The 71,240-nt window shown below is 44.0% G+C and overlaps 3 protein-coding genes and 1 pseudogene across 3 annotated transcripts; 1 reads left to right on the top strand and 3 right to left on the bottom strand.

Moving 5' to 3' along the window:
- Positions 1-13,670: 13,670 nt before the first annotated feature.
- On the top strand, positions 13,671-18,596 carry DCTPP1 (dCTP pyrophosphatase 1). Its single transcript, XM_027874728.1, has 3 exons — positions 13,671-13,813; positions 15,970-16,080; positions 17,987-18,596. The coding sequence occupies exons 1-3, from the start codon at positions 13,686-13,688 to the stop codon at positions 18,300-18,302; spliced, it is 555 nt and encodes a 184-aa protein (XP_027730529.1). The 5' UTR covers positions 13,671-13,685; the 3' UTR covers positions 18,303-18,596.
- A 3,969-nt stretch (positions 18,597-22,565) lies between these two features.
- On the bottom strand, positions 22,566-44,541 carry ZNF771 (zinc finger protein 771). Its single transcript, XM_027874718.1, has 3 exons — positions 44,443-44,541; positions 43,881-44,051; positions 22,566-23,903 (listed from the first exon to the last, which is right to left on the bottom strand). Exons 2-3 carry the CDS (start codon positions 44,040-44,042, stop codon positions 23,082-23,084), a joined length of 984 nt encoding a protein of 327 aa, XP_027730519.1. The 5' UTR covers positions 44,043-44,051; positions 44,443-44,541; the 3' UTR covers positions 22,566-23,081.
- A 5,391-nt stretch (positions 44,542-49,932) lies between these two features.
- On the bottom strand, positions 49,933-50,295 carry LOC114052224 (annotated as a pseudogene).
- Positions 50,296-56,187: 5,892 nt separating this feature from the next.
- Positions 56,188-61,570, bottom strand: ZNF48 (zinc finger protein 48). Its single transcript, XM_027874696.1, has 3 exons — positions 61,503-61,570; positions 59,472-59,565; positions 56,188-58,764 (listed from the first exon to the last, which is right to left on the bottom strand). The coding sequence occupies exons 2-3, from the start codon at positions 59,548-59,550 to the stop codon at positions 56,963-56,965; spliced, it is 1,881 nt and encodes a 626-aa protein (XP_027730497.1). The 5' UTR covers positions 59,551-59,565; positions 61,503-61,570; the 3' UTR covers positions 56,188-56,962.
- Positions 61,571-71,240: the final 9,670 nt, after the last annotated feature.

Here is a 71,240-nt window from a genome sequence, read left to right on the forward strand (position 1 = left end):
TGCTGTTGTTCCAGGACTCAATACTTTTTTTTGCCTCTATGTTCTCTCTCTCTCTCTCAGTGAACTTGTCATGGATTCAGTTATTATCACTATACAGATGACTCCAAGATCCAAGTATCTCTCCTCAGCCACCATCCCATATCACCAAACTATTGGCTGTTTGCAACTGAGTGTTATAAAGGCATCTCACATTCAATACATTTAAAACAGAAATCATTATCCTTTTCCCAGAACCCACACTGATTCTAAACTTTCCTATGCCTGTGGAGGGCAAAGGAATGTTCCAGTCATCAAAATTTGCCACTTTAGAATTATCTTCTACTCCTCATCCCACTGTGCTCCCTCATCCCACATATTCAATCAATCAGCTGTCATATCTTGATCAATTTTACTTCCACATCTCTTAAATTAATTAGTGCCCTTTTCCCAACTCACACGGCCAAAAACTTCAGGTGATTATCATCTCTCTCCTGGACTATTGCAATAGCCTTCTAATTGGTCTCCCTTCTCCCAGCATTTCTTCCCTCCAAGCATCTCCCCTACCCAATCCATTCTACCTATAGCTACTGAAATGTTATTCCTAAAGCACAGTTCTAACCATGTCACCCTTCTACTTTGCAACTTCCTGTTACCTCTAGGATCAAATGCAAATTCTCATGTTTGGCACTTAGAGAGACCTTTAAAATCTGACTCCAACTTACTGTTCTATCTGTAGTGGAAAAATAATTTTTAAAAAAAACTAATTTATTTTTAGTTTTCAACATTCACTTCCATAAGCTTTTGAGTTTTAAAATTTTCTCCCCCCTACCTCCTCTCTTCCCTCCCTAAGACGGCGTGCAATCTGATATAGGCTCTACATATACATTCCTATTAAATATATTTTCACAACAACCATGTTGTAAAGAAGAAGTAGAACCTATACAGGGAACCACAAGAAAGAAGAAACAAAACAAAACAGGAGAAAAAAAAAGAGCAAATAGTATGCTTTGATCTGCATTCAGACTCCATAGTTCTTTCTCTGGATGTGGATAGCATTTTCCATCATGAAACTTCTGGAGATGTCTTGAATCCTTGCATTGCTGAAAAGAGTCTATCAAAGTTAGTCATCGCCCAACATGGCTGTTACTGTGTACAATGTTCTCCTGATTCTAATCACTTCACTCAGCATCAGTCCATACAACTCTTTCTAAGTTTTTCTGAATTCTACTTGCTCATCATTTCTTATGGCACAATAGTATTCCATTACATTTATATACCACAACTTGTTCAGCCATTCCCCAGTTGATGGACATCTCTTCAATTTCTAATTCTTTGCCATCACAGAAAGAGCTGCTATTAATATTTTTGTACATGTGGGTCCTTTTCCCATTTTTATGACTCTTCGGGATATAGCCCTAAAAGTGGTATTGCTGGGTCAAAGGTTATGCACAATTTTGTACAGTTTTTTGGCATAATTCCAAATTGCTCTCCAAAATGGTTGGATCATTTCACAACTCCACCAACAATGCATTAATGTTCCAAGGAAAAATAATTCCTTACCTGTACTTAAAATCTGTCTTACTTGCTTTCTCATTTATTTTATTGCTTTATGTTCTAAATGATTATAATCTAACTTAAAATGCAAAGCTGCTATTTTTCTGTTTTTGGATCCCTCTAGGATTACAACCTTCAACCTTAGTTAATGCCTGAACTTTCTCACCTGATATAGGTTATATTGTTAGTTACATTAATTGGGTTTGAGGGGTATAAGACAACCCTCTTATGTTACATTAGGAATGAGAAGGAATTGAACAAAGAGAAATTTATTATTATATAAAAACTTGCAAAGTTTGCAGCTGTTATTTTTTAGCAACCCAACTCTCTTGGAGTCTTTTAAATGTTGTCTTTCAAGAGCTTGAGACTCTTTCCACCATTACTGTTTCCTTCCTCTTCCCCATTCATTCCTTTGCATTCTGTCACACGTGTGTCCTTAATCTGGGAGACTAAATTATATAAACTCCTCTCCTGCCAATGCCAATTCCTACACTAAGAACAGCCAGGGCAGTTTCTAAATGTGTTCTTGAAACTTCCTCCCCTTTCCCTACTCCTGACCTCACTTCCATAGGTCCCTGGTGTCTGTTCTCGAGAACAAACCCCTAAATCTGAAATAGCTTTGGAAAGAAATTTATTAGGGCATTTGATACAAGAGAGTGAGCTGGAAAGGAGGTGTGGCTCCCTCTCATCCGGGTCCTGGTTTGTTATTGGATTTATTGGATTTAGACAAGGGTGCCAATACATGAACAACACATACATAGTTGAGCAATTTTGCTGAGAGCAACTTGAAAGCAAGGTAAATGGAGATAGATATGAGTAACTGTGAACATTCAATAACATTTGGGCAAATCTATAGCACAAGTTTGGGTGGACCCAAAACAAGCCCTGAGCATGGAGACCCAAAACAAGAATCCTTTGGGTGGATCCAGGACCTGCAAGGAACCCAAAATTCTTTATAGCCATTTTCAATATTGCTAGAGAGTTACTGGGGTCACGTGACACTCTGGGTGTGGACAACCTTTATTCACACAAGGTTAGATTTAAACAGTATAATAATTTTTCCTGAATAATATAATAAATCATTTTCTCATGTGTCTATAGATGGACCTTAATATTTATACACCATTGTATATTTATTTTTTAATTGTATTTTTTCAATTAACCAAAATTTGCCTTAGCTCTATCCCATGTCTTCTCCTCATCTGCAACTGAAAAAGAAAGAAAAACAATATCCTTGTGACAAACACGTATAGTCAAGAAAAAAATATCCCACATTGGCAATGTCCAAAAAATGTCTACTTCTGAGTCAATCAGGAGGAAGGTAGAAAGTTTCATCATGCGTCCTCTGGAATCATGTTTGGTCATTGCATTAATTAGAGTTCTTAATTCTTTTAAGTTGTTTGCGCTTATTATATGTTTGTTTAATAATGTTTGTATTTATAATATTGTTGTTATTGTATAAATTGTTCTTCTGATTCTGTTCACTTCACTCTGCATCAATTCATACATTTCTTCCTAAATTTTTCCAACATTTTCCCCTTCATCATTTCTTACAGCATTAGAGTATTTCGTCACACTATAACTTGACCAGCCATTCCAGGGTTAATGGGTACCCCTTCAGTTTCCAATTCTTTGCCACCACACAAAAAGTTGTTATAAATATTTTTGTTCTTAGGAAGCCTTTTATTCTTTCTTTGATCCCTTTGATATATAGACCTAGTAACTACTATATGTTTTAGATCAGAGATAATTTATTTTCTGTAGAGTCAAAGACTTGAACAGAAAATTTTGATTTTGCTCCTAAACTTTCAGATAAAATTGTATATAGCAACCAGTGCTCAGTGCCTAATACCAACTTGCTTCCTACACAAGATATTTTTAAACTATAATGTTCTTAAGGGCAAAGACCTTATCATTCATTTTTGCATCTTCTATACCATGAGAGTAGATCTTTGGCCCAAGCCCATTTTTCCAGCCTTACCTCTCATTACTCCCTTACTCTATACTAGTGATGTCAAGCTCAAATGGAAACAGAGCCACAGTCTGTACATAAGGATCTCTGACACCTACATATTGACTTAGTTTTAAAATGTAATATTATCATGTTTTATTGTATTTTATTTATCTTGTTAAATATTTCCCAAGTATATTTTAATCTGATACAGGCTGCACTCGAGAGTGTTGTCAGCTGTCTGCCACCCATGTCTGCCACCTCTGCTCTACACCCCAAGTTAGCCAAACAATGGGGAAAATCAGGGAAGAACTAAGCATAGGAAGTAACCCTGGATCTGACCTGGGATGAAATTTAGGATTCTAAGAGATGGAGACAAGTGCGTTCTAGCCATAGGACACAGCTTGTGCAAAGTCACAGAGACAGATAAGTGCTAATTCAATGAATGGCTAAAAATCCAGTTTGATAGAAAACAGGATGTCTGACTGGTAGTGTTCTGGGTCATGCTTGACTTAGTCTCGGTTTGGTGCATCTGTTTTGGAAATGGAACAAAATGAGACACCCAGAGACCAACTAACATTTAACAACAACAATAACAACAAAAGGTTTACTTAAAAACAGTATGAAACGTCAACTGGGCAAGAGTACAACATTGGTTCTGGTGGGTGCAGTTTCCTAATCCTGTGCGTCTGTAGTGGTAGAACACCTGCCAAGGAGAGTATATCAAGCCGAAGGAGTGCCTGGCTCTTTATGTTCTGTACTTGTCTACTTCCTGAGGACCAGGAAGTCCAATTAAGTTTGGAAGTCCAATTAAGTCTCACATATAGTTTCATTAACTTTTAGGTATAAAGGAGGGACTGACCAAAGAATCTTTAGCCTTTCCTAAAGTTCTGCTGTTGGAAATCCTTCCTGCTTCAGAGGATGCTTTGGTATAGCTTTTTTACTCTTACTTATTTACTCTTTGGTGATGAAAATCCTTTTAATTGGCTGCTGAACTAGAATGGAACATGCACACAAAAGATTTGAACAGACACACTTGTCTCTCTGCCTCCGGACAGCAGAGGGGCAGGGGGGCCCTAAGGAAGCTTTCTACTGCTGTCTTATCTCCCCATCTTGCTGCTTCTCATGTCTCCATCGTGTTTATTCATTCCTGTCCTTAGGAGTACTGGAAGCAATATGAGCTGTATGGCAACTTTGTGAACTTCAAAAGACCATAAGAGCCATCAGAGGTGCAAGATCTGTCAGAGGAGCAGCAAAACTTCTTTGATGGAATCTGCCAGTAGCTACAGTAGCTAAGTCTGGTGAAGAGAAAGACAGCCATGAGGAGTCACTTGCAGACGGACTTAGTCACTGATTCCATTTGCAGGGCCTTTGATCACGCCTCTGACTTTTAGAAGCTCAGAAAGTCTTAACCTGGTCTGATTCATCCCAAATATTTATTCACATAAGATCAGGAAAGAATAAACAGAACAAGAGTAGAAGTGAGGCCGTATATGTTTGTGGCCACAGAAGGACAAGTTGGGGAGATAAGGCAGCCAAAGCAGATAAATCCACTTCATTAACTGCCCCTGCTTTCTAGCATCTAAGTAGGAAAGGCATTTCCTGCAATTTCATGCAATCATAAGCTTAGCACTGGGTGCTGTATTTCCAATGGATTGTTCTGGTCAGCCCTTTGTGTTTCCCTTTCCCCCTATGCTTTCTGATTGCAATGATTTATCCTATTACTAGATTTTTTAAAAAATTGGCTTGCTAACCTTTGATTGTGTAAATGTATTTGGGCAATATAAGTGGAAGCCACTACAGTTTGGAATAATTTGTAGAGAAGTCTAACACCCATTTTAGAGACAGGCATTGAATAGGGAAGTAACTGAATGATGGGCTCCTCATGGGAACTCCCAATCCTGATGGAATTGCCTGTGAAGGTTTCTAAGCCAGTCCAAGATGATAAGTAGGAGAAATAAATAGCGACGAGAGATTTGTCATATGTAATCTGACATTTATAATCTGAAACCAGATCTTTCTATTAGACTGTCATTAGCAAGCCAGAAACCCAGGATGAAGGGAGAGATGAGGTTCTCCTTGGGCTCTCCCGGGCATTTCATGTTACATGTGGGGAATTACTCTCTCTAAATTCTTTCCATTTATGTTACCCTACCACAGAAACTCTGTTACATGTGTGCTACATGTGAGGGGTAATCCTACTACAATGTTATAATTTTTTTCCCTTTTACTAAGTAATAGGAAATGGTTATATTTAAGATCTAAAAGTATCATCATTGTGAGTGTCTGGTTTGAGTAAATAGAAGCACATTTGTTGGGGTTTGAGAGCTACCAAGGTAACTGAAGGGAATGTATTCTCTCATAACATTTGCCCCTAAGATACCCAAGAGAATTTTAATGTAACCAAACAACACGGTGTTCCTTCTCTGGAAACCTAGACTTGCTAGCGTGAGAGTAGGTTAGAATGATGAAGTCAGCCTAGAGAGTGAGTTGGTGTCCACACTTCCTCTGTAAGAGATATGAGATGCTATAGTGTGGGTGGTCACCCTAAGTGTTGTTACATAAAGAATGATGATCTCAGTGGGTGCCTGAGGTAAAGTGAAAGTGTGGGTCATGGAACATTCCAGGCTGATTAATAGGAAAGAGACATCAGTGTATAGACAGAAAGTCACCAAACATGAGGGTAGGGATCAGGGCAGAAAGGAAGGCTAGAAACCAGCTACAAAACTCCTTAAGAAAGAAGAGAGGTCAGTATGGGGAGTGGCAGGAGCTGGAAGTATCTAGAATCTTTAACATTGAGGAGTGAAATGAACCTCAAAGAGGGTGCTGAATGTTGACAGAGGGAGGCAATGACGCATAAGGAATGTGGTGGTTCCTATTCTCAAATCTTTCTGAGAGTCACAGTGTCACGATGGGCTCTCTCTGGAAACTCTGAGACATGTTCTATACACTTACTAATACTTGCTAAGGCTTTCCAGCTGGGGTTGTCCTGTCTCTCATAGCCAGATAAAAGACATTTTTTGATTGCTGGTACTTGACATACCTATTTCTTCTTTAACTTTCTTTCTATCTCTCTCTCTCTTGCCCCAGCTTTCCATCCCTCATTTCTTCTCCCTGTCTCTTCATTTCTCCCTCCCTTTCTTCCCATTACTCATGGCTAGACTCCTGCTGACTTTCCCCACCCCATAGTTTTCACTCTTTGTTCATCTCTATTTCTCCCCATCTCTTTTTCTCTACCTTTCTCTGACTTCCTACCTCCTATTTCTCTGTCTCTCCATCTGTTTCTATCCAACCAGTCTCTAGCCTTTCTCTTTCCCACCCTATCTTTATATTTTGTTTTTCTACCTTTTATAAATTCCTCCCATGTCTATCTCTCTCTGTCTTCTCTTGTCTCTCTCTTTTCAATTTCTCTCTTCCACCATAACTCTATCTCCATCTGTGTCTCCTTGCCACCCTATTCCTTACCCTCTCTCTTGTTTATCTCTTTCCCCTTTCATTCTTTCTTCCTCCATCTGTCTACCTCTGACCTATTTAGTTCTTACTTTCCTATCTCTCTGTTTCTGTCTCTTTCCATCTCACTACTTTCCCCATCACTCTCCCTCTCATCATCTCTCCTTCCTTCCATTTCTTGCTTTTGCTCCTTCTTCCTCCCTTCCCTCCCCTCCCCCCTTTACCCAGGCACCACTTCAAGATACCAGGCGGAAGAAGTGACTCATCTGGGATAAGTCTTGTTTCTTAACATTCTTGTTTCTCACATTTATACTAGACTTCCTGCCTACAGGTGTGAATTGAGAAGGAAAAGGAGTCGTGAGAACATAGACAGAAGCTCTGAGAAATAACTAGCAACAACAATAGAAAGATAACAATGATAACTTTAGCTGATTACAAAGCACTTTATAGATATAATTTCAAGTTTATATCTTACAAATCTGTGAAGTGCAAATATTATTTATTTCTAGTTTACACATAAGGAAACTGAATCTAAGAAAGCTGCTATGATTCACCTACTGTCACATGCACAAGCCAGTAAGTGGCAGTCAGAACTGAAAGTCAAATTTTCTGACTCTCGACCCAGGCTTCTGTCCTGCATTAAAAAAAAAAAAAAACTGATGGTAGAGGAAAGCTTGTATATCCCCCTACTGCATTTTTTTTTTAGATTGGGGAAACCAGTATTATGGGAGCACAGATTTAGATCCAAAAGAGACCTCTGGGGCAGCTAGGTGGCACAGTGGATAGAGCACCAGCCCTGGATTCAGGAGGACCTGAGTTCAAATCTGGCCTCAGACACATAACACATACTAGATGTGTGACCCTGGGCAAGTCACTTAACCCCATTGCCTAGCTAAAAAAAAAAAAAAAAAAAGAGAGAGAGACCTCTGATATCATCTAACCCAACCCTCTCATTTATAGATAAGGAAACAGAGCCCCAAAGAGGTTGTGATTTTCCAAAGTCATCTATCCTAGGGAGTAGAAGAATTGGAATTTTAACTCTAAGGCCTAAACTCCAAATATAAAGCTTTCCCCATGACTCTATGTCCCTGGAATGCCAAATGTGGAATCCTGGGACCCAAGTTCAAATCCTAATTCCACCACTTACTGTGTGACCTTGGTCACTTAACCTCTCTGGGTCTCAGTCTCCTCATCTGTAAAATGAGGGAGTGGGACAAATAACCTCTAGGAAACTTTCCAATTATCATTCTATACTCTCTCTCCTCACCACCCTAAAATGAGGCTTGACCCAGAACTTGAGGAACTGAGTGACAGGCAAATTCTTTGATAGAAAGAATTCAAGATAGTGGTTCTCAGGGCAACTAGGTGGTGCAGTGGATAGAGCACTGGCCCTGAAGTGAGGGTGACCCGAGTTCAAATCTGGCCTCAGACACTTAACATTAGCTGTGTGACCCTAGGCAAGTCACTTAACTCCAATCGCCTCAAAAAAAAAAAAAGACAATTGTTCTCCTGACCAGCCTTGAGAAAGTATCTGGAGATTTATCTCATTTATGTTGGTGGAAGGGGCAAGGTAGGGAGGATGGAAGGCTCAAGATCCTGTAAGCCATCAGCCACTGATGAGGTGAGCAGCCAGTTTAGGAGATATCTTGAGATAGAAAAAGTGAGAGAAAGCGTTCTGGGGAAATATAGAGAACATAGAGTGATGTAGGATTGGAGGGAGCTTCAGGTAGGCTCAAATCTAACCATTCATTCATTTATTCAGCAAACATTTAATAAACACCTTTCTTGGCTTCTGTAATCTTGCTTTCTTCTGGACCTATTCTTACCTGTCAGACCTGTCTGACTAAAGTCTCATTTGTTTTTTTCCTGCTCCTTATATGTCCCATTTGTCCTCTTCTTTCTACACTTATTGGTGATCACATATGTTTCCATGAATTCAGTCTCAGGTGGATGACTCCCAAATGTATGTACTCAACCCAAATCTCTCTTCTGAAATTCAGGCTCACTTCAGTTACCTGCTGGACATTGACATGAAGAAATGGGATCTCTTGGTAAGGGCATACCCCTGAGCAGAAGTCTGAAAACTGTGATAGGAGGACACACTGAAAGCAAGGAAATGTATTAGCGTGCTAAGAACACTGCTGTTAGCAGCTTCAATTTCCCAGAGTTACAGATTGACTTTGCATACTTTTCAGGCTGGTTTAAAGTACACAGCCAATCAGCAGTATTCTGCAGCAGCTTAGGATGGATAAGTAACACCTTTCACTGGAAAGGGAAGGGGAGAGAAAGGAGGAATCATTCAAGGGAGAAAAGGAGGAATATTTGCCAAGCAGCTGGCGGGGTTTGCTGTCAGAATGAGAAGACATTCCCTGTTCAATGGCAGGAGACAAAGGGAGATGACCAAACACTTTTACAAATGAGAAATAGACTCCTTTAGACAAAACTGAAGATTCCAGGTAACCATTTAGATCAGACTGCAGCTGTCTCATATCCAAGAATAACAAGCAATTGTTATAACAGTGGATCGGACCATCCAATTTTACTGTGTCCTTGCACAATTTATTATATTATATATGTCTTCAGTAATGGTTAGGGACTTCCTATTATTAAGCCATCTGATGGTTAGAGAGGGAGATCCCCATATTGTTAGTCTACCAAAATGTTGCAAAATGATTGTGGTTCCTATTTCTCACACACACACACACACACACACACACACACACAACTTCTCTACCTGGATTTCCTTTTAGCAACCCAAACTTAGCATCTTCCTTCCTATAAATTTCCTTATTGCTGTTGAGGATACCACTATCCTCCCTGATATTTGGTTTTATAACCTCAGTCTTCCCTCTTCCTCACCTTCATATCTAACCAGTTAGCAAGTCCCATCTGTTGTCCTCCATTGTCTTCTATGACATCTCTTCCACAACCTGATTTAGCATAGATGCTTAATAAATATTTATTGATTGTTTGATTAAACCTATCCTTCCAACTTTATTTCATATTATTCCCCTGCATAGACTCTTTGCTCCAGCCAGATTAGACTAGTGGTTGGTCCCTGAACTTGACATTTCCTCTCCTAAATCTGTTTCCCATGATTGGAACACACTTCTTCGTTTTAATTTCTGAGTTTTTATCTTCCTACAAGGTTCAGCTTGGGTTCTATCTATTCTTCAAAGCCTTCTCTGAACCCCCCAGTTGTTAATTCTCTATCCCTCAAATTACCTTGTATTTACTTACCTATGTAAATGCTATGGAATATTAGCATGATTTAATAGATAAAGAATCCCTGTGTCAGGAAAACCTGTTCAAATCTCATCTTTGGTACATATTGTCTTTGTGAGAAGAAGCATGGAGTAGCGGGTAAGGTTGAACTTGGGGTCAGAAAGATCTGGGTTCAACTTCTTCCTAGACACTTACTACCTGTGTGACCTTGCAGGAATCACTTAATCTCTTGTACCTCAGTTTCTTCATCTGTAAAATGAGAGGGCTGGACTCAAGGGCTTTCCATTTCCCCAGCCCCTGACTCTCCAGGGAGTCTTACTACCAAACTTTCTCAGAGGCAAAAAGTCCAGAGAAGCTAGAACAGATTTTAAGGAAAGATAAGGCAGTGAAAAGAACCACAGGGTGGGACTCAGAAGCCCAGGATACTGGGCCTGATTTGGCCACTAACCCTCTGAGTGACCTTTCCCTCTAGGAACATCTGAGGGACCTTCTCTGTAAAATGAAGTTGTTGGATCATATGATTCCCAAAGGCCCCTTTCAGGGTTAATGTTTTAGGTTACTAGCACAAGGTAGTTAGACTTACATGACTGAGTAGTAATCTCAGAGCTATTTTTGACTCTTCCCTCCCCCTCATCCCTGACCCACCCCTGTAACCAATCAGTTCCCAAGTCTTGTCAATTCTACCTCCAAAACATCTTTCAAATCTGTCACTTTCTCTACACTCACCCAGCCATACTCCAGTTCAAGTCCTCATCATCTCTTAGCTGGACTACTGAATAGCATCCTAACTAGTCTTCCTGCCCCAGCAATCTTCTTTCTCTAGTCCAGCCTCCATCCAACTGCCCGAATGATATTCGTAAAGCACAATTCTGATCATGTTACTCCCCGGCTCAAGAAACCTCAATTGCTTCCTATTGCCTTCTCAACAAAATGCAGACTCATCTGACATTCAGAGCTTTATATGGTCCAGAGCCAGGTCATCTTTTGAGATTGAATTCATGTTACTTTTCTTAATTAGGGCCATTCACTACAACAAGTGGAATGAGGACTTTCTGAATTCAGGATTTTTTTTTTAAAGTAAGAGACTTGGTTTGCTTCTCCTACCCATTACAATTTCTCTATTTGGCAGCAAAATGCCTCTCTAAATGAGTGATTATGTGGTAACCAAAGTATCTGCTCTAGGAAGGGGAAAAGGAAGCCCATACACGCTGAAGACAATTATTTACAGCCAGTGGGGAATGGGAAGGATGGATTTCCAAATCTCTGTCTAGCATGGAGCAATGGTTTTGAAATTCTCTGAACCAAGGTGGTCTGGCAGCTCCAGGAATGGTTTACCAGCCATCCCTTTCTGTATAGGAAAATTCTGATCTCTGATGTGTGTTAGAGACATTTCCTCCTTTTGGAAGGGGTCCCAGAGGGTGATCCTTGGAGAGTGTGATGATATCTATCTCTGCTTCCAGAGCTATCCTTTAGGATCTCTGAGCATAGTAATTGGTTGAAGGAGGTGAGGATACAGGCCTGGAATATTTCCTGATTTACCTAAGGCATAACAAGGTACAAGGGGGATATGGAGGGTCTTCTCTATTTTATCAGGAAGGGAACAAAGAGAGTGTCAGATGATGGATCACAGCTTGTAGGAAAGGAGTAATATAAAACGAGGCTGGAAAAATAGCTTCAAACCAGTTCTTAAATGCTTTAAAAACCAAACAAGAAAGTTTGTATTTTATCCTTGAGGCAAGAGGAAGCCCCTGGACTGGCAAGGTCAGATCTGTACTTAAGCAAAATCACTGGTAGTAGCAGGGAGTATAGACTCAAAGTGGAGAAACTTGAAACGTAGGTGAGGAGGGCCTCAAGTAAGATGGTAGTTCATTGAGACGAGAGAAGGGTTCATATTTGAGAGATGTTGTGGAGGTAGAAAGGGCGAGATTTGGCAACTGATTAGACATTGGAGTATGGGAGAATGAGGTGTCAAACATAATGTCCATCCAAAGAAAGAGCTATGGAGTTTGAATGCAGATTGAAGCATACTATTTGCTATTTTTTTCTTCTGTTGTGTTTTGTTTCCTCTTTCTGGTGGTTCCTCCTGTTGGTTCTAATTCTTACCTACAACATCACTAATGTGAAAATATGTTTAATAGGAATGTATATGTATAGCCTATATCAGATTGTAGGCCGTTTTGGGGAGGGAGGTGGGGAGAGAAGGGCAGAAAAATTTAAAACTCAAAAGCTTATTGAAGTGATTGTTAATAAAGCAAAATAATTAATTAGAAAAATAAAGATGAGGAAACAAAAAATATAATAAAAAACAAAAAATAAAAGATGAACAATACCAGATTTCAAATTGTATTTTTAAAAAAAAAGAGATAATGTCAAGGTTATGGAAGGGGGAGACTAGAAGAATACCGGTGCCTCCGCTCACAGAGAAATATATTCAAATTATCATTGACCACATAAAAATGCTCCAAGTCATTATTCATTAGAAAAATAGTAAAATAAAAGCAATTTTGAATTTCTATCTCATATCCAACAGTGACAAAATGGCAAATGACAAATGTTGGAGGAAAAAAGGCTGTAAATCACCAAATGAATTGTTCCAGCTATTCTGGAGAGCAGTTTGGAATTATACACAATTATATGTAATGCATATGTAATATATATGTAATGTATACGTATATGTATATGTATATGTATGTGTATATGTATATGTATATGCATATGCATATGTATAAAAAGCTTGCATTCAAATAGCATAATGGGGAATGGTGACCAAGGAAGGGATTTTAACCTAGGTAGTCACAGAAACTGTTATGGAGCCATAGTGAATATATTGTCATGACCTTTCCGGGAGCAGTGGTAACGCTGACTTGTTTATTGAGCAAGAGAGGAAGTGACAGACAGAACAGGGCGGGACGCCTAAACTAGCTCAGCTCCTGGTACACAGGTACACATGTACCGCATGGTAAACAGCAGAAGCTTAATAAATGCTTGTTAACTGATTGACATCAGGACTGGTCTGTCAGGAATCCCCTCTAGGCACCCTTCCAAGGTGCTTACTTCTTGGCGCCATCTCGTGGTCAATCGAGGAGTGGCCACCCCTAGCCCAGTTTTCCAGAGACGGCCTTTTGCGCTTGCGCTCTGGTTCCCAGTTCCCTTCCCCTCCTTATTTATCATCTATCAGGTCCATGGTATCCTAGGGTTTAACAACGGGCTCTTTAAGAGCTCTTGCCCCTCCCTAGGGAGCCCTGGCCCATCTGCAGGGCCTTAGGTCCATCCCCTCAAGAGCGAGCGCGAGGCTGTCTGATTGGTCTATGTGTAGGCCCGGGAGAAAAATAAGGTATGCTATTGGCTCCTTCTCGGGTTCTGTCCCGCCTCCTCCCCGCACTCTGCGGCCTGGCTTCTGGACTGCGCCTGCGTAAAGAGAGCGCGCGCGGCGGGGCCGGAGCCCGGGAAAGGGGGGGAGGGGTTGGGCTGGGCTAGGCAAGGAGGCTGCACGTGGCTTCGGAGCTAGTGGGTCCTGTGCAGCACCATGCCAGGGGGCAGCGACCCCGAGGGCGCGGCGGCGGCGGCGGCGGCGGCGGCGGCGGCAGCGGCAGCAGCAGCAGCGGGGCACGATAGCCCCTTTAGCTTCAGCCCGGAGCCCACGCTGGAGGACATGTGAGATGCACGCCCCACTCCTCCTCCCCCAACTCGGGGATGCTGCCCACCCCATGGGGGAAGATGGTGAGGGAGGAGGGGGTCCCTGCTGAACCCGAGGCTTCCTGCCACCCAGTAACGCTCTGCCTACGCTAGAATGCAATCTGGAGAAAGCCCACATTTCTGTTATTTCATTATTAGTATTTGCAACTCCCAGGTGAGGAAACACCCTCCACCAAAGTAGGTTAGCACCTCCTCTGCAATTGATAGCCTCAGTTGCCTGGAGTCCGGTGGTTAAGTGACTTGCCCCGGGTCACCCAGCCGGGACTCGAACCTAGGTCTTTAGTCCTCTCTCTGCCATGCTGCTTCGCATGCATAAAAAATATACAGGTAAAAAAACTCAGACTCGTATCAGCATCGCTATGTGCCCAAGGTCTTCCCAGTTCATTAAGTGATGTAAGTACGGAGTGCTGGACTTGGAGTTGAGGGACCTGTAAGATGGGGTGATAGTTACAGTAGCTACCTCCCCAAGGTGTTGCCAGGGTCAGATGAGATGCTTGCAAAGAGCTTTGCACATCTCAAGAGCTCTTTGTGAGTGTTAGCTATTGTTATGTTGATGTTGAGTAACAGTAGCTTTGTGAACTTGTGAATTTTACCTAGCTGCCTGCAGCCTGCCTCAGTTTCCTCCTCTGTAGAATGGGGATGGTAATACTCCATCGAGGGAGTCAGCAGTGGAGAGCATGTAGGATTTGATTTGAGAGGTTTGTTACTGTTTCAGTCACATCCTACTCTTCATGACCCCATTTAGGGTTTTCTTTGGCAAAGATACTGGAGTGGTTTGCCATTTGCTTCTCCAGCTCATTTTACAGATGAGGAAACTCAGGCAAAGTTATGTCACTTGCCCAGGGTCACATAACTAGTAAGTTTCTGAGGCCTAATTTGAACTCAGGTCTTCCTGACTCTAGGCCTAGACTCTATCCACTGCACCAGAGGACCTGGGTTCAAACGCTCGATGCTGTTTACTTACCTGGGTGACCTCGGACAAATCACTTATTCTCTTTAAGGCTGTAATATTAGGGGACTGGACTTCAAAGATCCCTTGTATCTCTAAACCAATGAACATAGACAATGAGAGCCACTATGAGGAAAGTATGTTTTAAAGTACATGTGGAAATGTGAGTTGTGAGATGCTGAGGAAAATGCAGTTTGTGTAAGAGCAGGTTCCTGCCCTCATGGAGCTTACAGTCCAGGAGAGGGTAAAAGCAGCTTACACAAGCTTCAGGTGTGTGGTAGGTGTGGTGCTTAGTATTCTGAGGAGGAGTTCCTGGAGGACATGGCATTTGAGTTGGGTATCAGAAGATGAGTGGGAGTTCAACAATGTATGAAGGAAGGTGACAGGAAATCCTCAACTTGTAATGGAAGGAAAACAGCACAGAACTAGGAATCAGGAAAAAAACAAACAACCACCTGGCTTCTAGTCCTGGCATTACCACTGGTAGCTTTATTTTCATTTTCTTTTTACACACACACACACACACACACACACATACATACACATATATTTATATAATATATATAATTTCCCCCATCTCATTGTGACCTCATCTAGGGTTTTCTTGGCAAAGATACTGGAATAATTTTCCATTTCCTTCTCTAGCTCATTTTACAGATGAGGAAACTGAGGCAAACAGGATTAAGTTACTTGGCCAGGGTCACACAACTTGCAAGTGTCTGAGACTGGATTTGAACTCAGGAAGATAAGTTTTTCTGACCCCAGGTCTGGTGCTCTGTCAGCTGCACCCTCACCTGCCTGGCTTCAGTTTGCCCCTCTGTAAAATGAGGGGTTTGGACTAAAGTCTCTCTTAAAATCTCTTCTAGTTCTGACAGTTAATTCTTTTTTTTTTTTTTTTTTTTTTTTTTTGCTTTTTGGTGAGGCGATTGGGGTTAAGTGACTTGCCCAGGGTCACACAGCTACTAAGTGTTAAGTGTCTGAGGCTGGATTTGAACTCAGGTCCTCCTGACTCCAAGGCCAGAGCTCTGTTCACTGTGCCACCTAGTTGCCCCCTGACAGTTAATTCTTTGCCCTGTGCCTTGCTGCTGTGCTGACCCCTTTTCTGACCTAGTCTCTGCCTCCCTCAATCTTTCCTCCTCCCTCTCTTCTGCTCTCTCCTCTATAGCCGTCGCCTCCAGACAGAGTTTGCAGCCGAAAGAGACTGGGACCAGTTCCATAAACCTCGGAACCTCCTCCTGGCCCTTGTTGGGGAGGTGGGAGAGCTGGCAGAGCTCTTGTGAGTAGTTGGAATGGCATAGGGATTGGGACAGGTGGGAAAGAATGAACGCATTGGGGCCTTCCTATCTTCCCTTCCCACTGTGGCATCACCTGCTCTGTCGGGATGCTAGTATTGGATTAATCTAATTTATCTTTGTACTGTGTGCAGTGGGGTATATAAAAACTTAGAAGGCATAGGCCGTGCCCTCAAAGGGTTTACAACCTAGGGAGAATGAATAAAATATATATAATGAAATGCCGTGTACCTTCAGAGAGAGAACTGATGAACTCTGAATGCAGATTGAAGCATCCTTTTTTTTCTCTCTTTTTTTTCGATGTGTGTTTTGCAACGTGGCTAATATGGAAATATGTTTTGCATGACTTCATATGTAGAATTGCTGTTAGATTACTTGCCATCTCAAAAAGGGGGAGGGGCAGGAGAGAGAATTTGGAACTCAAAATTTTTTTTAAAAATGTTAAATTTTTTTACATTTAATGAAATAAATAAAATATATTAAAGAAAAAATATGAAAGTACAAGGCAGAATTTGATAAATGCATAGGAGAGGTACAAAGTGTTGTTGACCCAAGGTTTGGAGACAGGAAGATTTTGAGGAGAGAAAGAGCATTTCTGTCTTCATAGGTGGCACTTGAGCTGAGCCTAGAAAGATGGACAGGTAAGATTTTGCTATGTGGAAACGATGGGGGTGGGTAGGACCCCAAATGCTAATAGCATAAATTAAGGCAGGAAATAATGAGGTATGTAATGGGAATAGCAGTGTTCCAATATGACTGAAGAGAAAGTAAAGGAAATTAATAGAAAATAAAGCTTGAAAAGGAGGACAGGGACACATCATAGAGAGCGAGAGAGTCTTGCTTGCCAGACTAAGGATTTTGGATTTTATCCTAAATAGTAGGGAAGCCACCAAAGATCTCTGAACAAAAGAAATCTGATGGTCATTAGACCTGTGCATTAGGAAATTACTTTAGTAATGGAAAGGAGGATGCATTTAGAAAGAGGAAGGGCTTGGAGAAAGGGAGACCAGTTACAATAGAATACAAGATTATACAGTCACCAGGCAAGAAGTGACAAAGGCTTGGAATGGGGTGGCCTCAGAAGGGGGGGAATGGATGGATGCTAAAGACATTTCAGAAACAGAATGGATGAACTCAGAGGCTCACGGTAGAGGGAGGTGATAAAAGATGAATGAGGACGAAGAGTTTTCAAAGACTCGGAAATTTTGATCAGCCACAGTTCTACAGCAGAGGTGTCAATTGTAGCAATCTGAACCAGATTAAACTTAATTGGGAAATATTGAACAAATTAAAACTACAGCAGAACAAAGGTAACGTTAATATGTGGTTTTCTAAGTCAGTATGTAATATACAGAGATCCTTTTGTGTGGTTTGGTGGACTTGTTTCTATTTGAGTTTGACTCCATTTTTCTAGAGGACTCATAATGAAACAAGCTGCCCACATCCTGATAGAGAGATGATAGACCCCAAGTGAAGAATGATACATTCTTTTGGACAAGGCCAATGCAGCAACTTGTTTTGCTTGACTACACCCATTTATAGGGGATTTTTTCGTGTGTATGTGTGCTTTCTCAATGCGGTGGAGGGATGTGAGGGATTGCATCTTCATTTGAAAATAAAATAAAATTTAATGAAAAAAAAAAAAGACTGAGGTTTCAAGGCTGAGTCAAACGGCTGGTTTGGGGAAAAGGAAAAACTCAGTTTGGGATGGGACTACCCTGAACGTCAAACTCACTAGATACAGAGAGCAGGGCCTGGCGCTTAGGTAGCAGGTTTGGAGTTAGGAGGAGGGTGAGGCTGTGATTGTGGGTGCTTAGACTGGGGTCCTGGCCAAGGCCCAGTACTAATATCTGTCTCCATGTCTGTCTGTCTGTTTCATCTTCCCCTCAGTCAGTGGAAGCCTGATGGTGGGCCTGGACCCCTGTCCTGGTCTGAAGCGGAACGAGGGGCGTTAGGGGAGGAGCTCAGTGATGTCCTCATCTACCTGGTAGCCCTGGCGTCACGATGCCATATTGACCTGCCACAGGCTGTGCTGGCCAAGATAGAGACCAACCGGCGCCACTACCCGGTCCACCTTGCCCGTGGCTCTTCCTGCAAGTACACAGAGTTGCCCCATGAAGACAGACCGAAGGCCCAGAGCCGCGGCCCTGCCCCAGGAGCCGCAGAATGTGCACCTGTCTCTAGGGGAGCAGAGGAGACTAACTAAAGAACAGGACATGTGGAACAGGGATGGGAGTGTGGGCCTGGGCAGGGGCTGGAATTCATGGGACGGACTCCAACGATGCTGGCGAGGGACAGCCCGGAACGGGAACCCACTGGGAAAGCAGGGATACACAAGTCTTTTCAAATCCTCCTTTGGTTGTTACTAGAGTCTGGAAATGCAAGGTTCCCCTGCCCTCCTAAATCCTACCAGAAGAGGACCGGGTGGATATGTGAATGGAAGAAGTCCTTCTCAGGTTGTCATTTTTTTCCTTTAATAAAACGGTTTGGGATGAAGTGATTTCTTGCAGTTACTTGGATGAAGAGGGGGAGAGAGGTGTGACTGAGGGAGAAAAGTAACTTTTATTATGTAGTGAGGGGGAGGGCTGCTTCTCAGACTCATTGAGAGCGCCTTAGGTCTATGATACCCCTTGTTTTCTCTATAAAGTGTACTTCCTTAGCTTCGTGAGCTTGGACAAATCACTCTTCTAGCTTCCTTACCTGTAAAAGAATTGGACTGAATGATCTCTGGGTCAAATAGACTACATTTGCTTCCTGAAGTACTTGTGAGGGAGGTAGGATAGGTGCCTTTTTCATTTGACAGATGGGGAAAGGCCTCATCTGTTCTAAAGCCCAGAGGGGTGACTTGCCCAAGGTCAGACAGCTAATTCTTGGCAGAATCCTTTTAGGGGTGGGGACCCTGCGGCCTCGAGGGCGCTGTTCTGTGAAGTTTGGATTCAGTAAAAGGGCTGAACTTGAGGACCTAGAGAGCCACATGTGGCCTTCAGGCCGCTGGTTCCCCACCCCTCGTAAGAACACAAGGGCTCCTTGGGAAGCACTGGTCCTGTGTTTGAATCCCATTGCTCCTGGAGCCTGAATGATAACTGAGTGGTAGTGTCACCCTCCCTTACCTCAAACATAAGTGGCTCCTATTGCTTCCAGGAGCAAATGCAAGATGCCTGTGCTTAGCATTCAAGGCCCTTCATAACCTAGTCCCCTCCTACCTTTCCAGTCTTTTAATACACAGACTCTTTGATCCAGTGATGCTGGCCTCTGGGCTGTTCTACAAACAAGACTCTTCTCTCAGCTCCAGTTCTCTCTGGTTGTTCCCACGCCTAGAATGCTTCCTCCACTCCCAGCTTCTTGCCTCCCTGGCTACCTTAAAGTCCCAACTAAGATCCCACCTTCCAGAAGCCTTCCCAGCCCTTCTTAATTTCAGTGGCTTCCCTCTGTCAAGTATCTCCTATTTCTCACTTTGTGTATATTTATTTGCATGTTGTCTCCCCCATTAGACTGTGAGCTCCTTGAGGTTAGGGAGTGCCTTTTTTTGTATCCCCAGCATTTAGCACATAGTAGGCACTTAATAAATGTTGACTGATCAGTTGGTAGTGGTGGAAGTGTAGATTTCTCCTAAGAGTCCCAAGACCCAGCTGGGCTCATTGCTGATGGCAGACAAAACTTGGGAGAGCATTAAGATGGTAGCGGTGAGGCCCTTAGGCTAAATTAATTTTTCTACATGGATTATTTCTGCCAACAGCTCCTGTGTGGCCTTTAAATTTTTCCCGTAATCTCAAAGCCTGACAGAAAGAATGACAGCGTGAGGTAGTGGTGTATACTTTGTCACTCATATGTGTTATTTCCCTGACAGAATGCAAGCTTTTGAGGGCAGGGACTTGCATTTTTTTCCCCTGTCATATTTACCATCAAGTGGTACTTAGTAAATATTTGTTATGAGAAAGAACACAAGAGTTTATAGTCAGCACATTTGGATTTGAGGCTCTGCTTGTTTTCAGCTTAGTTAAGTAGGCAACTCACTTTACCTCTGGGCCCCTGTAAAACCTGGGAATTTTAGTTCCTGTGCTGTCTTGCTTCCCCAGATAGCGTAGAAAATGCTTTGTGAACTGCAAAGTGCTAAAGAAATAAAGCTCTAGTTAAACCAAGGGGGTGGGAAGATTAACTTGCCTAGGGGCCTCTGGGCAAATACTTTCCAGTTCTGGATTCTGCTGGAAGTAGAACATGGCCTGGCTCAGGGGCACTCAGTCACTGCTTCCAAAAACAGGGAGTCGGTGAGTGTCCAGCAGCTTCACAGGGGAAAAGGGCAAGAGGGAATACAGAGGGTAGCCAAGACTTCATCTCACAAGGGAACCAGGCTGTTTGTAGGTTATTGTGTCTGAGCCAAGGAAGGAGGCTGGAGAAAGTCTCCAGAAGGGCCCCATTTCCTTAGTGACCACAGCAGAGGAAAGGGAGGAAGGGAGGGGGAAACTAGAGAACAGACCTCAAAGGGAACAGGGGAGAAGGGCTGGAATGAGTCATAGGTGGCACCCTACTTCCCTCCCTATCTCCTTTCCTTAACCCTACCACACATTTTTTTTCATTATTCTGATTTCTTGTCCTACCTTCTCCTATCTCCAAGGCATTACTCTGGCAGCAAGGCCCAGTGCGGCCCAGCTTTTGCAGCTAGAAGGGTTAGGGCTGAATCCCAGCTCAACCTGGGTGATGTTGACCAAGTATTTTTTTTTTTTTTTTGGTGAGGCAATCAGGGTTAAGTGACTTGCCCAAGGTCACACAGCTACTAAGTGTCAAGCATCTAAGGCAAGAGTTGAACTCAGGTCCTCCTGACTCTAAGGCTGGAGCTCTATCTACTGTGCCACCTGGCTGCCCCAAAATAATTTCTTTTTAATGGGGTTTCATTTACAAATCCTTTATAAAGAGAAGATTGGACTCTGAGGTCATTTCCAGCTCTAAATCTAAATCTGAATAAATCTAACTTTAAATCTGTGATCTCAAGAGTCAAGAAAATTTGGGTTTACATCCTGGTTCTTCCATTTAGCACCTGGATGTTTCTACACCTATAAAATGGGGCCTTTCTTTACATGATTGTCACAAGACCCAAATGAAAATGTGAATATAAGATATTTTGTAAACCTTCTAGCACTCTAGGAATGTCCATTTTGGCTTTCCTTCACTTTTCCCTTCAAGTCCTGAGTCAGGTGCCACCTCCTCCATCAAGCCTTCCCCTCTTCCTTGCCTTCCTCTCATTCTCTTTTCAGTTATCCATACATATGCCCCTCCCCCCATTAGAGGCCAAATTTTTCAACTGCAGGATCGGTGTCTTTATTGTTGTTCAGTTGTTTCAGTTATGTCCAACTCTCCATGATCCAATTTGGGGTTTTGTTGACAAAGGTACTGGAGTGGTTTGCCATTTCCTTCTCCATTTATTGTGTGTACATATGCATGTATGTATATGTATTTGTTAAATCATTTTTCAGTCATGTCCAACTTCTTCAAGACCCAATTTAGGGTTTTCTTGGCAGAGATATTGGAGTGCTTTGCCATTTCCTTCTCCAACAAATTTTACAGATGAGGAACTGAGGCAAACAGGGTTAAGTGACTTGCCCAGGTTCACATAGCTAGAAGTGTCTGAGTCCAGATTCGAAATCAGGAAGAGTTTTCCTGACTTCAGGCCTGGTGCTTTATCCCCTGCACCACCTAGCTGCCCCAATCTGTATCTTATTTGATTCTTTTAACTCCTCCAGTACTAAAAACTAGCTTTGCACACAGCCAGCCAGCTAGTACAGTGAATAAGGTTCTTGAAGATAGACCCAAGTTCAAATTATGCCCCAGGACACAGCCTAGATGTATGACTGTGGGCATATTACTTAACCTTTGTCTGCCTCAGTTTCCTTATCTTTAAAATGGGGTAATAGCTCTGTGCCAGGGTTGTTGTGAGGATCAAATCAAATATCAAATGAGATATTTGTGAAGCGTTTTTGCAAACCTTAAATGCTATATAAATGGTAGCTATTATTAATATTTCCAAGTGAGACATTTCCTGAACTGAGTGGCTCTAAAATGTTAATTCATTCATCAAACATTTGAAGCCGTCTGTACTGGGGATTCAAAAATAAACAACAGATCTGGCTCTCAAGAAGCTTACACTGGGGGTGGAGGGGTGAGGGTCCTGTAGCTACAACAGGATAGGGAGCAAGGTACTTAACAAAGGAAAATCCAAACAAAGTGCTGGGTGGAATCTAGTTAGAATTTTAACCATTTTCCAGATCTGCTGCACAAGGCGGGGTGAGGGGGTGGTGTTCGTGGTTTCGTCAGAGCTTTAAGGTCCCTTCCAGCTTGGGGATTTCAATTCCATGACTCTAGACAAGGCAGAGACAAGGGCAGATGGAGGGGAAGGAGAAAGGAGGGAGAAGGGAGATGCTATGGTCCCCCCCCGACGCGTGGCCACCACTCTCTCCTTCAGACATACCACAAAGTGTAACAGGAGGATAATACTTTATTCACGAACACAGGCCCCAGTGTGTGTAAGACGCAGGAGGGGGGGCTAGTTCCTCCAGGTATCACAAGCCCCTGACCTCCTCCTTCCCTGGGCTGGAAGCATCCTTGGGAGCCCTTGGCTCATGGGTCCCCAGTTCTTCCCTCAAGCTGGTTCCCACCTTTCTCCCTTCAATTCTATATTTGCAGAGTAAAGAGCAAGAAACTCAGTGAGAGGAAAGGGAAAGACCCAGGCAGGCAGGGCTGGAGGGCAGGGGCATATCATAGCTGCTCCACTCCGTTAGAGACATTCTAGGGGCCTTCTCAAGACAGTGTAGTGTGCTGCTTCTAACGCTCTTCTTGTGGCAGATGGCAGACACTCCTCCTCCCAGAGTTCTCCCCAGGCCGTGGAGAGGAACCTCCCTCACTGGCTCCCTCTCCCTGGAGAGTGGGGGCTTTCTCTCCTGCTCCTGCTCCTTCCTAAGGGATACATGTGCCAGCCCCCCCAGTTTCTCTGTCCTCAGCTCCCCTCACACTCAGGACACCGGTCGGTTCTCTCGTTGCCTCCAACTCTCCCCACGCCAGATGCCAGCTTGAAGCCGCGGCCACAGCCCTCGCAGATGTAAAGCCGCCTCCGCAAGTGGGCCCGCCGGTGCCGGATGAAGTGGGAGCTGAGGCGAAAGCGGCGGCCACACTCAGGGCAGGGGTAGGGCCGCTCACCCGTGTGGGTACGGGCATGCTCCGCCAGGTTGGAGCGGTGACCAAAGCCCCGGCCGCACACCTGGCAGCGGTGGGGCTTCTCCCCGGTGTGCACCCGTCGGTGCTTGGCCAAGGCTGAGCTCTGGGCAAACCTCGTCCCGCACTCAGGGCAGGAATAGGGCCGCTCCCCCGTGTGGGTACGCCTGTGCCTTGCCAAACAGGAGCTGCCCCCAAAGCCACGCCCACAGTCTGGGCAGGTGTAGGGCTTCTCACCAGTGTGCACGCGAAGATGCTGGGCGTAGTTGGAGCTCTGGGCAAAGCGGCGCCCACACTGGGGGCAGGCATAGGGCTTCTCACCTGTGTGCCGGCGTCGGTGCTGCCTCAAGTTCGAGGCAGCTGAAAAGCGCTTTTCACACTCGGGACAGGCATAGGGCCGCTCCCCCGTGTGGGTGCGACCATGCTTGGTGAGCGCAGATTTCTGGGAGAAGCGGCGCCCACACTCTGGGCAAGGAAATGGGCGCTCGCCAGTGTGGGTGCGTGCATGTTTGGCCAGCGTGGAGCGGCGGGCGAAGGCACGGCCACATTCAGGACAGGCATGGGGCCGGGTTGGGTCTGCTGGAGGCTCAGGGGCCATGCCTGGGATCTGGGGGTTAGAAAACAAGGAGAGGATGAGCCAGGAGGAAGAATAAAAAAAACAGAGAATGTCAGGGCTGCAAGGAACCCAAGACAGCAGCTAACCCCAATTCCCTTCATTTAGAGGAGAATCCACAACCAAACAAGGATCAATCACAAAGAAGAGAATTTTGATGAAATAAAACAATAAAACTCTTGTATTAATAAAATCAAAACACCTAGAATAAGATGAACTGTTAAGAGGGAAAAAAAAAAACTTTGCATCAAGCATCTCAGACAATAATATAAATGTTTTTCTGGGGGAAGGAGTCCATACCTGTGATTTCACCAGAGTGGAAGCTCCTTCCACCAATGCAGACTGGCTATTTGTCTGTAACTTGTAGTTTTAGAACTTGCTTGGGACAGAGAGAAGTGACATGACTTGCCCACACCGACACCCAGCAGGTGTCAGAGGCAGGATTTGAACCCAGGTCTCCTCAACTCCAAGTTCAGCTCTCTATCTACTATACGATGTTGCCTCTCTGATATCAAAGATATATATGGAATTGACACAAATTCACAAGTTTAACAGCCATTCCCCAATTGATAAATGGTCAAAGAATATGAAGTTTTCTTTCCAGGCCCTGTGCTCTAGCCATTGTGCCACCAGCTGCCTCCAAATTGTTAATAATAAGAGAAATTAAGATGAAAACAACTGAGGAATCATCTCATATTCATTTAACTTAGAAACATGATGAAAAACACAAACAGTCCATTTGGAAAGGCTATGTGAAGAGAGGCACATTAATGCCCTATTGGCAGAGTTGTAAATTGGTTCAGTTGTCCTGGAAAACATCCGAAATTATTCAAAAGAAATCACTGCACTGTTCATGCTCTTTGACCCTGTGATTCCACTACATATATCCCAAGGAGGTCAACCATCAAGAGGTCATACTTATTCCAAAATATTCATAGTAGCACTTTTTATGGTAGCAAACAAACCAAAGGACTAGAAACAAAATGGGGAGCCCGTCAATTAGAGAATGGCTGGAGAAACTGCAAGTAAATGAATATAAAGGAATATTATTGCATCGAGAGATTGAATACGAGGGCTTCAGAAAACTTGGCATGACTTCATGTGAACTGAAGCAGGGTGAAAAAAAGCAGAATCAGTGAAACAGTATATACTGACTACAATAATGTAAATGGAAACAACATAATGGCTAAACTAAGATTAAAGTCAATGATCAATATTTGTCTGACAATGAAACTTGGCTCTCTATCTGTCCTCTTTCCTGCTGTCTCTCCTTTCTCTCTGTTATGTGTGTGTGTGTGTGTACACATACCCAGAGGGAGAGAGGAGGAGAGACAGAAATGAGAGAGAGGAGATTATGTATACACACACACACACACCTCTCTCTCTCATTTCTCCTCTCTCCTGTTTTTCTGTGTGTGTGTGTGTGTATCCCTCTTGCTCTCATCTCTCTGTGCCTCTCCTCTCTTCCTCTGTCTCCTCTGTCATCTATGGATGTTGAATGTTCCATATCCCATCAGATGACCACTATGTTAATATTTTGTTTTACTCAACTGTTTTTTCTTTATGAGGGAAGAGTTCTATGAGGACAGAAGAATACTGGGATATGTCCGTGGTGTTAAAAAAAAACCCCACTAAAAATATTAATAGTAATAATAACAACTAGCATTTACATAGTGCTGCAAGGTTTGCAGTTATCTCAACTGGTCATCAAAACAATCCTATGAGGGAGGGGTTATTATTACCCCCATTTTACAGATAAAGAATCTGAGACAGACATAGACTAAGTGACTTGCCCAGAGTCACACAGCTAGATTTGAACTCAAGTCTTCCTGACTCTAGGCCCAACTTTCTATCTACTGAACCACTTGGCTGCGTCTGGCTCCCCGTAAGGGAACTGAACCCTAGTCTCCTACATGACAGCAGGGATACTCACCACTATACTTTACTATACTTTAAAAAACAAATAAAAATAAAATAAGAGGCCCAAAGAGGCAAAGGGACTTATATTCTTACTTATTTGTTTCTTTTCAGACATCACATGACCAGCCAATGATGGAGCCAAGACTGACTCCCAGTCCAGTACTCTTCCCCTAAAACATGTTGCTTCTTTCTTTCAAGAGCATCTGGCATCTTATGGCAAAAGCACTGTTGAGTCACAGCATTCAAAGTAAAAAGAAAAGGATGGGGAGCTCAGGAAATATTTACTTATAACAGTTAACATTAATTCAATTGAGGAAAATGAGTAAACGAAAGAAAATTAATTAAATTTAGTTTTCAATAAGCTTAATAAAAACAGGCAAAGAGATCTCCACACATAGAGAAGAGCTCTAAAGAGCCAGGCATCCATCCAGAAACACTCAATAGTCCGTAAATAGACCTTCAAGAGCATCTGAAAAATATGCTGTTTTCCCAGGCATCACCAGAACAGTAAACAAGCAAACAAACAAAAGCAGGTTGTTAATCCAAGAGCTCCCTTCACTACAGAGAATGAAATTGCAAATGAGAAAGACAAAAGAAGGGCAAGCTGGGCCAATTTAAGGAAGGAGGGGGGCTCCATAGGGATGCCCGCAGGAAAGCCAATGCAAAGAGAGAGAGCTGAGCTTTGCCAGAAGCAAGGAGGCAACAGCCAAACACATTTTAATCACTGTCCAGGTTCACATTAGCTGTGCTGGTTTCCCAAATCGGACCTGTGACCTATAATAGGAGTCTTAGGATCACAGATTCGGCTCCTAAAGCATAGAACTTGGGAGTTATCTGGTCCGGCCACCATGCTTTGTGAGGCCTGAGAAGGGTAAAGGGTTGCCCAAGGTCATGTGGCTAAGTCACAGGATCAAAGATTCTGAGCTGGCAGGGCCCCAAAGATCGAGTCCAACCCCCTCATTTCACAGACGAGGAAGCTGAGGTCTAAAAAGGTTGAAGTGACTTGGTTAGTCACACAACCAGTAAGCAGCAGAGGCAAAATCTGAATCCAGGTCTTAAGCAGTGAGGTGGTACAGTGAATAGAGCACCAGGTCTGGAGTCAGGAAGATCTGTGTTTAAATCCAGCCTCGGACACTTACTAGCTGGGTGACCCTGAGCAAGTCACTTAACCCTATTTGCCTCAGTTTCCTCACCTGTAAAATGGAGATGACAGCACCTACCTTTGAGGGTTGCTGCGAGGATCAAATGAGATAATAATTGTAAGTCACTTGGCACAACGCCTGGCATACTGTAAATGCTATATAAATGTTAGCATTACTATTGATGATGATGCCTTGCTGGTATTTGCAATGGCAGCCAAACTAGGAAAAACAGCCTCCCCACCAGGGGAATCATATTGGAAGGACCCATGGTCTTCCTGATACTGTTGGCAAAAGACCAAAGAAACAGACACCTCTTGCAGGCATGATCAGTGACTGCCTGAATCCCTTGCCCGATTCCTTTGGAAAGACAGGAGCCTGCTGCAGAGGCCAGAAATTCTGCCTCTCTTCCCAGGCTGGAGAAGTCCACTAGAGCTAGATGGAAAGGAGAGGATGCCCTGGCAGTGCCCCCCCCCAAAGAGTTTGTGTTGTGTCCAGTAGCTGGCATTTGCCTCCCACTCACAGACATATGATCTCTAAGGTTCCCCGCTCAGACCTATACAAGCAAATATGTGGATCCCAGAGGATAGAGGGGATTTCCAAGCTTTGCAACTGAGCGAGGTGTTGCCCTAGGAGCAGAGCTGAGGGAAGGCGTGAGAACTGCCCATCTGTGGCCTTTTCCTCCTCCTACTCAGCTTAAGAAATCCCAACTTCCCACATTACTTCAACACTCTAAACTTCTCTGCTTTCTTGGATTAAAACTTGTCATTGCAAGTTTAACTAGGTTTTAACTGTATTTTTTGTTCATTATAAACTTAATAACACAAGATTCCTTGAAAGATACAACAGAGGACTTTGTTCCACAATCCGCTGATTATTAAGTGAGGCATAAAACAGGGAGAGAGAGGCTTGCCAAGAGTGTTTGCCGCTGTCAAAGCTTCTCAGGGCAGAGTCTAAATGGAAGAGGAATCTTTTACAGACGGTAAGACCCTCCTCACATTCATATTTGCCAATGACACTGTGCTTGTTACATCAAGCTCAGGACCATTTCTGAACCTCCTAAAAGAGATCCATAATCAAAGGAGTTCAGTGCAACTATCCACATCTGACAAATCAAGTGGATGAAGAGTATCTATTGCCCACAGACACGCAGTTGGATGGACAGATCATAAAACTGGTCCATTCGAACAGGTTTCTTGGACAGACACTTTGGATGAACCGAATTAATCAAAAAACATTCATTAACCATCTACTATGTGCTAGAGCACTGTGCTTTAACCAGATCAGGAGGGCAGTAAACTGGATTGAATGAGAAATTAAACTGTTTTTAGTGACCCCAAACTCCAGAAACTAAAGTCCATTTTTTAAACACCAATATTCTTCCAGGGATGCTACAGATCATGGCATGCCAGAGTATCCAAAGAATTAAAGTTATGGTCAATCATGGGGCAATGAAGAGACATGTGATAGGTTTAAGTAACTATTACCAATATTACCAATGAAAGACCGTGCAAAAGTAGCACCATAAAGGATTTCACTACAGAAATGTATGTCAAAGGAGATGAGTCAGTTATATTAAGACCAAAGGATAACCCACAGCCCGCATGCTTTACCAGTATCTAAGCAATGTCAAGAGATTTGAAGGCAGACTCTTAGCATCTGTGGAAGATTTACAGTGAGGACACAGATAAGAGTCACCAAGGGTAAGAAGATACACTTGGATTACCGTCAGCACCTTTGGGAGGAATATCCATTTTGATAAAAATACAGGTCCATTTAAGGATCAAAGCAGAAATCTGATCAGATCAATATCATGAGGGGCAGTGTGAAATAGTGGACAGTGACCAGGCTGGCCCAGAAGCCAAGAAGAGTTAGGTCGCTTAACCTCTGAGCTCCTTAGGCAACTGTCCAAGACTGTAAATTTCACAGACAGTGCTGACCTGCACTGGGAAAGGGAGTTTTGGGAGTTTCCTCACCTGGAAATTCCAGTGAACTCACCCAGATCCAGTCCCTATCTAAAATATCATAAACTTAGAGCTGGAAAGGCCCTCAAATGTCATCTCATTGGTCAAACAATGGGTTTAACTTTGTAATGACAAAGTTAGTATTTGTTATGATGCCTTACATTTTTGTGTATTAAATATTTACATATTTAAAGAAAAGTAACAGATTTCTCTCAAATAAGTTAGCAGTTTAAAAAAAATATGGTAATTCCAGGTAATTATTTTTCAATGTATGCCTATGCTAAATAATATTTATAAAAGCTCACATCGAGGGCAAGATAGTGCTTCTGTTATGTACAAAAGCTCAACCTAAAATCAAGAAGTCTATGAATTATTTATCACCAGACACCCCAAGAATTTATGAAAGGTGAGAAATAAACCCCCTTTGTGGCCTCCAAGATGGACAGCCCACCCACCATAGCCTCTGATACTTAACTAGCAAAATGACTGTCAACAAATCACTTAAACTAGACTTTTAACTCCTAAGTTTAAAGCAGTCATGATTTGTCTTGGTGGACTGAATTCCTATATCAACAAAATCAGAAACTTGATGAATTCAACTTCTGAATAACATGAAGCTGCCCACTGCTGAAAAATTCCACTTCTTTTAATACCAACATTTTCCCAATGTGGAAATCAAGGAATATCATGGCCTCAGAAGAATTGAAAAACAAACAAACACAGAAGTTCATTAAATACACAGGAGTGTGTTCTCTCTAGCATGCACTGGTAAAAATATATACTGGAGGAAGAGATGTATGTAAACTGAGGTCTGTGAAAATGTTGGGTCTTTTTTCACATATTTTGATAACTATATTTCAATATGGTTATGCGTTTAACAACACAGTTCTAAAGATTCATAGGTCCATAACACATTAAAAAGTTAAGAACCCCTAAGAAATCAAGGATATTTGATGTCTTCCATGCCCAAGACCAAGCAGAAAAAAAAACAAACAAAATAATCTACAACTTAATAAGTAAGTGTTAAAAGAGTTGCCTGAGTCTCAGAAAGGTTAAGGGATTTGCCCAAGTCTCAGAGAGGTTAAGTGATTTGCCCAGGGTTACACAGCCAGTAAATGTTCAAGGCAGCACTTGAGGCCCCTCTTCCTGATGCCAGATCCAATGCTATGTCTATTCTTGCTAAAGACATCTCTACTTTTTTCTCTTCATTTTAAGAGTTTGGTCTATATTTGGACAAATGCATTAAATGAAGGAGACAATGATGAATGAGGACTGATTAAACAGGATTGAAAACCTAACAGAAGGGGAGTCCAGGCAGGAATGGGGATGAGGGAAGGGTCTCATCCCAGCCTTGACAACTTTCATGCCAGAGACCTAAAGACCTGTTAGCTATTCTTGGGAAAATCTGTGAAGGCTGAAATAGGTTTCTGAAAAATGAGAACAAACAAATCCAGCACCCACATTTGGAAGGACAACTGAAATCAGGCATAAAAAATCAATGAGATGAGTTATGGGATTGGTGAGGAGCTAGACAAGTGATTCACATGAAAACAGAACCGAGAGGGGTTCAACAGTCTGCAAACAAGATGAGTCAACAGTCTGACATGGCGGTCAAGAAATCCAGTGCCATCTCATACTCCATTAATGAAGCATAAGATCCAGGATGAGAACATTTAATGAACCCCACTCCATCCCCTTACTCTGCCCTGGTCTGGCAGGCCATATTCAGTTCTGGGAGTTACCCTTTGGGAAGAACACTCATTGGCCAGAGCAGATTAGAGGTGGATGACCAGGCTAGAGGGAATAAGAAGCCATGCCCCAGGATCAGTTAAAGGAACTGAAGATATTTGACATGTTAGAAGTCTTCTCTTGTCCAGGTTAAAGACTTCTTTTAAAAAAAAAAAAAAGGAAGGAAAAAAGAAAAGAAAATAAGAGTTCCTGTCAAATATTTGAAGGGCTGTTTTGTGGAAGACCTGTTTTTCTTGGCCCTGGAGGGCAGACCTAGGAGCAACCAATGGAAACTGCAGAAGGAAAGATTTCAGTATGAAATAAAGAAGAAATGTCCTAACAATCAGAGGGGCCAAAAAAGTGCAGTATACTGCCTTGGGAAGTGGGGAGGTTCTCTCCAACACTGAAGGGCTTCAAGCAAAGGCTGAATGACTATTTGTTGAGGAGGTTATAGAAAGGTTTAATATTCAGGCATGGATTGGGTCAGACGGTCTCTAAAGTCCCATTCAACTGTGAAATTCTACAATTCTCTGACAGAACAAGGATCAAGGTAACATTAATAGGGAGGCATAACATGTATGAGAATAACAGATGGGGAGTAACTATAGGCTGAATATATAGGTGTCCCCAAACACAGACCACATCCCTAAAATGAGATTTAAAAAAAAAAAAAACACCATATATACATATATATGTGTATATAATATCTACAGACAGACTTAAAAGTAACACTTGCCTACATGCACACCTATACACATACATATACACATGTGTAACATATAAATTATATATAATCATTTTATTTTGTTATATATAAATTATATATGTACACATATACAAATTTTGAATAAACAACATTTTTTTTATAGAGTATACTGCATATCCAAACCAGTATAGTTCTGTCTTCATCCATGTGTGTGCAATCATTTTAATGGATTAAACATTTATCAATTCCCTTCTGACAGAACACTAAGGGAGACACAAAACGTCCCTGCCCTTATAGTGCTTCCAGTCTAGTTCTCATACACATAATATAAACACACAATAACATATCATACATGCATAAGAGAGTTGCAAAACAAACTGCCAAGTGAGGTCTAAGGGCTTAGGTGGTTACTAACTTCAAAGAAGAGGTGGCATTTGAATTGGGCTTTATAGGATGAGTAAATATTCAGCAAGTGAAGCTGGATGGAGAAAATAATTCAGGCTAAGAGGGCAATGTGAGCTAAGGCACAGAAAGGGTATAGGTGTGAGACAGAGTATTTAACAGTCCAATATGACTGCAGCACATAATACATGGAGGAGAATAATCTAAAACAATGCTAAAAAAAAGTAGAGTGATGCCAGATTGTGAGAAGCTTTGAAAGTCAGACAAAGGAAAAGGGATTTTTCTCACTAGACAGTAGCAGATGACCAAAGGTTTTGCATAGGAGAGTGAAAAGACCCGAGCTCTACCTAAGGAATATTACTGTGACAACAGTCTAAAGGGGCATAGAGATTGGTAGTGAGTAACTGTTAGTTATTCTGCAACAACTACAATAATTCAGGGGTGTGTGTGATAAGAGTCTGAACCATGTGGTGGCATTGGAGCAGCAAGGAGGAGATGTGAGATATTGTGGAGACAGGATTTAAGGTGAGAGCTATTATGGAAGACCTGGTACCTGTACAGACATGAGAAGAAGGGAGAAAGGGAAAAAATCAAAGATAAAACCAAGACTTTGAAAATGGCAACGGATTGGTGTTCTACTGACCAACACAATGAAGTCAGAGGAATGAGCAGGTTTAGGAGGAAAGATATTAAGCTAAGTTGAAGTGCCAGTGAGGCAACCTACCAGGCATTTAATGAATGAATTCTGTCTGATGAGGAGGAATATAGCAGAACAAGACATGGAGATCAGAAGACAATGTCAACACAAAAGTGGAATAAAATAAAAGGTATAAAATGACATCCAAGAGCTATTGTCATGTTCAACATGGAACAAACACTTGTGCAGAAGTACCCTGCTCTCTACCCTGTCACACTCCCAATGCAAGTGCCTCTACCTGTTGGCGCAGGCCCACACACACTGAGACCTCTGAGGAGTCTCTTAGGGGGCTGGTCAGCATTTCAAGGATAGGAGCTGGACCTAGGATTTCACTAGTTTAGGGAACTCCCTCAATCAATGCAGGTCAGCATCTTTCCCTCAATATACAGTCTGAGATAGTTGCCTCGGACACTGAGACATAAAGTGACTTGCTCTGGATCACACAGCCAATTTATGTCAGAGGCAAAACCTGAACCCAGGACTTCCTGGTTTTGAGACCTGCTTTCCACATTATTCCACAATACCACTGACATTTCACAAGATCCCTAACTCGGATGTTGTAGGTACTCCCGCTAACAACTTCTTCACACCATCACAGACAGTCTTCATATATGGCTATGGCCAGAAAATCCATCAGCCTTTGCCAGCCTGCTACCTCGGAGCCTCTCCGAAGCTGGTCAGGCCGATCTCTGGACCACGGATATACAATCTGTCTCTAGACCTGTCCTTGATGACTTTCCAGGGTGGTAGCATCTTCCAGAATTTTTGCACTGAACACACAGGGCCTTTAAGGACCCAGGATTACTTCCATGCCGCAATGAGACATACAAGGAGGAACTGGCAACCAAGGGGACGCTCTGGCACAATATTAAGCTCTTTCTTCTTGTTGGTGGTTCTGCATCTGTTGCCTGGCCTCTCTCTGCCCAGGTGCCAGATCATTACTGCCTAACTACTTTAACTTCAGTCCTGGCTCTGATCTCTAGAATCTGCTGAGTTCTCCCTGCCCTCTTGGGACTTCCCTGGACTCTAATTCTCCTAATCTGCTCCGACTTACCAGTAGTTCCGACCATTCCCCATCTGGGTATCTGGTCTCCCAGTCACCTGGCCTTTCTCCTTTGAGGTCATCACCCAAGAATTAAAAACGTAGAGGGATGATGAAAAAACGACTCTGAAAAAATGACTCATGTTGAAAACTGGGCTGTCTTGTCATCATCCGCCCTAGTCATAAGAACCTAAGATTTAGAACTAGAAGATACCTTAGAGATCACTGAGTCCAGCTCCCAACATTCAGGAGAAGATCAGAGATGAGATCTGCCTCAGGTCACATAACTATTAAGTGTCTGAGGCAGTATTTAAACCACATCTCCCTCACTCCAAGTCACTATGTCATGCTGCTTCTCAGTCTGGGTCCTGAGGCTACTGCTGTTCCCGGCCACCCTGGTCAGAGCTCAGGATGAGAACCAACAGCCGTGTCCCTAAGCCCTGTCTCCAGGACCAAACATTTTTAATTCTGGAAAGAGCACTGGACCAGGAGTTAGAAGACCTGGTTTCCATTGTATACACCATCAAATTCGATTGATGCACCAGTTAGTTTTGCTAACCTGCATCCCCAATCCCACTGTTATTCTACGTTATAAGCAGTGGCTCTCTGGGGAGTGACATATTTGGAAAACGAAGGCGATACCCCCTGACAGAAAAATGATGGACTCAAGATGCAGAATGAGACAAATATTTAGGGTCAGAGACAATGTGCAAATTCATTTTGCTTGACAATATGTATCTGTTACAAGGGCTTTGTTTTTCTTACTTTAAAAGAAAAGCAAGTTGTACATAACAAAGCTTTCATGTACAATCCTCTTTCTGTTCTACTGTGTATGTGGAAATACCCATTTTATTTGGTGTTTGCTACATTCAGAACATAAAATAAATATTTAAAAAAGAAAATGAAGGTGATTTAAAAATAAAATGTACTGACAAAAAAATTTTTTTTCAAGAAGTCCTGAGTTCTAATCCCAAAGAGATCATATAAATGGGAAAAGGACCCACATGTACAAAAATATTTATAGCAGCTCTTTTTGTGGTGGCAAAAAATTGGAAATTGAGAGGATGCCCACTAATTGGGGAATGGCTGAACAAGTTGTGGTATATGAATGTAATGGAATACTATTGTGCTATAAGAGATGATGAGCAGACAGACTTCAGAAAAACCTGGAAAGACTTGTATGGTCTGATGCTGAGTGAAGTGAGCAGAACCAAGAGAACGTTGTACACAGTAACAGCCACGTTGTGAGATGACTAATACTGATAAACTTAACCGTTCCCAGCAATACTGGGATCTAAGACATCTCCAAAGGCCTCATGATGGAAAATGCTATCCATATCCAAAGAAAGAACTATGGAGTTTGAATGCGGATGGAAGCATGCTATTTGCTATTTTTTTTTCTTCTGTTGTGTTTTGTTTCCTCTTTCTGGTGGTTCCTCCTATTGGTTCTAATTCTTACTTACAACATCACTAACGTGAAAATATGTTTAATAGGAATATATATGTATAACCTATACCAGATTATGCACCATCTTGGGGAGGGTGGTGGGGAGGAAGGGGGAGAAAAATTTTAAACTCAAAAGCATATGGAAGTGATTGTTGATAAATCAAAATAAATTAATTAAAAAAAAAAGAAGTCCGGGGTTCTAATCCCAGCTCTTTTCACTGACTCACTGTGTCCCCTCTCTGAGTCTATTTCCTCTCCTCTGTTTAACTCACTGTGACCCCTCTCTCAGTTGGCAACATACTTTCCAGGGATGTACAAATAGATGATGAGGTTGATGTATGCATTGCCAGAGCTGCTCAGTGTTGGGGAGGCTCTGGAGGAAAGTATGGGAGAGAAGAGGTATTACACCAACTACCAAACTGAAGGTCTATGGAGCCCTTGTGCTGACCTCATTGTGGTATGCCTATGAAATCTGGACTGTCTACCAGTGCCATGCCAGGAAATTGAAATCTCTTCCATTTGAATTGTCTTAGGAAGAATTTGAAGATCACCTGGCAAGATATGGTACCAAACAGTGAGGTCCTTTCTAGAGCTGAACTGCCAAGCATGCAAAAGTCTACTTTGGAGATCACAACTCTGGTAGGCTGGCCACCTTGTTCAAATGCCAAACATACATTTGCCTAAAAGACTATTTTACAGAGAACTCACACAAGGCAATCACTCACATGGAGGTCAGAAGTGTTACACAACATGACTAATGTGGAAATACGTTTAACATGACCGTACACGTATATCCAGATTGCTTGCCATCTTGGGGAGGGGGAGAAGATAAGGAGAAAAAAAAATTGGAACTCAAAATCCTATAAAAGTAAATGTTGAAAATTATCTACATGTAATTGGAAAAAATAAAATACTATTAAGTGGGAGGAGAAAAAGGTTAGTACTTCCTATTGAGAAGAGAATAAACACTGACAATGATCTGAAAAAAAAGTGTTACAAGGACACACTCAAGGTCTCTCTGAAGAATTTTGGAATTGACTGTGAGACATAGGACAGGGCTCACGTGAGACCAGAGACACTGGCATAGAACTGCCCAGGATGTCGTACCTGCAAAGAAGTGCTGTGATCTAGGAGCAAAGCAGAACTGCGGTAGCTCAAAAGAAGCATGAGACGCACAAATTTAGAGACATCTCCATTCCAAATGTTCATATGGACTATTTGTTCCCCACCTGTGGTAGAACCTTCCAAGCCCTTATTGGTCCTGATTAGCCACAGTCAGGCACACTGTACCTTGACCCCGACACAGGGATGCCATTTTGGTCCTGTTCAGCTACAAAAACAACCTTCTCTGTAAAATGAGCAGATTAAACAAGATGCTCTCAAAGAACCCTTGCTAATCTATATATTCAGTGCCTGATCTCCAGGATAAGATAATATAATATGGGAAGGTAAACAGTAAAAAAATGACTATGATATTAGGGTTATGTGTGATAAGAGAAAAGGAAAAGTGTGGGCAAAATGTTAAGAGAAATTTGAGGCAGGAGAGATTGTTTTCATTAAGAAACGGAAGAGGTGGGAGAATTACAGAAGACTTCATTCATAGATGAATGGATGAGATGGTCCTTGACATGAACCTTGAGGGAAAGAAGGAAAGGATGCCTCTGTCTTTCAACACAGCCAGAGAGAAAAGGAAGCCATTTCAGTCACAGAGAAGAGAGATGGCAGGATATGATCAGGAATAGAAAGTCGTCCAGTTTGCCTAGAATGTGGAGAACATTTAGCGTACCCATAGGAGATCAGGGTAGAAAGGTGGGTTGTGGACAGCCTCAAATGCCAAGATCAGGCATTTATATTTTATTCACTAGGCAATGGGGAGTCACTGAAGTGTTTTGTTTTGTTTAAGGAGGAGAGTACCATGATCTGAATGGGGCATTAGGAAGATTACTCAGATAGTGGTAAACTGTAGACTGGAGAGAAGGGAGGCAGGAAGACAAGTTAGGAAACTATAAGTTTGGGCGATTTGGCCCAACATCTCACTGCTAGGCACAAACCCCAAGGAGGTCAAAGACAGAAAGAAATCGCTCATACACAACGGATTATTTAAGGCAGCATTTTTCTGTAGTAGCAAAGAACTGGAAATAAGGTAAACAGATGCCCATTGACTGAGGAATGGTTAAACAGACCATAATATGGTTTGGTACGGGAACATAATAGAATATTTCCGTGCTGTAAAAAATGATGAATGTGAAGAATCCAGAAAAGCACAGACTTATGTGAAGTGATGAAGTGAAGTAAATAGAAACATGAAACAATATACATGATAACCACAGGAATGGGACAAGAACAGGAAAAAAAAAGTGCTGTGTAATTATAATGACCAAGCTTGAAATGGAAGAAAAGATGAGAAAATGTACCTCCCTCCCTTCTTTACAAAAGTGAGGGACTATGGGTATGCAACACTGTATATACAGTCAATCCTGGTTGATGTGCGTATTAGTTTAATTGAATTGCTTTTTTTTTTAAATTTTCTTTTGTAGAATATATTTTGAAGGATGGCTCTCTGGATAGAGGAGAGAGAAACATATTTGGAAAAGAAGATAATGAAAAATAGATATTTTCAGTTGTCTTTTCAGTTGTGTCCAACTCTTGGTGACCCCTTTTGGGGTTTTCCTGGCAGATACTAGAGTGGTTTGCCATTTCCTTTTCCAGCCCATTTTACAGATGAGGAAACGGAAGCAAACAGAGTTAAGCAACCTGCCCAAAGTCACACAGCTGGAAAGTGTCTTGAGGTCACATTTGAACTCAGGAAGAAAAGTCTTCCAGACTGCAGGTCTGACACTCTATCCACTGCGCCCCCTAGCTGCCCACAAAAAAAAAAAACAAAAAACCCAGGTGATACCAACAATTAAAAAAGCAAAATTTGGGCAAGAGGTCATAAAGAATCTGAGCTGGAGTAGCTGAAGCTTGAGTACAAAGGAGAGTACAGAGATGAAAGGTGTGACTGTAGCTAAACTTTAACAAGATCTGTATGTGAGGCATGAGGGAGAGGGGAAGGTCAGAGATAATGTTAAGGTTTCAAGCCAGAATGGACAGGAGGATGAGGGGTAGGGTATGTGTGTGTGTGTGCACATACATGTGAATTCCTATACATAAAGAAAGACAGAGACAAATTAGAAGAAGAATCAAATTTTTGGGGGGGGAGGAGGGAATATAAATTATAAGTTGAATTTTGGACATGCTGAGTTTGAGGTTCCAGTGAGAACAGCCAAGTGAAGGTGTTTAGTAGGCAGATGGAAGACAAGAGTTCTTGGGAGAGGTTGAGGAGCAGAGATACAGATTTTGGAAAAGAATATAAGGCTAAAACAGGGATTGACAGACTGGGAAAATGGAAAGATGAGGAGGAACTGAGTTATGAAAAAAATGAAGAAAAAGTAATGGGAGGAGAAAGATAGTAGAGAAGGTGGAAGAACAAGAGCTTATTCTTAAAGAAGGGAATTTTATAGTTCAGGATCTTAGAAATGGTTCAATTCTGAGGGTTGGTATGACCACCCTGGTGGGTAAATCTTCAGATGACAGCAAAGTGGGGAGAACAATTGAGTCAATGGAAGACAGAATCAGGATTCAAAATATCTTGACAGGCTTGCTAGGCCAGAACTAATGAAATGAAATTTAATAGGTCTAATCGCAAAGCCTTACCCTTCTTAGGTTCAAGAAATAAATTATATAAGTAGAATGGAAGCAATAGGCATTCTTATGAAAAAGATCCTAGTATGCGAGTTGACCATAAGGTCAATATTAGTCAAAGTAGTGATGAAGCTGCAGAAAAGGGTGATGTGATCTCAGGTTATGTGAATATAATGTCCAGATGAATGAGGTGACAGTCCCACTGTACTCTGAGCTGGTTGGTCCTTTTGACTAGGACAAAAGGAGTTAAGAGACATGGACATGCACAGGAATCATTCAGGGTGTGCTCCATGGAAGGAGGCCATGAACTGGGCCTTGAAGGATGGAATCCTCCATCTGAAATATTACATTCAGTTCTACATGCCCCATTTTAAGGAGTGATCTGTAGTCTAGAGAAATAAAGACACAGAGAGACAGTGCCCTGCGGATAATAGGTACTTAGAAGTATTGATGGGGAATAGTTAAATTATCAAAAATGAATGTAATGGAATATTCCCATGCTGTAAGAAACAACATAGATGAAGAATTCAGAGAAGCATGGGAAGACTTACATGAACTGATACAAAGTGAACTAGGAAGAATGAGAGGGGAAACATACACAATGACTACAACAATGTAAATAGAAAGAATAAAGCAATGAAACTGAATGCTGTATAATTATAATAGCAATGCTTGGCCCCAGAAAAGTATTGAGTAGATGCATTTTTCTCCTTTCGTAGAGAGAGATGGAGGTAGACGACTACAGATGTTGCATAAATGGTGAGATACTATCAATGTATTGGTTAGTTTTGCTGCATAAAAAAAACCAAACTTTTTTACAAGAGATGGCTCAATGGGTAGGGCAAAGGAAAGGGATATATTAGTGAATGAGGGTACTGTAATAACAAATGGTTATCAATAAAAAGATATATATTTTTTTAAAAATAATGTGATAGATATCACATAACCAGGATAAATTTATATTGCAGCCTTAAAAAAAAGTTTGTTAAATTGAATGATAGCTATTTTTAGCATCTGAAGGGCCATTTTGTGGGAAAGGAGAATAGATCTGTTTTTGCTGGCACCAGAAGGCACAACCAGGACCAATTAGGGGAGGTTATAAGGAGGCAGATTTCAGTTTCATATGGGCAGACACTTCTAACTGTCAAAGCTGTTGAACAATGGAATAGACTGTGCAGCAGTGAACTGCCTATCAGTGGATGTGTTTAAGCTGAAATTAGATACCCATCTGTCAGGAACCCTAAAAAGGAAATTCCTGTGTGGGCAGAAGGTTGGACTAGTTAAGGTGACAACTCTAGAGGTAAAGCCTGAAAGAGATTAAAATAAAAATATAACACAAAATAGATAATGTTAGTTTGTGGTTTTCTAAGTCAATATGCTAAGGCATGAATCCTTTTCTATTTTGAGTCTGACATCACTGGACCAGATGACCTCTAAGGTTGAATCCAACTCTAAGTGAGAGTCTATGAATACAGATCTTTAGCCTGGAGGAATAAAAGGAGGGAACAGTGACACAGAGTGGAAGAAGTTGTGTATTGTAAGGTGAACTATATTTTGGTTATAGGTTAGTCTAGAGGACCACTACTAGATTGTAATCTCCATGAAGGCAAGGACTATTTAATCTAAACTGTTTATCTCAGCTAGTACCATGCTTTCTCTCCACACAGGAAGTATTTAATAAATGTTTGTCAAATCTGAATTCCTGTTTGTGCAATGAGTAAGTTGACCTCTTCCCTTGTTTGTGGTGCCTTGAAAAAGAACAATGGATCGAGAGGTACATGACCTGGATCCAAGTTCTGGCTCTGCCACTGATTCTGTGTGACCCGCTGTTCAGTCATTTCAGTCGAGTCTGACTCTTCATGACCCATTTGGGGTTTTCTTGGCAAAGATATTGGAGTGTTTTGTTATTTCCTGCTCCGGCTCACTTTACAGATGAGGAAACTGAAGCAAACAGGGTTAAGTGACTTGCCTAGGGTAATATAGCCAGTGTCTGAGGCCAATTTTGAACTCAAGTCTTCCTGACTCCAGGCCCAGTACTCTATCCAATTTGCCAGTTAGCTGCCACCTGGGTGACCCTACCATCCCCTCAATCTACTACCCTACAACTCTCCTCATACTCACAGCTAAACTCCTAGAGAAAAAAGCTGCCACTATTCACTGCTTCTCCTTTCTTACTTACTTCTTAACCCCTTGCACCGTGGCTTCTGTCTCTACTGCTTGACTAAACCTGCTCTCTCTAAGGTAATAGTAATCTTGATTACTAAATCCAGTGGACTTTTCTCAACCCTCATCTTTCTGGACCTCTCTGCAGTATTCGAAGAAGAGATGTGAAGAGCACACTCCTTCTGCAACATTCTTATGTCAGGGTTCTCCCAGTTATCAGACCATTCCTTCTTTGTCTTCTTTTTTTTTTTTTTTTAAAGGCAATTGGGGTTAAGTGATTTCCCCAGGGTCACACAGCTAGTAAGTGTCAAGTGTTTGGTCTGAGGCCGGATTTGAATTCAGGGCCTCTTGACTTCAGGGCCGGTGCTCTATCCACTGCACCACCCAGCTGCCCCTCTTCTCTGTATTCTTTATTGGTCTATCAATCATTCAACTCTTACTCTCTAACTGTGGGTGTACATCAAAGCTCTGCCCTGGCCATCTCCTATTCTTTCTCTGTATTCTCAGCCTTGGTCATCTCATTGTCTCTCAGAGAGTCAAGCATCATTTCTATGCAGATGGCTCAGTCAGGAAATATTTATTAAGCACTTGCTTTGTGCCAGATAGTGTGCATAAAAGGGCAAAAATACAGTCTCTGCCCTCAGGGAGGTCACATTCTAACAGGGAGACAAGAGGAAAATAACTACGTACATACAAGATTTGTTGGAGTCCAACTGTTCGTGACCCCATTTGGGGTTTTCTTGGCAAAGATAATGGAATGGTTTGCCATTTCCTTCTCTACCTCATTTTACAAATGAGGAAACTGAGGCAAACAAGGTTAAGTGACCTGCCCAGGGTCACACAGCTAGTGAGTGTCTGAGGCTAGATTTGAACTCAGGAAGAGAAGTCTTCCTGACTCCAGCCTGGCTCTCTGTGCACTATGGTACCACAGAGCTACCCCATATACAAAATACATACAATGTAAACAGAAGGTAATCTCAAGAGGCAAGGCACTACCAGGGATAGGGAGGACCAAGAAAGGTCTCTTTAAGAAAGTGGGACTTGAGTTGAGTCTTAAAGGAAGCCAGGCCTGGGGTCAGTCACTACAAATGTACATTCAAGGGAGGGAATGTAATCCTATCTAGAGGGAGCTAAATGGTGCAATAGAGATAGTGCTGGACCTGGAAAAGGAAGACCTGAGATCCAGCCACAAACACTGGGTTGACCCTGGGCAAGTCACTTAGCTTCTATCTGCCTCAGTTTCCTCATTTGCAAAAGGATAATAGCACCTAACAACCAGGGCTGTTGAAAGGATCAAATGAGATAATATTTGTAAGGCGCTTAGCACAGTGGCTGACACATAGTAGGCACTATATAAATGCTTCCTTCTTGCCTTCCTTTTTTCCTATATATCCAGCCCTCATCTCTTTGCTGAGCTCCAGTCCCCCATCTCCAAATGCCTGCTTGACCTCTCCACCTAGACATCCCGTAAGCATCTCAATCTCAGTATGTATAGAACACACTCACCTAAGTTCACCTCTCCTCCTTATTCCCCTGATTCAGTTCAGGACACTACCATTCTCATAATCACAGGGGTTCACAGACAAGGAGTCACTCTCTCTAACCCTGCATATCCAATCAATTGCCAAAGCTCTTCAATTCTATTTCCCTGACATAGCTCAGATCTGCCTCCTCCTCCCTCCTCACACCAATCACGGCAGTTGAGGCTCTCATCATCTCTTACTGGGACTACCACAACAGCCTCAACTGGTCTCCCTGCCTCCACTCTCTTCAATTCAACCTCTACCCAGCTGCCAAAATGATAATGCAGGTCGGACCATGACCCTCCTCCTCAAAAAGCTGCAGTGGCTCCCTACTACCTCTAGGATAAAACACAAACTTTTCTGTTTTGGCACTTAAAAGTCCTTTATGGTACCTAACAACCATAGTAGGCGCTTAATAAATGTTTATTGATTATTGGCAAGTCCTATCCCCTCTCTGAACCTCAATTTCCTCCACAGAGGGTCAGGTTAAATGATTTCTCAACATCCCTTTCAGAAATGACTTTTTAAGACAATACCCATTTTTCAAGGCCTAGTTCATGGTCTACCTTCTCCAGGAAATTCCCCTGAATTGCTACCTCACACCATCTCCAACACATTTTGCTCTGATTGTCTCTATTTTACAATTAGCACTGCGTGATGTGTGTATTCTTCTGTTCTTTGGTTATTTCATACCTTTGTTAAAGAAAGATTTATTAAGAGCCTTCAGGATACAAAATATTATTATGCTGGACAGTAGGGAAAATACAAAGTTTAGATAAGACACAGTTCCTACCCTCATGCAGCATCCAGTCTAGTAAAGAATAAGAGAGATGACTATGACATACAAAAACATATGGTAAATGCTTCAGAGAGTTGGAAACAAAGTGTTTCATTTGTCTGTCTGGAATCCCAAATAGACCATTAGCAGCATCCCCTTCCCCCCATCTCAGAACATTAGTATGTCTTATCTTTCTTGCCTCCAGTTTAGTTTCAGAAACTCAGTATCAGTAGCTCCTCACTCCTGGCCTTTATCACACACTCCCTCATGACAGCCAAGTCCTTCTGGTCTCTCCCACAATGCTCAGTGAGGGCACAGGCAAATGGTAGAGACTCAAACACTTGCAGATTGACCTTCCCCCAGGGCAAAGCATGATGAACAGTCCCTGTGCCGACTACAGCAAGTGGGACTGGGGTTAGACTTCAGAATAAGATCCCAGTGTCAGAGTTAATAGGTTTTAAGTCCATGGTGAGGGAGGGCCAGCCAAGACAGTTGGCCTGGGCCCCAAGATTCAAAATCAGTCACAAATTAAGTCAAGCCTAAAAGATGTGGCTAATAGGCAAACAAGAACCTGGTTGAACTCAGCCAATTCCACACTCCTCCCCGGATCATTCTGCCCAGTGGGGTACCCAGACAACATCTTGGCCATCCTGTTGTGGAGTAAAGGGCCACATAAGAATATGGAGGCAGGGAGAAGGATACAAAGACCCCTGGAAGGGGGGATGGCCAGGCCCGCAGCCTGGTGAGGGGGAGGAGGGGTGTGTGCAGGAGGACCTACCTCCTTGCCATCCATTGGAATCTTCAGCTTGACCACTTCATATTTCTCCTCACCCTCTTCTTCCTCGCCCTTCACAAGCAGCACCATCTCTTCTTGCATCTCTCTCTCCTCTTCCTCCTCCTCCTCCTCCTCCTCCTCCTCTTCCTCCTGCTCTCCCGGCATGGCCAGCCCCTGAGCGGCAGAGGACAGGGGGCCCGAAATTCAAAAGCAAGAACCCACCAAGATTCCCCCCCCCCCGCCCCCCGCCCCCCCCCCGCCGCCCCCCCCCCCGGCCCCCCCCCCCCCCCCGGCCCATTCTCCTCCCCGTGGCCCCCCTCCCCGCCAGCTCCGGACTCACTCCAGGCCCCTCCCCCTTCGCCCCTCTCTCCGAAGACCCTCCCTCCTACGGCTTCCCCTCCCCCAGGGCTGAGTCACCCGCCCCCTCCTTCTCCCCTCCTTCCCCGCCCCCCTCCCAGCCTCCCCGCTCTCCTTCCCCCGGCCAGCGAAGGGTCCGCCCCAAGCCCCCGGAAGCGGGGCTGCCAGACGCGGCCAAGGCCACGGGCCAGGGAGGCGGGGGACTCACCGAGCCGCCGCCCACTGCTTCTACTTCGCGGGGAACCTCGGCGTCCTGGCGCACGCGAGGCCGCGGCTGCCGTAGCAGCCGAGAATCTGCGAGCGTCGGGGCAGGGGGCCTGGGGCTGGGGGCTGGGGGCGGTTCCGGGGAGCGCCCTGCCGATTGGCCGGAGCGCCAGAGCCCCGCCTCCTCCGGACCCGCCCCGCCCCGCGGAGGAGGGAGGAGCGCGCGAGCCACCCCCGGAGCGGACCGGGGCGTCCCCGCCCCCTCCTCCTCTTCCTTCTCCTCCTCCAATGAGCCCTCCCTGGCGTGGGACCGCCCAGCGGCTCGGACGCTGGGGCTCCGGTCCCAGCTCCACCCGGGGGCTTCCCCCTCGCCGTGTGCCCCCCGAGTCGGGGCTCCAGCTTGGGTCACAGTCCCGCGAACCTGTCCTCCCGTTGCAGCCCAGTGGCCCACGGGGCGACGTGCTCCTGGAAAGGGCTGGACTGGCTGACCTGGGTTATAATCCTAGCTCTGCCCCAAACTACTCTTGTGACCTTGGGCAAGTCACTTGCCCACTCTGTAAAATGAGGGTGTGGAACTAGACAGATGGCTTCTAAGGTTCCCTTCTAAGCTCTGACATTCCGTGACTCGGACACTGCCCCCCACAAGGACCAGGGACATTTCGGCCTCTTGCTTTCAATGTCCTGCTTTCAATTACACATCATCCCTCTTTTTCCTAACTGCAACCCATTCCTCAGTTCCACCCCTTCTTTTTTCCACCTCTGTCCTTCCTTTCCTCAGCTTTATCCCTCCTTTCCCTTCTTCCATCATTCGTTTCCCCTCTCTATCCTTGCTCTTTCCTCTTCCTCTCTCTTCTCCAGCTCCATCCCTTTCCCCTCCTACATCCCTCTCTTATCTAAGCCCTACACCTCCTTCAAGGTTCCAACTCTTCTCTTAGGGCTTGTATTTCTTCTTCGTCTGAACTCACCCCCCACTGATTCTTCTACTTATTTGGCAGAGCCTCTGCAACGTTATATCATGTGATGTCATAAAAAGATTTATGGGCTTAGAGTCAGGAAGACCTGAGTTTCACTCCCAAATGTGTCTGAAAATTAACCGTGTGACCTTAAGCTGGTAGTTACCCACCCACCAGATCTTTTAGTTTCCCATATGTAAAATTTTCCATCTGTAAAATGCAGGTAATTGTTCTTCCTTTGGCTTCTAAGGAGCAAATAGGTATGTGCATTTGTCATGTGTTACTGTGTATCATAGTTGTCCCTGTATGTCACATAACCTATAACCTTAAACTCTCTGAGGACTAGTAGTATATCTTGTCAAAGTCTTGTATCTCACCAGATGCTTAGCACAGTCCTCTGCACCCACTAGGTGCTTAATGAATACTTATTGAAAAATAAATATTGCAAAATTACAAAGAACTTGGTCCCAAAGAGGAGGTATGAGAAGACTTCCCCGCATTACTTTGGGGAGGGACTTGGCCCATGGATGTGGAACATTACATATATTGTCAGATTTTTTCAATGTATTGATCACTTTTACTCATTTTTTTCTCTTCCCCTTTTTCTTTTGAAAAAAAATTCTTTGTTATATGGAATGGTTCTCTGGAAGTGGGAAGGTATTTAGGGGGAAATTTGTTGTTGTTCAGTAGTTTCAGTCAAGTCTGATTCTTTGTGATCTCATTTGTGGTTTTCTTGGCAAAGATTCTAGAGTGGTTTGCCATTTCCTTCTCCAGCTCATTTTACAGATGAGAAACTGAAGGTTAACAGGGAGGGTTAAATGACTTGCCCAGGGTCACACAGCTAGTAAAGTGTCTGAGTCCATATTTGAACTCAGGAAGCTGGGTCTTCCTGACTTCAGGCCAAGGGGGGAAATTTAGGCTGCATAAAAAACAAAAGATTTCTATAAAAGTTTATTTAAAAAAATAAATACTCTTTGAATTTGAGAAAAAATTTCAGTTTCATAGAGTGAAAGATCTTTGAAAACTGGAATTGTGATATTTCCCCAACTATATCGTAGGTCAGATTGGGGACTCAGTAACTTTGTAAATGATGGAGATTCTTGTCCTAGGCTGAAGTGAAGGTAGTTTGGGGTTACATTCAGCTGCTGCCTCTCTTTCCCCAGAATCAATCAAGAGTTAAATGCAAGAGATGAAGCTCTAGACACATTTACAGCCACCTCTCCACGAAGCATCGGTTCTCTGGCTCCAGCCCATCTTCAGGTCAAGTCCAGCCAGGGTCAGGCCAGCAGTGTGGCTTGTCTGTGAGTGTGTGTATGTTGTTGGAGCGATGGGGAAACCTCTAATGACGTGTAGCACTTTTTATTCATTCTCTAGGCCAAGGAAGGAAATATATTTTCAGTAACTAAGTGATTTATTAGAAACTGGAGATGAAATACTAAAAACTTAACAAAGATGATTTGTTGGCTTTTAATCATTTGAGAATTAGTGTCGGTTGAAGCAGCAGCAAGAAATAAGCATATGAATAGAACACATATACAATGACTTAAAGTATACCAGAGGCGGTATACAAAAGTATACTATATGATGAAAGAACTGGCCTTGGAACCAAGAAGGGGGGGTGGGGGGGAGTGTTTTCATGTCCTGTGCCTTATACTGGCTGACTGTGGTCCTGGGCAAGGTGCCTTAACTTAACCTCTCAATGCTCTAGGAAACATTCTAAAACTTCAAATTGAGAAAGTGTAGACCTGTATTAATTGAGGAGTTTCTTCATCTGGGAGATCATTCAAGGTATCAAAGAATCAAAAAGCACTTGTTTCAAAAGCTTTGTGAAGTAGGTTGTGTAATGCAATTAAATATACATTTAAATATTATCCCCATTTTCCAGATGGTAAAACTGAGGTGCAATAAACTTAACAATATAACTTCACACAACTTGTTCCCAGAGCTGGGAACAAATCTTCCAGACTCCCAATCCAACTCTTTTTTTCACTGTAACAACCTCTAAAGAGCCTTTAAGTGCCCAATGAACAAAGGAAAACAAAGCATTTAATAAGTGCTATTTACCAACCTGGGGCTAAGAATTGAAGTTACAAATACAGAGCAAAACAGAAGTGGGCCAAAGCCCTCAAGGAGTTTACATTTTAATAAGGATAATGCAAACGAGGGAGTGAGAGCTAAGAAAGGGAATGACTGATTTTAGTGATAAAATGAATTCCCTCCCCACTTCCCACCATCCCTTTATAGGTCAGCATTTCTTCTGCAACCTTTAATTTTATTTTTATAACAGTATTTTTCCAATTACTTGCAAAGATGAATTTTAACATCCATTTTTTAAAAAATTCTGAGTTGCAAATTTTTTCCCTCCCTCCCTCCTTCTCTAAGACAATAAGCAATTTGATATAGGTTATATGTGTGCAATCATTTAAAATATATCCGTATTAGTCATGTTGTGAAAGAAGAAACACACACACACACACACACACATTAGTAAGCTATTGGCTAGATCTTAAGAATCTGAGCAGTGGCTAGATTATAAGAATCCCAGCATCTTAATGGAGACAGGATGGACCTTATATACAGAAGCCTGTGGGAGGGAGGGATCTAGGAGTGGCCAAGTAGTTTGGGGTGACAGGAGGAGGGGCCTAAGGAGATCTGGATGGGCGTGGTCAGCAAACTGGGGTAAACAGAACTCCTGGGACCTGGACCGTGGAGCCCAGCTAGGATTAAGTGTGGGAAATGGTCAGGGGCCATAGGGAGGTAAGACAATGGAGGGGAGATTGGGTGTAGCCACAATGAAAAGCCAGTTGATGGGATTATAGCCTCAGACAAATGCCAGAGATTTGGCCATGTGGGAAAGTCCAGGGTTTTTCCTTTCTGGGGCCCAGATCCCAACCCCATCAGAAGTAGATAGCATTTTTCATGAGTCCTTGGAATTGTCCTGGATCATTGCATGGCTGAGAACAGCTAAATCATTCATAGTTGATCATTACACAATGTTGCCATTACTGTGGACAATGTTCACTTTAGATCAGTGCATGTAAGTCTTTCCACACAACCTTTAATTTTAGAGAGATGTTTAGAATTCTAAGAGATTAAGTGGACTTGCCCAGGCTCACCAGCCAGTGTGTGTCAATTGTGGGTCCTCAGACCTGATCTTCATTGCTCCGAGGCTGCGACTATCTGTCGTCCCTGAGGCAGCTGACACCCCTTTTCCAGAAACAACGGTAGTGTTGATTTGATTATTCTGTCTAGAGCAAGAGGTGGATGGACTGGGAGGGAGTAGTATAAATACAGCAAGCAGCAAAGCTAGTGGCAAGTTGAAGCATGGTTTTAAGGTCTGGTCTGGAGGTAGTGGAATTATTCAGTAACCAGAAAGCTCAGACCCTCCCAGCCCCCAAAATTGAGTGCATTAATTGCTCCAGAAACTGAGTGGGGGATTGGGGGTTTGACGTTTCCTGATTGGTCAATGATGGGGATGGGATCTGAACCCCTAAAAGGAAAAGACCATGTCTTTGGGATCTGGACCCCAAAAAGGAAAAGCCCTGGACTTTCCCAGTGGCCCAGGTCCCTAGTTCCCAAGTCTCTGGCGTTTATCTGAGGCTATAATCCTCTCAACTGGTCTTTCATTGTGGCCAACTCCCAAATCTCCCAGTTCTCTGTTGCCCAGCCCTCCATTGTCTGTTACCTCCCGCATGGCTCCCAGCCACTTACCACCCTTGATCCTATCTAGACCCCATTCTATCTCCCAGTCACCCCAGCCTACTGGCCACTCCCATCAAGATCCTCCCCAGACCCCTTCTCACAGTCACCCTAAACTAGTTGGCCACTCCTAGATCCCACCCACAGTCTTTCTGTATATAAGATCCATCTTTGCCTCTGTGAGAGTCAGGGGTAAAGGTTATATTTCCACAGAGAAAGAGAATAATGCCGAGATTTAAAGAACAGTTCCAGGAAGTAGTACACAGTAGCTGGGCGAGGACTTAACCGAGAAGAAGTAAGTTGATGGCTCTAAAAAGACTCCAAATTCAAGATAAAGCTGAGCCAGCTCAGACCAGTTAGGGTCAACCTGAGGACACCTGAAAAATGTTAGTGCGCCTGCTTAATGAACTTCATTACTATTATCTGACACACCCCGCATAAAATTAGAGCCTCATTAACGAGTCAAGGGATGTATGACCAAGGGAGGGGGAACATACTTGAGCATATCAAGGGGAAACATGTAAGGAGGGGTGTAACCCGGGAAGGGATGGACCAATCCGGGCTTGGGAGTTTTCGAGTCAAATTTAACTGCATAAAAGCATGCTTGCCCTTGCACTCAGGGCCCATCGCTCCCTAAGAGGGGTGGAGCCTGCTTCTGGCCAGAAACGTCTAATCCTCTGGACTTTCTCTGTAATAAACTTTCGTGATACTAAATTTTAGGTGTCAAGCGTATTTCTAACACCTCCATTAAGGTGTTCAAATTTCTTAAGAGTCTAACCTATGCTCAGATTCTCTTTGTTTTTTTAATAACGATTTGTCTTTTTATTGAGCACCTTAACAAATTATGCCTTAACAGCAAATTTCCAAAGCGGGTACAGGTGTTCCTTCCTCTGCTATTTTTTGGTCTTCAGGCTTTCCTCGTGCTTATTAAGTCTGCGGCACATGGCACAGGTCTTCTTGGGCTGAAGGTCCAGGGGCTTGTATTTCTTGCCCTTATAAGAATTTCCTGAGGTTCTCTTTCTGTCTCTGGTTGATGACAGTCAGAACTAAAGCAATAGATTTTTGGATGACTCAGATCTTAGAAAGCTTGGATGCAGCTCCTCCAGTGACCTTGGCCACTCTCAGTTGGGAAAGTTCCACTTTTGAATCATCTGTTTGAGTAGTTCCTCCTTCCCAGGAAGATCACTGGCCTTGATTTTTGCCATAATCTCAGATGAGTCATACCACTGCCAGCTCCGAGGGGAAAGAGGAAAAGGCCTATGCCTCGGATTCTTAAAATCTGAGCAATGGCTAAGATTCAATCTGGCCCATTTGCATTAGCGATACAAATGCTTAGATTCCTTAAGAGTCTGGCCAATATGGTGGATTCTTAAAATCTCACCCACTCTGGATCGGTGTTCCAATAAACCTTGTCTTTGTCTGAAAGAAGGCTTGGATTGAATTCATTCAGGCAGGACCTGCGTCGCTATTTCTGGGTCCCAGTACCCCTAAACCTCAAAATCACCTCCTGAAGTGCTGTTCCAGGTTGGAGAATATAGGGTCAGTGGGCTGGATGGATACAAGGTGACTTGGGTGGAATGTGAAGCATGGTCCAATGCTCCAAGACCTGGAGCCTCCTAATTAATGGGGGCTAGTTGAGTTGCCCAAGTAGGTGAATCAAAAACAAGAGGGGTTAAGAGTTGCCGTCCTCTTGGGGAAGGGGGGTACTGGGGAGGACTGGAGCTAAACTAGGCCTGAAGAACCATAGCTAAACCAGGTAGCTGAGACCTAAGTGCCACCCAGAGATTTGGTGGATTTCTTTTACTGTGATATAGTGAATTGAATATTGAATCTGGAATCAAGGATTTCAGTTCTAGATCCAGATGTACTCCTTCAATCCATTTGGATGAACATTTATTAAGTGCCTATTATGTGCCAGGCACTGTGGGAACTGCTGAAAATGCAGAGATAAAAATAGATGAAAAATAATTTGTCTTTCTGCATTCAATTTCCTCATCTATAAAATAAGAGTCTTTAGACAACATACTCTCTTAAATTTCCTTCTAACTCTAAATCAAATCGGTTTTGTTTATGTAAAGGGGATTGATGAAGGGGACTTTCCCCCATTAGTACAATCCATCAGTTCCATGCTAAAGGGTAATTTGGTAGCAGAGAAGCATTAGTCTATGGAAGGACCATGGGAAAACCTAATGTGGAAGGTGGTGCTTTCATTGAGCTTTGAAGAACACTAGGGATTCTAGGGAGGGACTGAAATCTAGGCTCGGGGGGAATGGCCTGTGGTAAATTCTCAGAGGTGAGGAGTGGAATAGTTTTAGTGAAGAACAGCAAAAAGGAAGAAATAATGAGGAGGGGAAAAGGCAGGTGGGAGTCAGGTTGTGGAGGGCTTTAAAATGCTAAACAGAAAAGTTTGTATTTGTTTTTAGAGGTAACTGGTGATCACAGGAAATTATTGTAGCATTACCTGGAAATCTTTAAAAATAAATTGAAAAAACAGATCCTGGCACATGCACTCTGTGGTTTACAGTGTGTTGAGATGGAATAGAAGGGAGAGAGGTTGTGGATGCCAAGGCACTGTGGCAGTGGCAGAATTGCAAGGGTAAATGTATTTCAGTTGGAAAAATCTCTGAATCCAGAGGGCCAGGGCTAGCTCAGAGGCTGGGCCTAGTGTAGGTTACACGTCAGTAATCAAGAAAGTAACAGAAAGTTGAAAGCCCAGTATCTTAATGCAGAGGTCCTCAGGTTTCAAGGAGGGCTTAGATACTAAACTTTATACCCTTTGACCTAGCAAGATCACTAGCAGGGATATACCCCAAATCGATCAAATAAGAACAAAAAATAGGTACAAAAAACATCTATAGCAGTTCTTTTTGTGGTGGCAAGGAACTGGAAATTAAGGTGCTGCCTGTCACTTGGGGAATGGCTGAACTCATTATGGTATATGAATGTAATGGAATACTGTTGCGCTATAGGAAATGACAAAAAGGTTCAGAGAAACCCAGGAAGACTTATATGAACTGATGCAAAGTAAAGTGGGCAGAAACAGAACAGTTTATACAACTGTTGTAAGACAAATAACTTTGAAAAACTTAATGATCAGCAGTAATGACAAACCAAGATTCCAAAAGACAATGATGAAGGCTGCTGCCTATTTCCTGACAGAGAAGTGATGGGCTCAGGGTACTGAATGACACATATATTTCTGGATGTGGCCAATAGGGAGGATTTGTTTTGCTTGACTGTGAATATTTGTTACAAGAGTTTTCTTTTTCTTTTCATAGAGATGGAGGTGGGGAGAGGAAGGTGGGAAAGAAAGAAAATAAGTTTTGATTAACTAAAATATTTTTTTTTAAAAGCTGGAACTCAAAAACCTTCCTCAGTTCAGTGAGGTCCCAATTCAAGGTCAGGTCTAAGCTGGATGGGCCAACTGGGACCTGATCTCAAAACCAAAAGCCACAAGACCACAGAAGGATCCACAGAAATCCCAAGAGTAACCAAAGTTTGGGCTTGTTCCTTGGGCAGGAGTGTGTCAAGGTATGCGGTCAGGAAGGAACCAGAGACTCCATGACTCTGACAGAAGTTTCTACCCAGAACCGTTCTGGTAAAGTGAATTTGTTTCTCGTTCCTTTATCTCTTCCATCTTCCCCTCCCCCAAGTACTAGGTACTGGGGTAACTAGTACATAAGAAATGACACACTGGACAGAAATATGTCTTGCCCTATAACTACCAATCTTTTTCCTCTAACACCCTTAACATGGCTAAACTGAATAGCTAAGATGTTAAGATTTCTTTTACCATGGTATCATGCATTGAGTAATGGATTTGGGACTTCCTTTCCTCCAGGTCAACTGAGATGTTAAATTCTTTGAGAGAAAATCTTATCTTTTTTTTTTCTTCTACAGTAACAAAGGACCTTAACCAAAGTCTGTACTTTAAAAAATATTTGTTAAATCTAATTGAACTTGTCAAGCTGTTAGGAGACACCCTGTTTTCCAGAGCTAAGGCCCAGCAATCAAGCTGTGCCCTGAGCTTGACATAACAACAATCCTTTGCACTCACCCCCTGGATGATCTCAGTCACAGCAAAATCCCAGAATTGTTTCATATAATTATTACATTGCTTTGACCAGCACCAGGAATTCTCTGAGCTTGGACAAGCACCTGCTATATCCACATTCTGGTCATGAAGCCCTGCTATGAATCAAACTTCTCACATTGTTAGTGTTACTTTTCATTGTCAGGGCTACAGTTCACTACGCAGCCATTGGTATAAGTATTGAGATTTGCCCACACTAAAGCGGGCGCTTGGGGGGGGGGGCGCCCCCTCCACCCCCCCTGCAGGGACCAGTCACATGTGTCTAATCTGTCTGCTTGCTTGCAAGCTGTGTCCCTCACTTTCAAATTTAACTTTGTGTTTGATTCCTGCCTCTCCTGTCTCTAGCTTGCTCTGTTTGGCTCTGGCCACCCAGGGGTTAGAAGCCTGGTTGGTCCTGTTGACAAATTAAACATAAAAGAAAATTTTAAAAAATCTAACCAAATTCTACATATTTAAGGAGGACATAGCCCACTGACACTTTTCAAATTCAAGACTGGGAGCTTCATTAGGCAGAGTGACAGAGGCCAATGCCCTGGGCTGGTGTGTGTTCTGGTCCAATGTGGAAATATGGCCTGGCTTGCTGCTAGTCTGTGTCCCACCCCAAGGCTAGAGGCCTGACATTCCTAGAGAGGGTTTATGTCCAGCCCCTCCAGTAGGAGTCCTAGGTTACAAGACAGGCAACAAGCCTTTAATTAAGAGTCTACTATATGCCAGGCACTGTGCTAAACACAAATCTCATCTTAGTTCATCCTCACAATCACAGCATACTAGAATCTCAAGACTAGAAATGTGTTCTAGTACAACCTTCTCACTTTGGAGAGAAAACTAAGGCCCAGAGAGTGGCCATTAGGGGACACAATGAAAAACGCTGAGCCTGGAATCAGAAAGACTTGAGTTCAAATGTGATCTCAGATACTCATTACCTGTGTGGCCTTGGGCAAGTCACTTAACCTGTTTGCCTCAATTTCCTCATCTGTAAAATGGGGATAATAATAGCACCTGTCTCCCAGAGTTGTTGCCAGGATCAAATGAGATTATAATTGTAAATTGCTTAACACTGTGGCTGGCAGGCACTACATAAATGTTAGCTATTATTATTCCAAACAGGCTCAGCTTGTTAGTTCACTACAGCTGGGACGAAGACCCGCGTCTCTCTAACCCACTTTCCACTACATCATGCTGCTCTGGCTTCCGGCTCGCACAGCAGGAAAACCAGGTGACCTCCACTGTACCAAGGGAGCCTAGCCCTCCTGAGACCTGGAGACGGGCCGTTTGTCATCCCCGGGCCACCCCAGGCCGGAAATCGGAAGTGCGCCAGGCGCTTCGATATTCTGGGAAATGTAGTCTGTGCTTTATCCTTGGCTAAACGCCCTTGTTCATCCGCTGGTTCTGATTGGTCTCTTCGTAGGACGCGATTGACCTATCCAGGCCCACCGGTCTCCACACTGCCTGAGAGACTCTGGGCAGAAGACAACAGCCCTCTCCTAAGGGGTGGAAGGAGGATGGACAGCCTAAGCACAGCGACTGGTCAGAAACTCGTTAGAGGCGGGATTAAGGAATAACAATGGCTAAGTGGTCCACAGCCTGTCAAACAGCCCGAGGGCAGACCTCATTGGCTGCGGCTTCGCCCTTCTAATCCAATAAGTTAATTTCCTCCTCTTTCGAACCACCTGGCAGAAGTGAGCAGGGCATCTAGGTTCTCCGTGCTGCGTGCAGTCCTCGGCAGGGTCCGCTTTTCCGGGGGCGGTCCGGTTACAGGTTTGGTTCTACGGACTCGGAGCCAAAAACATGGTTTCCAAGACTGGAGCTTGTTGTTTTTGCTCCCGCAGCATTTAATTAAGGAGGCGAACTTGAGACGCGGCCCTGCGACTCTCTTCCTCAGCAGGGCGTGCAAAGGAGGCGGGCCCAGCGGATCCCGAGAGCTGATTGCGCCGTGTTGCTCCCGTTCCGCAGCCCTGTCGTCATGGCAACAGGCCCCGCCCCCCAGCTCTCGGTGGTGGGCTGTTTCAGGCAATCGGGTTAAGTGACTTGCCCAGGGTCACACAGCTAGCAAGTGTCAAGTGTTTGGTCTGAGGCCGCATTTGAACTCAGGCCCTCCTGACTTAAGGGTCAGTTCCCTATCCACTGTGCCACCCACCTGCCCCACGGTGGTAGGTTTTGGGGCTCTCCTTCGTGGGTGTGGCATCAGCACTGGTTGGGGGGGGGTCCCAATGGATCCTGTGCTCAATTACAGTAATCTCGGATATCAAGGAGCTCCGGGGCGGGGGGGGGGGGGGGGGGTGGGGGGGGGGGGGGGGGGGGTGGGGGTGGGTAATCACTAGGACAGCAGAACTGGAAGGCATCTAATCAAATTTTGTACCTAATAAGGTACCAAAAAAAAGGCCAATGATAGTTCCTGCCCTCAACGTGCCTACAGCCTAATGGGGAAGCTGCAAGCAAACAAGCTATACACAAATTAACAGAAGGAAGGCACTAGAATTGGGGGGGGGGAGGTAGGAAAAGGCTTCCTGTATATGAGGAGATGTTATTTGGTATTTGGAGGAAGCCAGGGAACCCCAGTCCTAGCATTTTATGGAGAAAAGGAGCCCAGAGCAGTTAAGTGACTTACACATAGCGGTAGCTACTATGTTGAAGGCAGGAGTTGGGTCTTTCCATCTCTTTATCCACCACACTCAAGCTGCCTCTGTACTTGTCTGGGTAAATGCAACTACTAGTAGTTACCATGCAAGCTCCTTGATGACAATAGTTTTCATTTTGTTTTTGAATCCCAGGTACCTTACCTTGAAAATAAGCAAGCGCTTAAGTCCTTGAGGAATGAACGTGTTCGAAGTCTACACGTGCTGTCTCCAATAGAATGGAAGCTACTGGAGACCAGGGACTGATTCATTTTTGTTTTGTACCCCCAGCACTTCCAAAAGTGTCCAGTAAGTAAGATGCTTCATACTATTGACTGTTTCCTGTTTCTTCCCCCACTCCCTCAGCCCCTGTACAAAAACCCACGCAGTTTCAAGACAAGAGACAGTTTATTGGAGATGAGATAATGTCAACAGAGATCCCAGAGATAAAACCCTTATTGCCTACCTAGCTTTTTTTGGGGGGGGTGGGGAAGAGGTCTCCTTTACGGTTCATTCACATTGCTAGGCCTCTTCCCTGGTGCCAGTATGTTTTTTCCACCCATAGCCACCCAGCCTCTTCTTCTGTCCTGGGGAACTGAGGACTGGATACTCTGCTACCCTTCATCATGTATATGAAAATGACTCTACAGACCCATCAGCAGCAGGGCATAAGATGTGTGGTTTCTCCCAATTACTTAGTAGACTGGTACTACTATATTCCACAATCTTGTCAGGTCCCCTTTCATCTAAGGTCAAGAGGTTGCAAGGTAGCTGGTTGGGGTGGTGGGCCAAGGACACTAGCCCACTAAAGGATTGGTCTGGCTTCATTGGAACACTATTCTAACTCCGCCCCCCAGCTAACAGTTCACAGGAATAGCCCTGAAATAGAAGTCAAAGCCCCAGCTGGCAAAGAAAACAGTACCCACATTGGTCTTCCCCTGGCAGTGTAATGGGAGCTCTGATGTCACCAGTAGGGAACTGGGGAACTTTGGGAGTTGAGAACCCCTGCACCTGGGGCCAACACATTCCCTGACCTCCTTTTCTCTGGCTCTCTGCCTCCTGACTCTCCTTTCCCACTCCATGGTTATCACTTCCCTTACTCCCCACCTCAGGCAGCAGCAGATTCCCTCCCATCCCCCTTCTGGACCCATCTCTCTGGCTCCATCACTCTAGTCCAGTCCCCAGCTCGGCCTTGGGGGGCCGAGCTCTGGTAGGCCCTGCTCCATAGGGCCGTAGTGCCAGGTGCCCACGTTGGTGCTTGATGCGGGCAGAGCTGTCCCCAAAGCCCTTGCCACACTCTGCACACTTGTAGGGTTTCTCACCTGTGTGAGTACGTCGATGCTTCACCAGGTCTGAGCTTCGAGGGAATTCTTTCCCACAGTACCCACAGATATGAGTCCGGCTTGTGCCAGGCGGCCTGCCCCGAGGCCGGGGAGTGGGGGCTGCTGGGCCAGGAGGGTTGTGGGGCCGAAGTAGGGCTGCTGGGGGGGTTGGCGCTGGGCGGGCCCGTTCACCTCGGTGGGTGCGAAGGTGCTTAACGCGGGCTGAGCTGTCGGCAAAGCCTTTCCCACACTCGGGACACAGGTAGGGCTTTTCACCTGTGTGCACACGATGGTGCTTTACCAGGTCTGAACCTCGCCGGAATCCTTTCCCACACTCAGGACACTTGTGAGGCTTGTCCACTGCTGGAGGGGGCGGCTCTCCAACCTGGGGGCCCTCGGGCTCTGGCTCTAGACCAGGGAGGCCAAAAGGGCCCTCCCCAGGATGGGGAGGACTACGTGGGACAAGTGGGGGACTAGGGCCATGAGGAACTGGTGGAGGACTTGAGCTGGGGGGTGGGCTGGGGCTGTGAGGAGCCAAAGGATACCCATGAACCCCAAAGGCCTGAGGTTCCAGGTGGATGAGACGATGCCGCAGAAGCGTAGAGCTGAGGCTAAAGGTTCGGCCACACTCAGGGCAGCCGTGGGGCCGCTCACCACTGTGTGTGCGAAGGTGCTTGACACGTGCTGAGCTGTCAGCAAAACCCTTGCCACACTCTGGGCACAGGTAGGGCTTTTCACCCGTGTGCACACGCAAGTGCTTTACAAGGTCTGATCCACGGGCAAACTCCTTTCCACACACATCACATCCAAATGGTTTTGGCCCCAAGTGGCTGCGTTGGTGGCTCAGGAGGCTGCAGCTCAACACAAAGCGCTTCCCACACTCAGGACACATGTGGGGCTTGTCCCTGGGTCCAGCTGTTGAACTTTGTGGGATGGAGGAAGCAGCCCGGGCCACTCGCCGGGATGCAACTGTGCGTGGAGGCCGTTCACCTCTGTGCGTCCGCTGGTGCTTAATACGTGCTGAACTGTCCCCAAAGCCCTTGCCACAAACAGCACATTTGTATGGCTTCTCACCCGTGTGTGTGCGTTGATGTTTCACCAGGTCCGAGCTCTGCCGAAAGCTCTTGCCACATTCACCACAAATGGTGGGGCGCTCGCCAGCAGGAATTCTAGGTCTTGGAGTCCGAGGGGGGCCTGGAGCTGGTGGGCGGGGCCGGTATGGCTTCTCACCACTGTGTGTTCGCTGGTGCTTGATGCGTGCTGAGCTGTCCCCAAAACCCTTACCACATACCCCACACTTGTAGGGCTTCTCCCCTGTATGTGTGCGCTGGTGTTTCACCAGGTCCGACATCTGCCGGAAGCTTTTCCCACATTCACCACACACGGGTGCCCTCTCCCCAACCTGTGCCCTCCGTGTTTCTGAGAGAGGTCTGGGAACTCGAGAAAGGGGTTTTCCATGGTCTGCACTTGTCCATATTTCTTCCCAGGTCCCCTCCGGTTCTAATTTGATGGCGCTATCTCCTTCATCCCGGCCTGAAGCCACATCTCGAGTTTCTTTGAAACCCAGGCCAGATACCTGTTGGGGGTCATCCTCAAAATTCAGACCATCGTGCTGAGGGTGATGTTCATTCTCACTCCCCATACCTGTCAAGAGAAAGCGGAAATTGCAGACCCTGCCCTTTAGCCTCCCAGCCCCTTTGCTGGATACTGATCTCCTCCAGGAAGCTTTCCTGGACCAAACAGACACACATGATCTTTCCTTTCTCTGATCTTCCACATCATATAAGATGCTCACCTGACATTTACCATCTGGTTCACTTGGCACACCTTCAAAATGTGTGTGCGCGTACACGCCCATGGCCTCCACTGAGGCAGATCATAATCTCCCTCTCTATACCTTAGTAAAAAGTCTTCATCAGTTGTTAATAACTGGAAAAAAAAATCCATCATCTGGGAGCCAATCTATGGTAATGAGTTTCTTTTGTACGGTTCTCAGATAGCAGCTATACATCTATGTCATCGGGCCTGTACTTAATAACAGCATTATTATATGTATATTTAGCACTTTAAGGTCTACAAGGCACTTTCTTCACAGCTCTTAACTGCAGCTAGTGAAACTTTTCTGGTTTCTAAGGACCTGTCAGAGCTGGTGCTCTATCAGCATTGCTTTCCAAAACCCCATGATACATTAGGATTTCAGCATAAGAAAGGGTGTTAGGGATTATTCATTTTTTTTTGGTATATCCCATTTTCTCAACTAGACTGGAAGCTATTTAAGGGAGGGGCCTAGTCATAGAACTTTCTGTATTCAAAGTCTGACAAATAATGGATGCCTTGTTAGCTTCACCTACCTGTTCGGGTGCTTCTAAGGAGCTCCCTCTCCTGTGAGCCTTGAAGATCTGGGTGCCATGGCTCAGCCCCTTGCTCCATCCCAGGGAGGATATCCTAGAGAATTAAAAAAAAAAATACCCCTTAGGGGCTGTACAACCACACTAATTTCTTCTGCTGCTTCTTACTGGCTCAAACAGATAATTTTATGCCGACCAGGGCAGCAAGTTTTTCTTCCACAGTAACAACCAAATAGTTCATGTTTACCAAGTATTTTAAGGTGCATAACCCATATTTATATAGCACTTTAAGGTTTACAAAGCATTTTCCTGACAACAGCAGCATGAGGTAGTTCATTCACATATTTTTAACCCACATTGTAAAAATAGGAAATGCAGAGTCAAAGGATCTAATTAATTTAGGATGAGAGGATTTGGAGCTGGAAAAGATCGTTTCATCCAGGAGTTCTTAGCCTGAGTTCTGTGAGCTTTTTAAAAAATGTATTTTGAAAACTCTTATTTCATTAGAACTGATTTCCTTTGAAATCCTATGTATCTTATTTTATGCATTTAAAAACATTCCTCCTTACTGTGTGACCTTGGACAAGTCATTGTAACTCTGAGCCTCACTCACTCTGCCTTCATCTGTAAAATGGAAGTAAGTCAACAAGCATTTATTAAGCATGTAGCAGGCACTATGGTAGGGATGCAAAGAAAAGCAAAAAACAGCCTCTGGCCTCAAGGAGCTGTTGCTCTAATGGGGTCAGGACAAATTACAGACACACAAGACAGATACAGAATAAATTGGACATAATCTTAGAGAGAAGCTACCAACCATAAGGAGTACTGGAAAAGGTTTCATGCAGAATCCTTATATAATAATACATTAACTATCAAGCTCACTGAGTTGTTGTAAGGAAAGGCCTGAGTAAGTCTGAAAGCTGTACCGAAATGTGAGCTATTACTTTTATTCCTATCTGGACTGGCTGTTGGTTGGTTATATACTCTTCAACTTCATTATTTACAAAGTTGGAAGGTTTGCCAAATTTCTGTTCACTTAGTATTTTATAATGTAAGTTCTGTAATAGGGACTTCGCCAAAAACTCCAACTTTAAAGTTCTAAACATTCTGCAGTGACAAAACAAAGTGATTTTATCCACACTGACTGAAGTTAGTAATCACTAATAAAATAATATCCTACGCATCTCAGGCTGCTAACGAATCAAGAATTCCAATGACCTGTTTTGCTATACAAATTTAGAAAACTGAAAAGTTTCCAATTTTGCCTAATAGACTAAAAGTGAGTTTTTTTCTTAGCTCACTATGTGTATTTCGAAACAAACAAAAAAAAAGAACACTCTAATAAAAAAGCCAAGAATTACCTATGTGCCAAGTACTGTGCTAAGCGCTGGCAGCACACACACGAAAACGATAAAAAATCCCTGCAACTATTCTAACCTCACATCAAGTCAACAAGCATTTATTAAATGCCTAACATGCGCCAGGCGCGGTGCTAAGCGCTGGCATCCCTTCCCCATGAAAAAAAGGTTAAGAACCTCTAGGTCTAGCTCAACCCCAAGGCAAGTCAACAAGTATTTATTTATTAAACACCTACTACCTACCAGGCACTGGGCTAAGCGGTGGCACAAAAGGGAAAAAAAAAGGGAAGAGCTCCTGGGTCTAGTCCAATCTCAACTCTGATCAAAAGACATTTATTAAGTGCCTACTATATGCCAGGCACTGTGCCAAGCGCTGGCACAGAAAACAACCACTCTCGAGCCACAGTTAGCGCCTACTGCGTGCGGGGCGCTCGGAGGCCCAGGGTCCAGGGTGGCCCCCAAAGCTCCCCTCGAGGGGTTTCCCCGAGCCAGGCTGCTCCCCGATTAACGGCAGGCGGCCGCTCGCTCCGGGCACGGGCGCTAAGACGCGGGGTCCTCCCGCGCTCCTCGCTCAGTGACAGCACGACACTCCGCCGGTATTGGCCGCGGGAGGCGGCGAGTCCGCGCGCCCCGCCCCGCCCCGCGCCCCCCAGCCCTGCCCCCTGGACCCCCTCACCTCGGCGTGGCCTCCGGCCGCTCCCTCGCGTCCTCCCTCGGACCCCGGCGATCCCGCCGCCTCGCTCCCCCCCGCCCCCCCCCCCCGGGGGGGTGCCCCCCCCTGGGGCCCCCCCCCCCGGGCGGGGGGGGGGGGGGAGCGAGCAGGAGTCGGAGAACGGGCCGCCCTGCTGCGCCTAGGGACCCGGAGGTCTGAGCGGAGCGGGTGGAACTAGGGACCCAGGCGTCCGGGAGGCTGAGAGCCAGGTGTGGGGGCGGGACGGGAAGCGGAAGCGGCCTCTTCTCCGCGATGGTGCCACTCTAGAAGGACGAGGCGGACTGTCTCGATGGTGTTAGCCCGGCCAAGGGCTGAGTTGAGTGGCTGTGGATGCGATCCGGCCCGGCGGAGGGAGGGGTCAGAAAATGGCCTTCCGCCGGCCGTGGGGCCCCTCTAGGCGCCGGGTGATGGCTCGAACTCGTTGGTGTTAACCGATTCACTCTCGCAGCAGCGCCACGGGACCGGGAGCAGGAGCTGGACGGGGAGGGGGTGGGGAGGAGCTCAGCCTCGGCCGGCCTCGGGGGTGGGGGGTGGGATAGGGGGGGACCCTCCTTCGGTCTCTCCGCCTGGCTCTGCCCCTCCAGGAGAAGCGGCAGGCAGACTGGGCCAAGAGACCCCGACCCAAGGAGAGAGAGAAGCAGAGACACGGGAGAGAGATAGGGAGACCAAGGGAGAGGCAGACAGAGTGGGAGACAGTCCGGGAAACCGGGAGGAAAGAGACAAAAGGAGACGGAGACCCAGAGATAGGGAAAGTGGGGGAGGGAAGGGGAGGAGGATCGAGGGAGATAAGGATGGGGGGCGGGAGGCAGAGACAAAGACCCAGAGACCCGGGACCAGAGGAAGGGGGTGGGGCTCAGAGCCCCAGGAGACGGACACACGGACGGACAGACGGACGTACGGACAGAGAAACTGAGACCCCAGCAGAGAGGAGGCAGGGTGCAGACTGAGACAAGCAGAGGGGGACAGAGACACAGGCAGTCGGAAAACTAGAGACCCGAGGGAAGGAGAGGGTGGGCAGAGACAGACAAAGGGAGGAGACAGAGATGGAGCAACAGAGACTTGGGGCAAGAGGAAGGGGGTGGAGCTCAGAGACAGAGACAAAGAGCGAGAGAGACGAGAACCCGGCTCCGGGGAAGAGGCAGGGGAGGGCAGAGACAGAGACAAAGGGAGGGGGGACGGGCAGAGACAGAGACTGTCAGGAACAGAGACACCCAAGACAAAAGAGACAGCGGGAGGGGGGAAGATAGACTGAGGACTCGACGTCCAAGTGACCAATCCGAAAGCAGACACTGAGTCACAGAGATCGAGGGAGAGACAATGATCTACAGAGAAGGAGGCAGAGACGGCTCGCAGAAGGAGTCTGAGAAGGAAACCAAGAGACAGACAAAGGAAGTGCTGGAGACAGAAACAGAAACCCAGACAGCCAGGGGGACTGAAAGAATAAACCGGCTTCCCAGTTTAGTCAGATGCATGCCTTGTCCCCTGATCACTTGGCTCCCTGGAACCAGGAGCACAGAAATGTCAGCCTGGCCTGCCCCCCCTTTTTTTTTTTTTTTTTTGAGGGGGTAATTCTAGTGGGTGGATGTTTTGAGACAAATAAGTCTATCATTATGAAGATAAAATGAGATAATAGATGGGAGGAACTTCAGATAAAACAAGTTTTAAAAATTTTTTCCAGTGCCAGATATTTATGGTTATGATTGTTCTCAGTGTATACACACAAGTTCCTGCATGTGGGGGAGGTGGTCAGGCTGTTGGTAATACTAGAACAGTGTGGACCAGCCCATAATGCACCAGGCTAGATCCAGAGTAGATAGTATGAGGCTTTGGAAAGACCCAGACAGGCTAAGTGAGGACGGAGCCAGTCTTTCCCTCCCCACTGGGGCTGGTTCAGACCCTTGGTGATGGTTTCTCTGAGGCCCCTTCCCAGGAAACTTAGGGGCTTTTATCTTGTAGCCACTCTAACGTGGACAAAAGGCTGCCTTGAATCCCATCCCCCCTCCCTTGCACTCTGTTGAAGGAAAGACTATGGCATACTCCCACTCTCACCCACTTTCTACCAGCCCCCAGAGCTGATCGTAAATTTCCCTCCTTTCAATCCAGATAGGCCAAGACAAAAAAAAAAAACAAACCAAACACCACCACCACTTAAATGCCTAGCATGAAGGCAGACAATTTAAAAAAAAAAAGCACTCAAGTGCCTAGCATGAGCAACATTTTTGCTAAGGCTGAGCAAACAAAGATAAATATGAAGCAATCTGTCTTCAAGGAGAGTCCATTTTACTGGGAGATACAACACATATTACAAGAAAATACAAATATGCAAATATAAACAAAGTCATTTCGAACGGAGAGCTATGAACTAAAAAGGTTCAGGGAAGGTCTTGTGGTATAAAAGCCGGTACTGCCCTCCACTGCCCTCCTCTGGGGTCAAGATAGCTTTTGCAAGGAAAGCCTGGACTGCCCAGTAGTTGAGGGACTTGTCTCTTCTCTCCCACCGCATCAGGACGCCGTGGCTTCTCATTCAAGTTTTGCTTGCCCTGTTTCCATCTCTCACCCCCCAACAATGACTTTCTCCTTTCTCTCTGCCTATCTGAATTGTAATCTATCTTTCAGGAACCAGCTCAAGTCACATCTCCTCCTCCATGAACCCCCGTTGACTTTGCTTGTGTCTTCCTAGTCTGGAGACTGGACCCTTTATTTGGGGCTTAACATATGTACTTCCTAGTATTGTCCTGTGACACCGGTGGGCTGCGTGTGCCACACTGGGGTACACAAGTGACACTAGAGATACTCTGGCAAGCAGTTCTTGCGCTGCTTCCCAGCCAAAGAGGTTGGTTATGTGCCCTTGTATTTTGTCCAGTGAAGTGGCGGAATGTTTCACTTGTACACCAGGTGGCACTAAATTCAAGCCACCAGCCAAATGGTTGCTTCCAAGGCTCTCCGTGCAGGCAGGAGCCACTGAGCTCAGATTAGCTGTCCCAGTTCTAAATTTAGACTAGAGCAAGAGTTTTATTTTTTTTAAAAACAATTTCAAGAACCTTTATTGAATTCAACACTCAAATAGTATCTAAAGGGTGAAGTTCTATTTCAGCAAAAATAGTTTTAACAATTCCAAATATAAAGCCATTAAAAATTAATTTATATATAATTTTATCCCCTAGTTCTTATGAGTTAATATACTTCATTGCACCAAATAAACTGATAAGGAAGACCATTTGCCTTTTTAATTATCTGTAGAGCAAGAGTTTTTAACCTGTGGGGGCAGACATGGAGTGCATTAATGTGGTTGGGGGGAAAATTACATCTTTATTTTCATTCGCCTCTAACTAAAATTTAGCACTTCAATTATTTAAAAACATTATTTTGAGGATTGGTGCACAGGCTTCACCAGACTGCCGAAGGGATCCAAGGTACAAATAGCAGTTAAGAACCTCTGAACTAGGGGCAGCTAGGTGGTGCAGTGGATAGAGCAAATCCAGTCTCTGACATTTGGCACTTACTAGCTGTGTGACCCTGGGCAAGTCACTTAACCCCATTGCCTAGCAAAAAACAAAACTAAAAAAACCCTGTGAGCTAGAGGATGATAAGATGTTGCTTAAAAATATTTTTAAGATGAGAAAAATTATGGTTCTGTTTCCACATCTGGGCTTTCCTCTCTGTTGAGTGACCTTCCATAATCATTATCTACAGGTGATCAATGTGTTGTGATCGAATAGTTTATTAAGCATAGTGAAAATAGTCAAATGTTCCCCATATGAAGCCTAACACCCCATTGTCCCTCCAGACTCCTTTACTACCTTCCCCAATCTTTGAGGTACCTGGGGAAAGGCCCTAAATTCTCAATAACATAGAAATGCTCCCATGATCCCAGTGCTGGACCTCAGAGTTTGAACTAGTAAGGCAAACGAAGCTTGGGGAGAGATGTTGTTTTCTCTGCCCCTGGCTCACCCTTTCACCAGAATTCACAATAGCTGACAGTCACCAGCACTTGGGGACTTCTTCTTGCTCCAGTCCCTACTTTTTGCTCCTCATCTTGGTCATTTCCACAGCACTAACCTTTGTACTGACTCTGGATGCTGAAGGTTCAGGTTCTGGACATGGTTGTCAGCCTTGATCTGGTCTCAGCTCTCTTATCCTTAGTGCCAGGCATATAGTAAATAATTTAGTCAGTTGATAAGCATTTATTAAGTCTTTACTGTGTGCCACACTGTGCTAAATGCTGGGGACATGAAGGCAAAAGGCAGTCAGTCCCCTGCTCTCAAGTAGCCCATGTTCTAGCGGAGATGAGACAATATGCAAACAACTATGTGTAAACAAGATGTGCACAGGATAAATTAGAAATAATCAACAGTATTAAGGCACTAAATTAAGGAGGACTGGGAAAGGTTTCTTACAGAAGACAAGATTTTAGCTGAGACTTGAAGGGAGCCAGAGAAACCAGGAGACAGAGATGAGATAGATCTTTCCAGGAATAAAGAAACAGAGAAAATGCTTAAAGTCAGGAGGAGACGGAGTGTCTCGAAAGAATCCTCATGTCCTCAGATCACAAAATGTATGGGAGGGAGTAAGGTGTATAAAGACTGGAAAGGTAGGAGGGAGCCAGGTTATAGAGGGCTTTCAAAGCCAAATGAAGGATTTTATATTTAATCTTGGAAGTAATAGGAAGCCACTAGAGCTTATGGAATAGGGGAGTGGCATGGTCTGACCTGTGCTTTGTAGGAAGTTCAATTTGACAGCTGCATGGAGGATAGATTATTGGAATAGTCCAGGAACGAGGTGATGAGGGCCTGACCAAGGTGGTGGCAGTGCCAGAGAGAAGGGGGCATGTGCCACTACGTGGGTAAAATTGACAAGACAACAGATTTGACAGAGTGAGGAGAGAGAGAGAGAGAGAGAGAGAGAGAGAGAACAAGAGAGAGAGGAGTCAAGGGCAACACCTAAGTGCTTAGTGTCTGCATTGAGAGCTTTGGGCAGACTGACCAAAATGAGGAAAAGCACCTTCAATACTCTACAGGGGGCCCAGCAGAAAAGTTACACCACATCCAAAGGAGACATCCTAAAAACATCCTAAAAAATTTAGCAAAAAGATTTCCAGGAGCTGTGTTACCCTCTTTGCTCCATATTCTCTAAAGGTGAGCCTTAAATTCCTGAAGACTCTGTGTGTGTTTGTGGGAGAATGTGTCAGGCTTTGGGGAGGTTGTTTCCTAACAATTATACCACCAAAGTAAATCCTTGTTTCTAAAAACTAATTAAATTCAGGTGTTCATTGATAACCACTGATAATTATGGGGGAAGCACTGAGCTATAGCATTAAAAGAACATCCTCCCCTCAGTTCCTCGGGGTTAACCCTAGAGCTTTGAGGAAACCCAGCCTGCCAGTTTAAGTGAGGGTCCAGGGCATCTGCTTCAAATATGTTGAGAGATGATTATTTCTCTCATATTAATAACCAATTGTTAATATTGGAGAGATCCCAATTTCCCTTTCTATTTCCTCACTCTCTACTAAGTCAAATCAGACTGAAGATTAGGGCCGATGACGGGATTAGAGTTTAACATTCTCCTCAATCTTGTTCAGACCCTCCCCAAAGAGTGAAGATTAGTTCTGATTAAAGAGTAAAAAGAATTTAATCTAGGTAAATTCCTGCCCATAGTGTTCTACTCAGACTTGAATGGGAGTGGGGAGGGAGGTGGGGATAGATCCTTTGTTTAGATTGCTCAGGCTTCCTGGTTGTGGTCTAGGAGTAAGCGTGACTTAATCAAAGTCAAGTTTCCCCAGCCCAAAGTTGGAATAGGCCCGCCTCTCATTATAATATTCATTCTCTCATTAATTGTTAACCAATCAGAGTTGATTGCCTCCTATCAGGAACACCCACTCTTCCACGGGCATATAAACATCAGGAGGCCACTATGCCATCTTTGGTTTATGAGAGACAGCCAAGTGAACATCCTTTTATTGATTATTTGCTGGCCATAATTAATAAAATGGTTAATTACCCAGAAATTATGTCTCTCAAACTTTTTATATGTAGCAATATATACAATAACTATAAGGTAACGTTTTTGCAGAGAAGCCTAGTAGTAGCATGGGCAGCTAGGTAGCATAATGGAGAGAGCACTGGGCTTTGAATCAGGAAGACTCATCTTTATGAGTTTAAATCTGGCCTCAGACACTTCCTAGCTGTGTGACCCTGGACAAGTCACTAAATGCTGTTTACCTCAGTTCCACATCTGTAAAATGAGCTGGAGAAGGAAGTGGCAAACCACTGTCATATCTTTGCCCAGAAAACCCCAGAATCAGGGGTCATGAAAAGTATCAGAAACAAGTGAAAGGACTGAACAACTAGTACTGGCAGCTGGAGGCATCAGCAAAGGTTTCACGTAGAATGCATCTCTAACAATAGATACCCTACATAGTACTTAGGGCCTATAGACAGCAATAATAAATAATACCATTTGTATAGCACTTTAAGACTTGTAAAGTGTTTTAGAAATATTATCTAGTTTTATCCTCAAACATTATCTCATGTGATTTTTGATCTACTTCATGACATAAGTAGTATGGGTATTATTTTTCCCATTTTATAGATGGACAAATGGTGTCCCGGAGAGATAAAATGATCTACCTGAGGTCACAGAGCCAGTTGTTGAACTCTAGCTTTCAATGGTCTTTCTTCTTTTTGCACTACACTGGCAAACAAGTTCAAGAGTAATTTTCATTGCATTAGCTCTAACATTAAAATCAGAAAATTTCTCTGTCTAATCTCTGTCTGTCCTATACATACTTCCTTTTGTTATATTTGTGTGCCTGTCAACATATACCTTGATTAGCTCAATGTAAAAGAAGGCACAGAAGAGAACAATATAAGATATATTGGAAAATATGGTTAGGGCTGAGAAATGAAAAGACCGAAGACTTGTTTGTTACTGAGTATGAAACTTCATAACAGGAATACTTTTTCAAAGAGAAAATCAGACAAGCACAGAATAACACCATCTCAAATGAATTTGATTACCTCAACCAAAAGGAAACGACTGGTTATGAATGTATGAGTCTTTTCAGAAATGGTTCTACAGTCAGACCACAAGTTGGCTAGAGTAAAGTAAAAATGATCAAATAGAAGGCAGGCTAATAATGAGAAGATAGTATGTACAATTACTTCAGATTTAACCGTACCTATTTAAATAAGCTTTGACTCTGAAAAATGAAAAATAGATAAAAGCAAAGACAATGACTTTGATTAGCACCATTTCTTACAGGGTTTATTGGATGCAAAAGGTACTACTGTAAGGAAGCAAAAAGACCCAAGAAAGTCCAACAACCAACTGCTGGATGCCTTTGATAAGCAGAGATGAGGTTATCAAAAAGCATAGGTTTAGAGTACAAGTTCTTTTGCCCAGAGTTTTAGAAGAGGATATCTATATGACGCTATTCCTTCAAAAGACATGGAACATCAGCTGAAGAGACAATGAGCCTGCAGATAAACTAGAGCATCCCAAGACAATTTGTAGATGAGCTCAGAAGGAGAAAAACAAACATATATAAAAGAAGGCATGGAAGAATTTTGACCTATGCTAATGGAAGAAGGAAATCATGGACTTATCTAAGTATCCAATTATAAATGGAGTGATTTTTAGAGGTTACAGAAAGTCAACCAACAAACATTTATTTAGCCTTTACTATGTACCAAGCACTATACTAATCCCTGGGGATACAAAGAAAGGCAAAAAAACAAACAAACAGAAAAACCCCAGAAGTCTACATCCCCAGAGAGTGTACATTCTAACAGGGGAGGGGGAGGGTAGGGGAGAAGGGGAGACAACATGCAAATAACTACGTGCATACAAATTAGGTGCAGTATAAATGGAGATTAATCTCAGAGGGATGGCACTAGCAGGGGTGGAGAGGGGAAGGAAAGGTGAAAATTGAACTGGATCTTAAAGGAAGCCAGGAAGCTGAGATGAGGAGGGATGGCATTCTGGGGATGAGGATTTACCTTTCAACTGCTATTAAGGATGTCTCCATACTCCTACTGGCCCAGAATGCTCTCCCTCTCAGAGCCTTCCCTTTCTGGGCTTTAGGGAAAAAAGATTATATTAATACAAATATGACTAGTAAATAAAGTCACCTTTTACATAAAGTAGGTCTACCCATATATGGCCCTGTGTCTGGTTTTACTTAGAGGTACCTAGCCCAGTGCTTTGAACATAGTGGGTGCTTAATAAATTATTATTTAATAAGCTCTGTAGGAGGTCTCAATTTCAGAAATGCCGGGAGAATCTTCTTCTCTGTTTCCCATCCCCCCCCCAAAAAAGCCCAATGCTCTCATAGAGCAGAATTCCTAGTTTCTTTAAAAGCTGAGCTTAAGTACTACCTTCTACATGAGACTTTTCTACGCCTCCTTTCAACCCCATTACCTTGTATATATTTTTATATGCCTTGATACACAGACATTATCTGCTTGCTTCTGACCAACTGTGTAGGAATTTTGGGGCTGTGCCTATCCTTGTGGTGACTCATGGCTAAAAGAATCTGGCATTTTAGGATGATATGGAAAATACTTCGTGGTCTTTTGGTCTTTCCCCCACCTCATGATGACAGTAAGGGTGGGTCCATTAATAGAAAAAAATCAATTCCAACTCTGGTCATTTTGACTGTGACTCTCCAAGTGGCAAGGTATAATTATAATGGGAGATAGGATAGGAAAGAATGTTTCTCTACTATGGTATCCTGTCTATCTGGCAGCTAGTACTAGGAGCTGCAACTAAAAGAATATATGTCTAGGACCTTGGCACGTCTTGCTTCTTTTGTGTTTACTTTCCTTGAGGAGGTGACCTTATGCATTCAAAAGATCCACAGATTTGTCAGTGGGCTGATGCCAAAGGAAACTTCTGTATCAGAGTACAGCCATCAAAAAGAAGATTAACCCAAGCCTAGTTGTTTGATTGAATTGTCATCAGCTAAGATGAAATGTAATTTGCTAGTAGTGTTGAAAACTGATTTATGGCTTGTTTGTTTTTTAAGGAAAATTTGCTCTCGGAGTTCATCAGCTTTCTTTCTGAAGGTAGATAGCATTTTTCTTTTTCTTTAATTTTTTTTGGGTGGTGAGGCAATTGGGGTTAAGTGACTTGCCCAGAGTCACACAGCTGGTGAGTATTATGAGTCTGAGGTCACATCTGAACTCAGGTTCTCCTGACTTCAGGGTTGGTGCTGTATCCACTGCACCACCTAGATAGAATTTTTCATCTTGAGTCCTTTGGAATTGAATCATTGTATTGATCAGAGTAGCTTGTGCTTTCACAGTTGATTATTATTATAGTATTGCTTTCCTGAGTACAGTGTTCTTTTGGTTCTGCTCACTTTCATCAGTTCATAGAATTCTTTCTTTTTATAAAAAATATTTATTTATTTTTAGTTCTCAACATTCACTTCCATAAGATTTTGAGTTCCAAATTTTCTCCCCATCTCTCCCCTCCCCCCACCCAAGACTGTGCAATTTGATATAGGCTCAACATATACATTCATATTAAACCTATTTTCACATTAGTCATGTTGTAAAGAAGAATTAGAACCAATGGGAGAAATCACTAGAAAGAAGAAACAAACAAAAAAAAGAAAAGAGAGAGCAAATAATAATATGCTTCCACCTACATTCAGACTTCATTGTTCCTTTTCTGAATGTGGACAGCACTTTCCATCAT

The sequence above is a fragment of the Vombatus ursinus genome, unplaced genomic scaffold (assembly GCF_900497805.2).
Source record: "Vombatus ursinus unplaced genomic scaffold, bare-nosed wombat genome assembly UNPS02014807.1, whole genome shotgun sequence".
In the NCBI taxonomy this organism is placed as follows: domain Eukaryota; kingdom Metazoa; phylum Chordata; class Mammalia; order Diprotodontia; family Vombatidae; genus Vombatus; species Vombatus ursinus.

Bases quoted from the DNA above. Each gene is read 5' to 3' on its own strand.
- ZNF771 (XM_027874718.1), bottom strand. From the start codon at position 44,042: ATGCCGGGAGAGCAGGAGGAAGAGGAGGAGGAGGAGGAGGAGGAGGAG. The intron at 23,904-43,880 runs GTAGGTCCTCCT...TCTAACCCCCAG, and splicing joins TTCCAATGGATGGCAAGGAG to ATCCCAGGCATGGCCCCTGA.
- DCTPP1 (XM_027874728.1), top strand. From the start codon at position 13,686: ATGCCAGGGGGCAGCGACCCCGAGGGCGCGGCGGCGGCGGCGGCGGCG. The intron at 13,814-15,969 runs GTGAGATGCACG...TCTCCTCTATAG, and splicing joins GAGCCCACGCTGGAGGACAT to CCGTCGCCTCCAGACAGAGT. The intron at 16,081-17,986 runs GTGAGTAGTTGG...TCTTCCCCTCAG, and splicing joins GGAGAGCTGGCAGAGCTCTT to TCAGTGGAAGCCTGATGGTG.
- ZNF48 (XM_027874696.1), bottom strand. From the start codon at position 59,550: ATGGAGCAAGGGGCTGAGCCATGGCACCCAGATCTTCAAGGCTCACAG. The intron at 58,765-59,471 runs GTAGGTGAAGCT...TTCTCTTGACAG, and splicing joins CCTTAGAAGCACCCGAACAG to GTATGGGGAGTGAGAATGAA.